The 71,368-nt window shown below is 43.1% G+C and overlaps 6 protein-coding genes across 13 annotated transcripts; 3 read left to right on the forward strand and 3 right to left on the reverse strand.

Moving 5' to 3' along the window:
- On the forward strand, window positions 22,559-24,338 carry LOC110430740 (programmed cell death 6-interacting protein-like). The gene is made up of 3 exons (XM_021448627.1): window positions 22,559-23,652; window positions 23,691-23,983; window positions 24,226-24,338. Exons 1-3 carry the CDS (start codon window positions 22,559-22,561, stop codon window positions 24,261-24,263), a joined length of 1,425 nt encoding a protein of 474 aa, XP_021304302.1. The 3' UTR covers window positions 24,264-24,338.
- On the forward strand, window positions 30,672-33,244 carry LOC8073748 (probable L-type lectin-domain containing receptor kinase S.7). Its single transcript, XM_002436841.2, has one exon. It carries the CDS (start codon window positions 30,814-30,816, stop codon window positions 32,923-32,925), a length of 2,112 nt encoding a protein of 703 aa, XP_002436886.1. The 5' UTR covers window positions 30,672-30,813; the 3' UTR covers window positions 32,926-33,244.
- Window positions 33,864-35,942, forward strand: LOC110430744. 4 transcript variants are annotated; one of them, XM_021448632.1, is made up of 2 exons: window positions 33,864-34,485; window positions 34,675-35,942. In XM_021448632.1, the coding sequence occupies exons 1-2, from the start codon at window positions 34,109-34,111 to the stop codon at window positions 34,763-34,765; spliced, it is 468 nt and encodes a 155-aa protein (XP_021304307.1). In that variant the 5' UTR covers window positions 33,864-34,108; the 3' UTR covers window positions 34,766-35,942. The 4 variants fall into 4 exon arrangements, with proteins under 4 accessions (XP_021304307.1, XP_021304308.1, XP_021304309.1 ...); XM_021448633.1 differs by having other exon boundaries at window positions 33,865-34,485; window positions 35,140-35,942; XM_021448634.1 differs by having other exon boundaries at window positions 33,865-34,485; window positions 35,456-35,942.
- LOC8073749 lies at window positions 42,605-45,283 on the reverse strand. 5 transcript variants are annotated; one of them, XM_021448717.1, is made up of 3 exons: window positions 44,960-45,283; window positions 43,327-44,865; window positions 42,605-43,233 (listed from the first exon to the last, which is right to left on the reverse strand). In XM_021448717.1, the coding sequence occupies exons 2-3, from the start codon at window positions 43,543-43,545 to the stop codon at window positions 42,799-42,801; spliced, it is 654 nt and encodes a 217-aa protein (XP_021304392.1). In that variant the 5' UTR covers window positions 43,546-44,865; window positions 44,960-45,283; the 3' UTR covers window positions 42,605-42,798. The 5 variants fall into 5 exon arrangements, with proteins under 5 accessions (XP_021304392.1, XP_021304393.1, XP_021304394.1 ...); XM_021448718.1 differs by having other exon boundaries at window positions 43,327-43,554; window positions 43,659-45,283; XM_021448719.1 differs by having other exon boundaries at window positions 43,327-43,530; window positions 44,960-45,282.
- Window positions 45,660-46,948, reverse strand: LOC8076402. Its single transcript, XM_021450408.1, has 2 exons — window positions 46,174-46,948; window positions 45,660-46,074 (listed from the first exon to the last, which is right to left on the reverse strand). The coding sequence occupies exons 1-2, from the start codon at window positions 46,854-46,856 to the stop codon at window positions 45,867-45,869; spliced, it is 891 nt and encodes a 296-aa protein (XP_021306083.1). The 5' UTR covers window positions 46,857-46,948; the 3' UTR covers window positions 45,660-45,866.
- LOC8076403 lies at window positions 69,610-70,795 on the reverse strand. The gene is made up of 2 exons (XM_002438203.2): window positions 70,174-70,795; window positions 69,610-70,076 (listed from the first exon to the last, which is right to left on the reverse strand). Exons 1-2 carry the CDS (start codon window positions 70,719-70,721, stop codon window positions 69,812-69,814), a joined length of 813 nt encoding a protein of 270 aa, XP_002438248.1. The 5' UTR covers window positions 70,722-70,795; the 3' UTR covers window positions 69,610-69,811.

Here is a 71,368-nt window from a genome sequence, read left to right on the forward strand (position 1 = left end):
TTCCTGGAAGATGTCTTCTATTCATACATTCCCCTGCATAAGATAAAATAGAAAAACATCGGGGTAAAACTGTATGAGAGAATAGATAAGCTCAATCATATTAGTGATGCGAATGATAACTCAAAATCTTTTATTCCATTCTTGATTAGTAATCAACCTTCCCCGGCAACGGCGCCAAAAATGCTTGTTGGGTATTCTTAACATCATTACCAAAAGTAGACTTAGTTTTCTAATTCTGATAACGGTGCCAAAAATGCCAAACCTATCCCTCATACCACTTAAGCCAAGTTTTCATCCCCAGCATGACATGAGAGACGCGGTATTGAAATATGCAATTGCTCTTCTAAATAAATAATGAATGGGATCTGCAAGCGCACAGATTAATACCGATGTAGCATTTTAACCGGGAAGTATTCTAGGTATCGTTATTTATATTTTTACCACTGGGAAGGGATTAGGAATCATCACTATTGATTACAGAATAGAATATGAGATTGAGTATCTATCATTGCATGTATAATTGAAAACATTTATCTAACTCTTTTCATACAGGGATAAATGTCACATAAAAGATATATGAAGTAATGAATAGTGACAAAGATAATTAATCTAATCTAGCCACATAATAAATATGATAAGCACCTCAATTAGATACTCTAGAAAGTCATTAGCATGGTATTAGAATGAACTACAAGAATATTTTCTAAGTTATTCTCAACTATATAGTCTAGCATTACCATAATTAGTGCAAGCATACTTAGCAATCATTGCGAGACAAGACTACGCCCATGCATAGTGATATTAGCAAGGTAAATGAGAAACATAGCAATCACTCCCCTGTAATAATGTTGCTCTGCCAGCCCAATACACGAGAGGGGGACTATATAAGAATCAATGAAGCTATCACTATCACGAACTACCCCACGATCTGGCATATTGGGTACAATCGCAGATAAATACGGTATAAGCACCACGCCTACACAATATCTATCATTTACCCATGGATCCGATGGATAAACGCTATATGATCCTAAGCATGTATATAGATCCAATCTAACTAAGCCAAGTACATAACTATGATAAACTAAGAACAATATAATCTTGAATATAAGCAAGTAGAGCAAAGTCATAAGCAATATCTTGAAGTAGAACAAAGTCATATTCATAATATTGAAGAACAAAGATAATTAGAAGAACAATTAGAAGCACAATTAGAGAATTACCAAGAATCCTCTTGACAGATCCGGAAACCAATCGAAGATTGACTCCTTCTAGTTCTAATCCTATGTAGCTATGCTAATCTAGATATCTAATTGATGTGGTGGCTCTAATCTTGATCAGAGGCTTCTTCTCCCTTGAGGAATAATGAATTAGGGTTGAGAGGCTCCCTCCTCCAGGGGCCAGGGGGTCTGTTTTTATAGTCCCTTCAAGTGAATATGGGCCGTTGGATCAAACCGACATAGATTGAATGGTTATCCTTGATCCTTTAGGTCGGTGGACATCTCCCACGAAGCAGAGTCCCTCCAGTTCATCTACTTCTAGTTCTAGTTCATCTAGTTCTAGTTCTAGTTAGTTCTAGTTGTAATCTAGAAAATAGGAAGAGAGAAGAGGAGAGCGGAGGAGGAGCCGGATCTATCGGATCTTCCTCAACATTGTACTTTTGCAGCAACTGGTTCATTCTTCATCGTTCTCCAAGTTCTTCAATTCATAATTCCTGAGTTCTTTAATTACTTTTATTTACATTCAAGTTATTTATTGGATTCCCGCTTGCATCAAGTGCTCTAGTCTTTGAAACGCTAGAGTAGTAATTAATAGATTAGACGTGGTGTTTAGTCTTGCAATTACCTGGAATGACACCCAATCCTACGGATTGTTGTGGTAGCCCTAGGGTAGTGACAGCCCTAACGGTCGACGTATTCCACCTCGTTCGGATCGGTGTTTGTAGGACCGTAGTCAGAGCTTCCTAGCCCCCTTCTCATCTCTTTCTGTGGTTAGTGTTCTGATGTCCCAAAATAAATAATCTTTGAAGTAATTCTTGATTCTTAGATCAACTAGAGAACTCTTAGGAAACTTCCTCTCTTCCCACAAAAAATAATTATATAGTTATCCTTGGGCGATCTTGAATCTTAATTAGTACACTCACGTTCCCTGTGGAAAATCGATACTCTGGAATACTCCCCGGTGAAAGCTACATTGGTATCCGTGCGCTTGTGGATTTTTCTATTTGCGTTTAAAATACCCAACAATGGCTAAGCTGGAGATGGAGCCAGGGGCTTGGATCAGCAAGAGAGCATAGCTGGCCATAGTCACAACTTGTAATAGGAGAGGCTAGAATACTTTGCGTGAGGGAGAAGAGAATGTTTTGGTGTGAAGAGAAGAGAGGCCTTAGGGGTGATTTTATAGCTCTTCCCGCACCCTAAGTATAGAAACAAATTTGATCATAGGCGGGGAAATGCTCCTGGATAAAAATAGAAACAATTCCAAAAAAGATTGGGCTGATCGGCGGGCCAAGGTTGCGCCCGCACCCTGGGGCCCACCTGTTAGCCTCCGTCTTTTTCCCAGTAGCTTGTTTTGAAAACTTGATTGTGATCCCGCCTGCGATCAATTCTGTATCCGCGCGATTTTTCGTATGAAGAGAAAAAGGAAGGGAGAGAAAAGGCAACTTTTTGAATTTTCAAAATAAAACTTTCCATGAAAGGGATATTTGAATGAGTAAAAGGTCTTTTTAAATAAAGAAAGTCATAAATCATTTAAGAATAAAATATTTATTTGAAAATAGGAAGATAAATATTTTAGTTTATAAATTATTATATACTATATAAATATATGAATATATATTATTTTATAAGTTTTTGGTATACTCTTCAAAAGAAATCAGATTTATTTCATCAAAAGTAACAGGTTCGGGTTCAAAAAATACCTTGAGACGTTGACCATTTACCTTTTGGATGTTTCCTCTGTCGTCTTCTATTGTGATAGCACCACGGGGTGCTACCTCAATAACAGTGTATGGTCCGTCCCATTTGCTTCTGAGTTCTCCTTTCCCGAACAACTTCACTCTTGAGTTGAAGAGCATAACCTTGTCGCCGGCTTTGAATTCTTTGTGAATGATTCTTTTATCATGCCATCTTTTTGTTCTTTCCTTGTAGAGTTTGGCACTGTGATAAGCTTTTTCTCGCCATTCTTCTAGTTCCACGAGTTGTTTCTGCCTGTTCCTCCCAGCGGCTCTGAGATCCATATTCCATTTCTTAATTGCCCAGTGAGCCCTATGTTCAAGCTCTACTGGCAAATGACAGCTTTTGCCATAAACCAACTGATATGGTGACATTCCGATGGGGGTTTTGTAAGCTGTTCTATATGCCCAAAGTGCGTCAGGAAGCTTGCTCTTCCATCCTGACGCCATCTGATCCACCGTTTTCTGGAGGATGTTTTTGATTTGTTTGTTGGATGTTTTGGCTTGTCCGCTGGTCTGAGGATGATATGGTGTGGCTACATTATGTTTGGCTCCTAATTCTTGCAGGAATTTTCTGAAAGTTTTATCGATAAAGTGCGATCCTCCGTCACTGATCACCATCCTTGGTGTACCGAAGCGTGGGAAGATGATCCCATGGAACATCTTTCTTGCGTGTTTTACATCTGCTGCTCGGCATGCCAGTGCTTCAACCCATTTTGACACATAATCAACAGCCACGAGGATGTACTCATAGTCCCCTGACTTCTTGAATGGTCCCATGAAGTCAATGCCCCAAACATCAAAGATTTCAACTTGGAGGTTGTAATGCAAGGGCATGGCATTGCGTGCACTGATGTTGCCTATCAGCTGGCATTCTTGACACCTTCGGATGAAATCTTTTGCATCTTGATACATTGTGGGCCAATAAAACCCACACTGCCAGATCTTTGCTTGAGTACGGAACACTCCAAGATGGCCCGTAGGGTGTGGCATGACACTTTTCGATAATTTGTGCACCCTCAGCTCGAGGCACACATCTTCTTAGCAGTCCATCAGCACATACCCGATATAGGTACGGGTCGTCCCACAGGTGGCGTCGGCTTTCATATTCCAGCTTATTCCTCTTCTCGCCTGGAGGTACGTACCCTGTAACCATAAAATTCACAATATTTGCATACCATGGGTGTGTGTCCATGACCATTAGGAGCATATCATCCTGTAGGTAGTTGTTGATTTCTTTTTCCTGCATGTTAGTAACCTGCATACGAGATAAATGGTCGGTGATAGTGTTTTCTACCCCTTTTTATCTTTTATTTCAAGGTCAAATTCTTGTAATAGCAAGATCCAACGGAGCAGACGAGGTTTAGCGTCCTTCTTGGTGAGCAAGTATTTTAAAGCAGCATGATCAGTATAAACGATTATTTTTGTGCCCACCAAGTAGGATCTAAACTTGTCTATAGCAAAGACTACAGCAAGGAGTTCCTTCTCTGTAGTGGCGTAGTTGAGCTGCGCACCTGTTAGAGTCTTGCTGGCGTATGCAATAGCGTGATGCTTTTTATCTTTGGTTTGGCCAAGGATCGCACCAACAGCATAGTCGCTAGCATCGCACATGATTTCGAAGGGGAGTCTCCAATCGGGAGGTTGGATAATTGGTGCTGAGATGAGTGCCGCCTTGATCTTTTCAAAAGCTTTGTGACACTCATCAGTGAATTCAAAGGGAGCATCTTTTGCTAGAAGGCTAGTTAGGGGACGGGTGATTTGTGAAAAGTCTTTGATGAATCGCCTGTAGAACCCTGCGTGGCTCAAAAAGCCACGGATTCCTTTGATGTTCACAGGGGGAGGTAGTTGCTCAATAAATTCTATTTTGGCTTTATCCACCTCTATCCCCCTTTCAGACACTAGGTGTCCTAGAATGATGCCTACTATTGACGGTTCTTAAGTATCAATTTCAATTATCAAATAAACAAGAGAGGACCAATATGCACACAACACCTAGAATTAGGGTTTGATCTGACAGAATTCCATGAGTTTTGTTGTTTATCTGTTTCTGCAGGGGGTTATCAGGAAATAAGGAAGAAAGGCCCACATGTCAGGATTACATAGAGATATCAACGCACCGCGCAATTTTCTACCATCTAGAAGACTCCAGAAGCCACGGGAACAAAGTGGAGGCCGAATGGGGCCTGGCCCAGGGCGCCCGCCCTGAGGACCAGGGCGCCCGCCCCCCTCTAGACTCCAATCAGAACTCTTTTCGCGGACCAAGCTCCACCGACCTAAAGGATCAAGGATAACCATCCAATCAATGTCGGTTTGATCCAACGGCTCACGTTCACTTGAGGGGACTATAAAACCAGACCCCCGGCCCCTGGAGGAGACAAGTTCATCATAGAGTTGAGAGGTGCCCTCGAAGGAATACCTCTCCTCTAAATAAAATTTCTTTTAGGCTTAGCATCCAATGTGAGTAGAATTAGATCTTCTAGTTTCTACTAGATTGAGAGAGATAGAGTGGAGGTGTAGATCGGAGGAAGCCCGGCCTGTCGGTGTCTACTCCGAGGTTGTACCTGCGGGATCAAGTTCTCCTAACCCGAAGCTTGCTCCTAGGATTCTTCAGTATTTCGACTTCTAAATTCTAGTAAGTTCTTGTTTTATTGTTCTTTGGTTTATGAGTTTACTTTAATCTCTTCGCGTACAGTTTAGAGTAATCATCTCTAGCGTAGACGTGGTGTTTGGGCTAGGATACTCATAGATATTCCCTGACTTGCTAGACCGTGGTAGTAGCGAGGAACGTGACATTTCCGAGTCACCTTTGCAGACCATATCTCGTTAGCAGGAAGGATAGGGTTTATAGGTGTGGGTTGAACATCCTCTGTGGTGTCTAGATTCCGTAAGCTTCCCCAATAGGACAGTAGATCATCCTTACCAAGGTTAGAAAGAGATTACGGTTGTAGTCTTCTCTATTTATCACTCACATCGAGAAACATTCTTTGTAGCCTAAAGGTTAGTAGTAATAGACTGGGTTAGTCAGATGCACTCTTTCTCCTAGTGGTAAAAAAATAAATACGATACTCTAGATAACCTCCCGGGTGAAGTGCTCACCGATATCCGTGCGCTTGCGGATCCATTCCTTATTGCGTTCCCAAATATCAACACCTACCTGGACCATAAAGTGGCACTTTTCCTAATTAAGCACCATGTCCTTTTCTTGGCATCTTGCCAAAACCTTGTCCAAGTTTTCCAGACAATGATCGAAGGATGTTCTATAGACTAAAAATCGTCTATGAAAACTTCCATGATTTCTTCAATCATGTCTGAGAATATGGACATCATGCACCTTTGAAAGGAAGCAGGTGCATTGCACAACCCAAATGACATTCTTCGGTAAGCATATGTTTCGTATGGGCATGTGAACGTGGTTTTGCTTTGATCGTTAGGATGGATGGGAATTTGATGATAACTAGAATACCCATCAAGGAAGCAGAAGTAGGAGTGTTTTGCCAATCGCTCCAACATTTCATCAATGAAGGGCAATGGAAAATGATCCTTCTTTGTTGCCTTTTTGAGTTTTCTGTAATCAATACACATCCTCCATCCTGTGATGGTGCGCTGTGGAATAAGCTCATTCCTAGCGTTTTATACTACCGTCATTCCTCCTTTCTTGGGAACCACTTGGACGGGGCTAACCCAATCACTATGTGGTACGGGATAAATGATCCCAGCGTGAAAAACCTTGAGGACTTCTTTTTTCATGACTTCCCGCATCGCGTTATTAAGCCTGCGCTGTGGTTCACGAGAGGGTGTGCTCGCAGGGTCGATTGAATGCGATGGGTACAAAGAGTTGGACTAACCCCCTTGAGATCTTTCAAGGAATACCCGAAGACCGACCTACGTTTTTCTAGCACGGCAACGAGTTTGGATGTTTCCTCGTCTGAAAGCATGTCACTAATGATGACGGGAGTATTTTGGTTGCCGTGCAGAAAAACATACCGTAATCCTTCTGGTAAGGTTTTCAACTCTATTGGAGGTGGTGGCGGTACTTCCTCTTTAGGAAGTTCAAGGGTTTCTCCTGAGTCGTCTTCTTCTTCAATGAAGAGATCAGCATCTTTGTCTAAAGATGACTCAGGGGATTCGAAGGGTGATACCGACATTACCTCCTCGGGCATGCTAGGACAGGAAGGTTCTGTTATCGAGTTTTTGGCTTGGGAGAATGGAATGGAAAATTTTCCTCTTCCTATCTTAACACTTAACTCCCCTGTGTCAAGTGCTTCGTAGAAGAACTTTTCCATGGGGTGCCCAATTAGCACATCGAAGCTTATGTTGTCAAAGATATGAAAATCCAAAATGACAACAACGCCTTCGTGCTTAACGTGAACGTTGTGAATCACCCCCTGCCCTTCTAGATGGGAGCTTGGCCCATTTTTTAATAGCAGAGTGGTAGGAGAAATTATTCTATCACCAAGGCGTGTGCATGCATAGGTGGTAGACATTAAGTTGGCTCCTACCGTGGGATTATACAACACTTCGACCCATTCGTCCTATACCTGACATTGCATGGAACGGGACAGAGGACGAATATGAATTGCCTCTGATGAGGATTCTCGTTCCTCTTTCCATTCCTTGCTCATGATTGCAGTCAGCTCCTTGACAGATTCTTTTATAAAGTCACGGTCAATATCTAGAGTGACTTGGACGCGGTTTATATTCTTCTTATCATACTTCGAATAATTTCCAAAATCATCATGGAAATTATAGTCGAAATATGGAAGACCCGAAAGGCTTTCTTTTGGTATATGTGGTTCGGGTGAGGGTGTCTCGGATGGTGGAGTTATTTTGGTCTCAGCCGAAGAGGCATCCTCGTGACACGGTTCTGGTTCTACACGGATGGGTTCTAATGGTGGAGTGTTCTCTAGGATATGATCTAGAAGCGCTTCTCCTTCCTCCATGGTTTTGTGCGTGAAAGACCCTCCAGCGGCCGTGTAGAGCAATAGGGCAGACTCCTTGTTAAGCCCTAACCAGAACTGCTGTAACAACACGTGGTTTGGGATAGACAAGTCTGGGCCAGATTTAACTAAAAGTGTAAATCTTTCCCAGGCTGCGCCTATGGTTTCCTTCTCTTGCTGACAGAAGTTGAGGATCTCTTGACGTAGGGCAGCGATTCGGGATAAGGGATAGAATGCTAGACAAAATCTCTTTTGCAATCCTTCCCAATCACCAGCTACCTTCCCTACGTTTTGGGCGTACCATTGTTTCGCCCTCTCTGTGAAAGAGAAAGGAAACAACTTCCACCTCAAAGTTTCTTGTGACATGCCAGCAATGGTTAGGCATGCACAGAGCTGCTCAAATACCCTCAGGTGATGGTATGGGTTATCGTATTCTAAACCTGAGAAGGATTGTTCCCGAACCATGGCTATAAAAGCCGGCCGGAGTTTGTAGCTCAAAGCTATGATGGGCTTTGCTGATTGTGGAGATGCAGCGAACTCGGCTTTGGGAGCAGTCATATCGGAGATGGTAGGTTGCTCCATTGGAACAAAGAGAAAAATAAACAAAAGGTAAAAAGAAAAGATACACGGGTAACTAGGTTCAGAGACTAAAGACGACAACTGTTCCCCGGCAACGGCGCCAGAAATGCTTGTTGGCGCTTCTTAGCGACAGCAGAAAATATCCGCAAGCGCACGGAAGTACCGTTGTAGCACTTCACCCGGAGGTATATCAGGGTATCGTATTTTCCCAAAGGAACAGTATAAAAGTCGATAGACTCTTAGCTAGTTGGCCCAGAAGAAGGTAGGAGGGATAACTGGGTTGGAGAGGATACACTAGGTAAGACTACTAGGCGAAGAGAGCTTTCCCACTATCTGTTGCTTCAAGCCCAGAGGTAGATTCCTGGGTTCAGCCAGGCGATCCTTCTATCAGCCCTACTCTGTGACTGAACGTGGGGGAATACAAGGGATGATAGGGCTGTCACCACCACTGCCACCTACCCCTCTGCCCGTGGGTCACAGTGCAAACAAAGGTAGACTCTAACTTAGACACCTCGTCCAAGTCAGCGACTACTACTCTAGCGGTGGCCAGGAACTTCGTCTTTATCAGGAGTCCTCTTACTAGAGCACCCGTCCAAAAGGACGAACGATGAGTCCACAACAAATAGCTTTATGAAAGTAACTTCGCAAAGTAATCTGGAACCCGAATGTAATCATAAACCTCTTACTTCAAGTAGTAAGACGAATGTAGAGGTCAAGTTGGAGCGAGAGCCGACAGACCCGGCACTTCGTCCACCCTAGAGTAAGTCTTGCTTGATCTTGCTTCTACACTTCAACTCTTTCCTCACTCTCTCTAATCCCTAAAGTAGAATAGCTAGGAGCTAATCTATTGGAAAAGTAGCACTACTCCTTCTATTCTTCTTCTTGTATCTTGATGCTTTGAAATGTGGAGAGGAGGGACCAATTTATAGCTCCATTTGACGGTTCGTGCTGATCTAAATATGGTAGTAGGTGAAACCGTCCTATGCATGGCGGCGTGCAACCGCCATAACAAAGTAGGACCGGGGAATCGCCAGGGGGGTTGCGCCCGCACCTGGTTGCGCCCGCAACCTGGGTGGGCCCCCCGGCCACCGCCTTCACGTGGTCGGTTTGTTGTTGGGCCTGGACTTCTACCATGGTTACGGATGGACCCAGCTCTTTTGTTAGGTGGACTTTTCTATTTTTCTTTGATTGCGCCTTCTGGAAATACGTTTTCTTGAATTTGCGTTTTTCCATGTTTATTTGCATCTTTCCACGTGTCGTACCTGAGATTGTCATGAATACAAATACTCATGGAAATGTTAGTAGAAAGTCCTACCTTCCATTTGTTTTATTTATAAAAATTATATTTATTTTTATTAATTAAGGGTCGCCAACAACGAGCTCTTGGCGTCCTCATCCACTTCTTCCCGTGGCTCACACCTCACTGCAACCCTCTTTTCCTCTTCTCGCTCAACGCCGACGAGCTCTCTCCGCCCGCAAAATCCACCTCGCCTACTCCCTGTCCGAGCCCCCAAAGCGCCTCCATAGCTTCGCCATGAGCCCAGTTATCCCCTAGACCCTTCATCGTATGCTCTAGCCCCTTGTAGCTCCAACCCGAGCCGTTCTCCTCCGATTTCGGCCGAGACCACCACCGTGAGCACCTCACCGCGGCCAGACCTTCTCCGAGCCCCTCTACCATCGTTGTCTACTTTGTTGAAGTCGCGGTGACCCACTGATGCTTGTACGCCCTTTGGTTTGCGCTCTACTCGTTTGTAGCGGCCGGGGTTCACACGGCCGACGTGGCCGTCCGCCATGGACGCGGGTGAAGGGGGTTAGAGATGAGTAGCACATTGTCTGAACGTCTCAGGAGATGCGTGTTGACGGTCCTTAAATATCAAATTTAATTATCAAATAAACAAAGAAAAGGATCCAAATGAAATCAACATCTAGACTTAGGGTTTTATCTGACAGAATTCCATGAGTTTTGGTATTTGTCTATTTCTGCAGGGGGTTATGAGGAAATACGGAAGAAAGGCCCACACGTCGGGATTACATAGAGATATCAACGTGTCGCGCAATTATCTTACATCTAGAAGACTCCAGAAGCCACGAGAACGAAGCGAAGGCTGAACGGGGCCTGGCCCTGGGCGCCCGTCCAGGAGACCAGGGCACCCGCCCTCTGTTGGAGTCTAATCAGGACACTCTTTCGGGATCAATCTCCACCGACCTAAAGGATCAAGGATAACCGTTCAATCAATGTCGGTTTGATCCAACGGCCCATATTCACTTGGAGGGACTATAAAACCAGACCCCCTGGCCCTTGGAGGAGGGAGCCTCTCAACCCTAATTCATTATTCCTCAAGGGAGAAGAAGCCTGTGATCAAGCCAAGAGCCACCACATCAATTAGACATCTAGATTAGCATAGCTACATAGGATTAGAACTAGAAGGAGTCAATCTTCGATTGGTTTCCGGATCTGTCAAGAGGATTCTTGGTAATTCTCTAATTGTTCTTCTAATTGTTCATCTTTGTTCTTCAATATTATGAATATGACTTTGTTCTACTTCAATATATTGCTTATGACTTTGCTCTACTTGTTTATATTCAAGATTATATTGTTCTTAGTTTATCATAGTTATATACTTGGCTTAGTTAGATTGGAATTATATACATGTTTAGGATCGTATAGCGTTTATCCATCGGATCCATGGGTAAATGATAGATATTGTGTAGGCGTGGTGCTTATACCGTATTTATCTGCGATTGTACCCAATATGCCAGATCGTGGGGTAGTTCGTGATAGTGACAGCTTCACTGATTCTTGTATAGTCCCCCTCTCGTGTATTGGGCTGGCAGAGCAACATTATTACAGGGGAGTGATTACGATGTTTCTTATTTTCCTTGCTAATATCACTATGCATAGGCGTAGTCCTGTCTTGCAATGATTGCTAAGTATGCTTGCACTAACTATGATAATGCTAGACTGTATAGTTGAGAATAACTTAGGAAATATTCTTGTAGTTCGTTCTAATACCATGCTAATGACTTTCTAGAATATCTAATTGAGGTGCTTATCATATTTATGATGTGGCTAAGTTATGCTCATCAGATTAATTATCTTTTTCACTATTCATTACTTTATATATCCTTTATGTGACACTTATCCCTGTATGAAAGAGTTAGATAAATGTTCTCAATTATACATGCTATGATAGATACTCAATCTTATATTCCATTCTACAATTAACATTGATGGTTACTAATCCCTTCCCAGTGGTAAAAATATAAATAACGATACCTGGAATACTTCTCGGTTAAAATGCTACATCGGTATTAATATGTGCGCTTGTAGATCCCATTCATTATTTATTTAGATGAGCAATTGCATATTTCAATACCGCGTCTCTCATGTCATGCTGGGGATGACAACTTGGCTTAAGTGGTATGAGAGATAGGTTTGGCATTTTTGGCACCGTTATCAGAATTAGAAAACTGTCTACTTTTGGTAGTGATGTTAAGAATACCCAACAAGCATTTTTGGCACCGTTGCGGGGGAAGGTTGATTACTAATCAGGAATGAATATGGAATTTTGAGTTATCATTTGCATCACTAATATGATTGAGCTTATTAATTCTCTCATACAGTTTTACCCTGATATTTTTCTATTTTATCTTATGCAGGGTATTGAATAGAAGACATCTTCCAAGAAATTTTGTTGACAATCCCGAAGCATTATTTAGAAAAACAAGAGCCAAGCTCAAGAAGAGATCATCAACACTTCAGCAAGAAGCTTCATCCATGGCGAACAAATCGATCCGTGAGTTCTCAGCTCCCACTACGGACAACATCCGCACTGGACCTGCTGTAGAGATCGATGACAACTTTGAGCTCAAGCCTGGACTTATCAACATGGTGCAATCCAACCAATTCTGTGGGAAGGCACACGAAGATGCTAGTGCTCATCTCCAACACTTTCTGGAGATTTGCAACACATTTACCATATCAGGAGTCCCCAGAGATGCTATACTACTTCGCCTCTTCCAATTCTCACTGTTAGGAAGAGCGAAGCAGTGGTTCTACGCTACAAAGGAGAAGAATACTACGTGGGCACTCTGCTCCACGAACTTTCTGGCTAAGTTCTTTCCCATGGGCAAGACCAATGCTCTCCGTGGGAAAATTACAAGTTTTCAGCAACAACATGATGAATCCGTTCCAGAAGCATGGGAGCGCTTCTAAGACTACATCCTAGAATGTCCCCATCATGGAATGGAGAGTTGGCTACTAATGCAGAAGTTTTATCATGGGCTCGGCAACAGTGCCCGAGAGACCATGGATGCTGCAGCCGGAGGAGCATTTCTATCACTTACCATATCACAAGCCACAGCTCTTGTGGAGAAGATGGCATCCAACCAAAGCTGGAATGAAGAAAGGACCCAGACACGCAAGAGAGGTGGAGGTATGCATTAGCTCACGGAGGTAGACATGTTATCTGCAAAGCTAGACTTGCTCATGAAGAAGCTCGATGATAGAGCTGGAGATAAGAAAGAAGTTATGCACATCTACGACTCTCACATGACTTGTGAGGAGTGTGGAGAAACTTGACACTCAGGCAATCACTGCCCTGAGATGCTTGAGGATGTGAACTACATCAACAATAACAACAACAACTACTACAACCGTCCTCAACAAAATCAAGGATGGAATCAACAAAGACCTAACTACTCAGGTAATTATCAAGGTAACAATTCTTACAATAATACTAATAATTTTCCACCTCTGAGAGAGTTAGTGTCTAATCAAGGAAAGCTAATGGATAACCTATCTAAGAAATTGCCAACTAATGATAAAATGCTAGAAAATATAAATAATAGAATGGATAATTTCTCTACTGCCATCAAGAATCAAATTAGCTTTAATAAAATGATTGAATCTCAGTTAAATCAAATAGCTACTGTTGTTCCTGCTACTAACCCTGGTATACCATCACAACCGAAAGGATTAGAATCTGTAAATCTTGTAGACATGTTTGATGCAGGTAACTACTGGAGTAACCCCGTCAGTGAAGTTACTACTGATCTTCTACCAGTCAAGAGAGGCAATCCAGGACGCCCCGTCATCCCGATCTCCATCGGCATGGTGGACTTCCCAGAAGCACTCTACGACTTTGGCTCTAGTGTCAACATTATGCCCAGGGTACTCTATGAAAAATTCTTTACATATCCTTTATTAGAAACAACCATGTGTTTGCAGTTTGCAGATCAGACGATAAGTTTTCCAAAAGGAATATTGAGGAATCTTTGTGTCCGAGTTGGTACCTTGTACGCCCCAGCAGACTTCGTGGTGATAGAGACCGGTAATGATGAGAGGGCACCCATCATCTTAGGGAGGCCATTCTTAAACACCTCGGGAGCTGTCATCTACGCCAGTGCTGCCAAGATAAGTTTCTACATCAAAGGGAGGAAGGAGACATTTTCCTTCAAGAATAAGACTATACAAATCCCAGATCAATCTAGACGTGAGCCAAGGAAGAGGACCAACAGGAGGAACAGGAACAAGCAAGTGTGGACCGAGTCAGCTAAGATGGTCACTGCAGTTCATGGAGGTCAAGATCATCAACTTAAGTCACCATTTTTGACTAAGAAGGATGACCCAGGAATGCCAAGCATCTATTGCTCCATAAATGGATAAGACTTCTACAAGACGACTTGCGACACCGGACCGGGCGTCAATATAATGGCTGTAGTCATCTATCGGCTCGTGTTCGGAACCATGCCCCTAAGACCAACCGACATTCAGCTCCAGATGGCAGATCAGACATTTTGAGAGGTTAAAGGAACAGTAACTAATGTCCCAGTCAAAATAGACGATCATTTTGTCTACACAGACTTTCAGGTTATTGACATGGGAGAAGACGAGTACGATCCACCCATCATCCTTGGAAGACCGTTCCTCAGCACCGTTAAAGCAATCATCTACATTGGAACTGGAAAAGTCCATATGCATTTCCCCTCAAAGAAGGTACGCCGCTATTTTACTGACCCTAACTATATCGTTGAAGACTCTAAGCAGGTCAGAAAACGACGCAACCGCAACCAGAGGAGGCAAATCATCAAGGACGGATGGGCAGACTACGAAGGAGAAGTGATAAGGTCTGAAGACATACAGTTTAAACAAAATTATCCAGAGGAGACCGTAGCACCGAGTCAGGTGTGGAAAGAGAAGATAAATATATACGAAGAAGAGGCGCTGCTGGAACCACCGACTCCGCCATCCAATGAATTCCAAGACGACTGAAAAAACGGAGAGTCCCGTTCGGAGAACTTAAAAACACCGAACGCCTTGCCAAGAGGTAAACTTGGTAGTTATCTTTTTCCTTTCAATTATTTAAAATAGTTTGCTTAGTTAATTACGTTCATACTATCCTAAAAAGAAAATAAAAATGTGAAAAACAGTAAGCCCCATGTGAGTATACGAGTGGCATAAAACCCATAAGTACATTCACTGTGGTGGCATAAAAATAAAATAAATATTTTTCTGCTTTATAAGATGAAAATATAAAAATAGGGAGTAATATTTATTGAGGAGTCTCAACATGATAAAGGCTAGATATTTATGCTAACACTTAATCAGTTCCACAAAGCTTTGTTGTCTATTTGAGCTCCACAGAATCTAAGAATCAAGGAGACTAGCAGACGGAGGACATTCTAATCGCTGTCAAGATACTGCCGACTTTCAAACACACCTCTGCCACCTGCTAGCTACATCAAAAGAAATTACGTCAAAATTCAGCTTGGGGCAGAGCACCCCCATTTATCCCGCTAAGTATTTCTATCTTTATACTTATACTATATTAAAATATAAATATACATAACTATGGAAAACCAAATAAAGATTTTATGCTTATATATATATGTCTTTTGCTTAGTATGCTTAATAAATAAATAAATAAAGTGGCTATGCTAAACTGAATCTTAATAATAAAACTCTAGCATGGATATGATGAATAGTTGCTCTGCCTAATTTTTAAATTTTGAAGTTCTCTCTCAAGTTTAGACATAACTGTTACAATTTAAAGTTTGCTCTAAACCTGAACTTGTGGGAAGAAAACTTGATCTGAAGTCTAAGATGTTAACGAATACGATATGGGAAGGTTGAGCTGCTGTTTATCTATTTCTAGAGATGCTAGAATTCTGGAGAATTTTATCTTTCAAAATCTTTAAAATATCACATGATGACTTCCTGTATGATGAGAGTTTAAATTCCTACTACAGCCATATATACATGCTTGCTAGACTTTGAGCCACACATTTACTTTTTACTACTTATGAGCATTGAGTGTGGTCAAGCTGTGTAGACCCTTAGGAGCTTGTCATGCGGTTGAATCAAGATTCACTTGCATGTTCACTTACATATGCTGCTTCTACTCCGGAAGTACCATCCACATATATCCACCCATTTCCATCTCCAGAACCACCCAAAAACATTCTACTCCTACTCCGGGAGAGAATGGCCAAAAATATTTCTGTTTTTCCCCTATGAAATAAATGCTCAAGTTATCTTGTTACTACCACTTGCTATATTATCTCAAGAGATGAGTGCTCTAAAAAAAGAGAGATACGAGGAAATAAAAAGGGGCAAGTGCCCGGAACCTCGAAAGAAAAGAAAAGTGAGACGAGAGGTAAAAATGGACAAGTGTCCGACAGTAGAATTAGGGGTACAAAATACCCACCTGAGAGAAAAGAAAAAGAAGAGCATCTCATTCTCCCTAAATTTTAAAAAAGCAAGGAAGGTATGTATCCCCTCAAAAGAACAAAAGTAGAAATAGACTTTCACCATTATTATCACCATCATCACCATACACCATTCATTCGCCACACATGCACATCTTGATTTGACTTATTGATTTGTTTCTTTGGATCCATGGTTTGACTATACAATAAATGTTTTGTAAGTATGTATATTTTATCTCCCACCTATGAGCTCCAGATATCAAAAGCCTTATTAAAGTAGGGTGAGAGAGAAGGCAATATCACCATGCCTTATACCACAAATACCATATATTTTGAAAGAAGGCATATACCATCACTGCCTTGGTAAGGATCCAAAAATACCACAAAAGAGAGATATGAGAGAGTCATACAAGGAATCTCTGAGTTTTATTTGAAAATCTGCAAAAACTCTAGAGCTATAGCTGATCAAGAATAAGAGACATGGCACTTGACTAGACTGTTCTATCTTTAACTACTCAAGACAGAAGTGACAGTTACAAGTCCCATGGTGAAAGGTAAAGTAAGTAAGTTTTAAGTCTTGACAGTTTACTCTAACTCGGAGATGAGAACTTATTTAAAGGCATGTGTACCGTCAATTTTTAAAGGCATTACAACAACTTCTGATCCATCGCTGAGATTATCCTTGCTCAGGGACGAGCAAGATATAAACTTGGGAGAGTTTGTTGACGGTCCTTAAGTATCAAATTTAATTATCAAATAAACAAAGAAAAGGATCCAAATGAAATCAACATCTAGACTTAGGGTTTTATCTGACAGAATTCTACGAGTTTTGGTGTTTGTCTATTTCTGCAGGGGGTTATCAGGAAATACGGAAGAAAGGCCCACACGCCGGGATTACATAGAGATATCAACGTGCCGCGCAATTATCTTACATCTAGAAGAGTCCAGAAGCCACGAGAACGAAGCGGAGGCTGAACGGGGCCTGGCCCTGGGTGCCCGCCCAGGAGACCAGGGCGCCCGCCCTCTGTTGGAGTCCAATGAGGACACTCTTTCGGGATCAATCTCCACCGACCTAAAGGATCAAGGATAACCGTTCAATCAATATCGGTTTGATCCAACGGCCCATATTCACTTGGAGGGACTATAAAACTAGACCCCCTGGCCCTTGGAGGAGGGAACCTCTCAACCCTAATTCATTATTCCTCAAGGGAGAAGAAGCCTCTGATCAAGCCTAGAGCCACCACATCAATTAGACATCTAGATTAGCATAGCTACATAGGATTAGAACTAGAAGGAGTCAATCTTCGATTGGTTTCCGGATCTGTCAAGAGGATTCTTGGTAATTCTCTAATTGTTCTTATAATTGTTCATCTTTGTTCTTCAATATTATGAATATGACTTTGTTCTACTTCAATATATTGCTTATGACTTTGCTCTACTTGTTTATATTCAAGATTATATTGTTCTTAGTTTATCATAGTTATATACTTTGCTTAGTTAGATTGGAATTATATACATGTTTAGGATCGTATAGCGTTTATCCATCGGATCTATGGGTAAATGATAGATATTGTGTAGGCGTGGTGCTTATACCGTATTTATCTGCGATTGTACCCAATATGCCAGATCGTGGGGTAGTTCGTGATAGTGACAGCTTCATTGATTCTTATATAGTCCCCCTCTCGTGTATTGGGCTGGCAGAGCAACATTATTACAGGGGAGTGATTACGATGTTTCTCATTTTCCTTGCTAATATCACTATGCATGGGCGTAGTCCTGTCTTGCAATGATTGCTAAGTATGCGTGCACTAACTATGATAATGCTAGACTGTATAGTTGAGAATAACTTAGGAAATATTCTTGTAGTTCGTTCTAATACCATGCTAATGACTTTCTAGAATATCTAATTGAGGTGCTTATCATATTTATTATGTGGCTAAGTTATGCTCATCAGATTAATTATCTTTGTCACTATTCATTACTTTATATATCCTTTATGTGACACTTATCCCTGTATGAAAGAGTTAGATAAATGTTCTCAATTATACATGCAATGATAGATACTCAATCTTATATTCCATTCTACAATTAACATTGATGGTTACTAATCCCTTCCCAGTGGTAAAAATATAAATAACGATACCTGGAATACTTCCCGGTTAAAATGCTACATCGGTATTAATCTGTGCGCTTGCAGATCTCATTCATTATTTATTTAGATGAGCAATTGCATATTTCAATACCGCGTCTCTCATGTCATGCTGGGGATGACAACTTGGCTTAAGTGGTATGAGAGATAGGTTTGGCATTTTTGACACCGTTATCAGAATTAGAAAACTGTCTACTTTTGGTAGTGATGTTAAAAATACCCAACAATGCGCGAGGAGCTGGGGATGCTAACTCGCCCTACCACGGAGGCCGGAAGCTCGCCGACGGCGTACCTAGGCTCGCCGGAGCCGCGGCGAGAGGTGGGAGAAGGATCTGACGAGCGGGACCCGCCCGTCAGTGGCCGGGTGAGAGAGAGGGCCAGTCTGTGCGCGCGCGGGAACCGCATGGGCCGACTTGGGCCGAGGTTCAGCGGGCCGGCCTCACCCGCACACTGTAATTTCCTTTTTTCTTTTTATATTAAAAGTGCTTCATGTTTTTTTGTATAGTGAAAATTTTTGTATAGGCTCTGTAAAAGGAGTAGAACATAGGAGAAATGCTAGGTTGCATTTTCGGGTAATTTACATATCTATAAAAATTATATCCTTTATTTAGTAAATAAAACTTCCATGAATTTTAGTAATTTAATAATATGTCCAAAAATCACCAAAATTTGTGGGATGTCTCTGAATATTATTTCCTAGCTTCACACAATATATGGTGGCATTTGGATAATGTTTGAATAAAATATTAATATACCCTTAATTAGTAATTTAGTAATAATACTAAAATAATTAAGTAATAATTAGCTTAATTTCTCAAATTAGGATTTGAGTGCTTTTGGGATTGTGTGATGACCTAAGGTCATTAACCTTAATGACCTTTGGCATTTAATTATTGTTTGGTGTTAATACTTAATTACTGTCATTACTACTTAATTAAGAATTAATTAAGATAAAAAGGATTAATAATTAGTTAATTAAGAATAATTGTAAATTGAGAAAAGTCTTAGCTTACTGATGCAACCTCTTGGGTAAAAACACTAAAATGATAAACAACTTTAATTACTATTTAGCCTATCCTTGCACCGAGAAGGAAAGTTGTACTCGACTCGGTCCTTCTTATGTGTTGTCATAACATTATCATGAACATACATCATTTTGCGTATAGTGCACGGGCCCGAAGGAGTGACCGATGAACCGAACCCCGAGATTGGTTTTCCGTTCAAGGAAGTAGGATCCGAGACTTGGAAAGTCTCCGAGGAACCCACTCAGCTCTACAACCAAGGCAAGCCCCGGATGCATTAACCCTTCCTTGAATGTTTTAAATCCTTTATCACTTATGAATTAAAAATGCTGCATTACGTAGTCAAGAATTGGATTTAATTGCATTTACTACCTTGATATTTGTTATTCTGTCCTTGGCACCTGTTTTATTTTAAAAATTGCATAGTGATGCTTAGCCCTGCTTAGGCACTGTTTAGTTCCCAAAAAATTTTGCAAAATTTTTCAGATTCCCCGTCACATCGAATCTTTAGACGCATGCATGGAGTATTAAATATAGATGAAAATAAAAATTAATTTCACAGTTTGGTCGAAATTGACGAGATAAATCTTTTGAGCCTAGTTAATGCATGTTTGGACAATTTTTGTCAAATACAAACAAAAGTGCTACAGTGTCGATTTTGCAAAATTTTTTGGAACTAAACAAGGCCTTATTAGATAGGTTTTCAAATAAGAAAGTTTGAAGAATTGTTGTGGAATACTTTTATGGTCAATGATGTTTCAACTTGAGACCGGTCGGTGGACTTGCTTTAACAATGGAGTCTTAAAGTAGTGTCTCCAACTGTGTCGATTAAGGACCGGTCCGTTGATGGCCTGCTGGGTTGAGAATTTATAGTACTAGTCACTTGCCCTCGGTAAGCCCGGTCTTGTGATTCCTCGACGAGAGCGGCTACTCGCGCACTGGGCGTGGAGCGATGGCGAGAGTAGTGTGTACCCTCCTAGCAAATGGGCTAGACGGTGGAGTACTATGCTCTCGGGTGCCGCGAACCCGGTCAGATCTTGGGAAAGCTAGATTTGGGTTGACATATGCAAGATTCGGTTCTACATATGTCGGGTGGTTAGGAACTCCAGCTGGATTGCTAAGCGATTCGAATCGTCGTTGCTCCCCAATTGGGAGACTCAATTCCTTCGACCCTCATCGTAGTTAAGTATGCAACTAAGCTGTAAAAGGGGAAAAGATAAAATGTCTCCTGAGGTTCGGATCCCAATTCCCGGACTCAGAGTGACATGAAGCTATGGCTGTCAGATGGATAATACTTTTATTAAGGACTAGGAATTTACAGACTTGTCTGTAAAAAGCAACTACATAGACTGTCCTCGAATTCCTCGACCTCTTGAGGTGAGCAATTCGTGGCTAAAACTTGAAAGTAAGGATGCACTATTAGTAAGCTTTTTAGCAAAACAATTTGGCTCCTTGCTCAGCCACCCCTTTTCTACCCTAAGCCTGCATTCCTGAGTTCTCCTCTTTTTCTACCGGGTAAGTCTTGTTGAGTACCCCAGTACTCAGGGTTTTATAACCCCTGTTGCAGGTGAAGCTCAGGAGCCGACTTGTTTCGGACCGTGTTGTGTGACCGTCGTCGAGGTTGACAACGAAGAAGAGTGAGCGTGACCCGTGGGCGGGGTCTATAAGTTTGTAATCTTTGTACAATGGTTAAAGTTGCTCCGCTGGACCTGGCTTGTAATAACACCTTATCTAAGTCTTATCGTGAAGAACTACTTTTGTAAATTAAGTTATATAATGCTTCCGTTGTTTACTCTAAAATGTTACTTTGGTTACCTCCTATTCGTGATACTGCCATGTCTTTGCAATGAATGATCCTAGTGTTAGTGTGGTCACTTGCTATCCTGTAAGGGCGAGAAGAAGAAGTTTTCGTTAATTGACCATCACGGGTGGTCAGGACGAATCCTGTTGTTGCACCACAGGTAGCAGTGGAATGGGTGTCCTACGATGCTCATCGGGCTTCTAGAGTAGATGGATCCCCGACATCACCGTCAGAGGTCTTTGGAACAATGATAGGTGTCGGTGGGCCCAACTACTTAGGAGGTTCTGCCACATGCAGTTAGGACTACCTATCAATTTTTATGCCACATCAAGACTTGCCATGGGATCAAGGTCAATGTACATTAAAGGGGATCAGATTTCATTATCTAAATGCAGGTTAGCAGTTAAGTGCAGCATTGCAGTAGCTTCAGTGTTTCAAATTTTATTATCTGAATGATGTACAATGTTTCAAATTTTATTATCTGAATGTAGGATGAAGAAGATAAGAACTACCTATCATCCCATCTGAAACTAAGGTCTCTAATTGCAACCAGTAGCCTATGCAGGATTGTAATGACCAGCTGTGGGGACAACGCCGGGTGGATCTCTGTTTGCACAGGTCGGCAGCGAGGGGTCGATTCTATCACCGTCTTCTATGTGAGACAAACGGATCCCATTGTCAAGCTGTTGCGCATTGTTGACAAGCTAGCATGTACTGTCACACCTACTGACTTCTATAACTGGAGTCGCCACACATTGTATGGAGAAAGATTTGTGTCTGTATCATATAAGAGTTGTGCATTTACGTTTGAAACTTCAGATGCCCGTGATCCTTTCTGAGTCCTGATTTTAGTGTTGAAGACTAGAGACCTCTAGCATGTACTGAAAAAGGATTTGAAACAACATCATTTTCAATGCCACCAAACTGAGCCTCAGACATCTTGGGGGCCTGATATGTTAGCCTATTGTAATTTTAGCATGTGTAATTATAGTAGGCTGCCCTTGATTAGTGGCATGTACACGCCTATGCGGTTTGGCTTGTGTGCCACCCCCGGCCATATATGTACGGATGCATTGACAGGGAATACAATCAATCATTCTCTAAACTCTTTCATGGTATCAAACGCGGTTACGATCCGCTACTCTTCCGCAACCCTAGCCCGTCGCTGATCCGATCGACGCCCGGCCGCTGAAGTCCTCGTCCGGCGTGCTGTCGATCCCATCGCCCGGCCCTACCTCCGATCCGATCGCCCGCCCGCTGCAGACTCCGTTCGCAGGGCGCCGTCGCAGGTCCGATCCACCTGTCTTCCCGCGATCCATCGCGTCCGTCGCGCGACGCCCCGTCCTCGCGTTCACGCCGGGCCGTCGCGCGGTCCACACGCGCGTGGTCCCGCCCAGGCTGCTTCTGATGGCGGCCGACGACGATTCTGCTGCAGCCGCCGCCAAGGACGCGCAGGACCGTGCCGCCAAGGAAGCTGAAGACCAACGCCTGGCTGCTGAAGCCGAGGCAGCGCATCGTGAGGAGGAGGCACGCCTCCGCGCCGCCGCCCTCGACGAGTACGAGCAGGCCCATGAAGCCCTCTGGGCGCAGGCCACCGCCGTCGTCAACGTGAAGGCCCTGATCCCCATCGTCCTGGACAAGGCCACGGACTCCTACACCAAATGGCGTGGCATCTTCCTCACCGTGCTTGGAAAATATGCACTGACACGGCACGTTCTCGAGGATGAAGTCTTCACGCGCCCAGCCTGGGTCCAGACGGACTGCTGTGTCCTCACATGGATCTACGGCACCGTCTCAAGCGATTTGCAGCAGTCGCTGATGATACGCCAAGGTTCTGCACGTACTGCATGGTGCTACCTGGAGGATGAGTTTCTCGGACAAAAGGAGACTCGTGCTCTTCTCCTCGAAACACAGTTCCGCAATCTTCGTCAGGAGTCTCTGAGCATCACCGACTACTGTCGCCGCCTCGAGTCCATGGCTGCATCCCTCGCCGAGTTCGGTGACCCCATCGGCGATCGCCAAATGGTGCTCACGCTCCTCCGCGGCCTCAACGGCAAGTTCCGCCATATGGTGTCCATCCTCAAGATGCATCGTCCGTTCCCGACGTTCCCGGAAGCCCGGACACACCTCCTGCTGGAGGAGCTAGAGATCGACGCTCATCCTCCGTCTCCCCCAGCCGCCCTTGTCGCTGCGACGCCGCGTCCAGCAGCGTCTGGCCCTCCAGCGCCACCTGCGGCCTCGCGTCCTGGAGCGCCGCAGGCTCCTGCTCGATCTCTCGGTGCGCCCGGGGCGCCCACCGGTGGCCAACGCAACAGCCGCCGCCGCGGCCGCGGTGGGCGCGGTGGTACCCAACCAGCGCCTACTGGTGGCGCACCACCCGGCTTTCCTGGCGGCGCTCCCCCTGGTGGTGCTCATGGTGTACAACCCTCCTTCGCGCACCCGTGGGCCGGCACGCTGCAGATGTGGCCCTACGGGCGTCCACCACCACCGCCGCCGGCGTGATGTGGCCCTACGGGCGTCCACCACCACCGCCGCCGGCGTTCACTGCTGTTCCTCAGTACGGTGTTCCGGGTGGGCACACCTACGGGACCGGCTACGCTGCACCGCCACCGCAGTACGCCTACGGGGGAGCTGCGCCCTCACCGCCAGCGTTCCAGGGGCCCATTCCGGCCTATCAGATGCCCGGAGGGATGCCATGGAACCCCACACATGGAGGCACCTGGAACGCAGACTCCTTGGCGCAGTCCTTCAACACCATGACGCTCACTCCGCCGGCATCGTCTGAATGGTACGCCGACTCCGGTGCTGGTTCACACATGACTGCGGATGCTGGTAATCTCTCCGTCACTTCCTTGCCATCATCGTGTACACCTTCATCTATCATTGTTGGCAATGGCGCACTTCTTCCTGTCACAGCCACCGGATCACATACTTTTTCTTTTCCACATCGTAACCTTGTCCTTAACGATGTTTTGGTGTCCCCTCACATTATTAAAAATCTTATTTCTATTCGTCGTTTCACCACCGACAATAATTGTTCCATTGAATTTGATCCGTTTGGTCTTTCTGTGAAGGATTTGCAAACCAGGAACGTGATCGCCAGGTGCAATAGCTCTGGCGACCTCTACCCGTTCTACCCATCTACCACCAGCACCTCCGCACTCATCGCTGCACCTACCTCGCTTTGGCATCGTCGTCTCGGGCATCTTGGGCGTGAAGCTTTGTCCAAGCTCATTAGCTCTAGTGTTATCTCGTGTAATAAAGATGACCATCATGTTTGTCATGCCTGTCAACTTGGTCGTCACACACGACTTCCTTTTGGATCATCTAGCTCTAGAGCTCGTCATAATTTTGATTTGATACACTGTGATCTCTGGACATCTTCCATTGTTAGTGTTTCGGGGTACAAATATTATCTTGTTATTTTAGATGATTGCTCACACTACATTTGGACCTTTCCGCTCCGCCTCAAATCCGAGACATTTTCCTCTTTGTCAAATTTTTTTGCTTACGTGAAAACACAGTTCGGCACCACCATCAAGAGCGTCCAGTGCGACAATGGCCGAGAATTTGACAATTCTCCTGCCCGCACGTTCTTCCTCTCCCACGGCGTCGCACTCCGCATGTCGTGTCCATATACTTCTCAGCAAAATGGCAAGGCCGAACGCTCTCTTCGCACTATAAATGACATTTTGCGTTCTCTTTTATTTCAGGCAAGTCTTCCTCCGGTTTACTGGGTTGAGGCACTTCACACCGCCACCTACCTAGTTAACCGGCTCCCTACCAAAACTCTTGCCTTTTCGACACCGTATGCCTCCCTACATTCCACCCAGCCCACCTATGAACATCTCAAAGTTTTTGGGTGTGCTTGCTACCCCAACATGTCCTCCACAGCACCCCACAAACTTGCACCCCGTTCCTCCCTCTGTGTTTTCCTTGGTTATTCCTCGGACCATAAAGGCTATCGGTGTCTCGAGCTCCAGTCGAATCGTATTCTCATCTCTAGACATGTCGTATTTGACGAGTCATTTTTCCCCTTCGCCAACATGTCCACCACACCCATGGCATCCTCTGCCTTGGACTTTCTTCTTGATGAACATGACCTCACAGCTCCTATTCCTGGAGCAAGATTTGTGCATGCAGGTACCCCTCACGTCGTGCATGGGGCTGTTGAGGCACCCACGCCTCCATCTGAAATGAGTGCTGGGCTGAGGACGCTCTTTCCCTCGCCCAGCCCCTTCACCACGACGACAGACGCTGCTGCTAGCAGTGCCCCTGCTACACCGACTGGCACTGCAGCTAGCAGCGCCCCTGCTACACCGACCGGCGCTGCAGCTAGCAGCGCCCCTGCCGCCTCGCCGACCACAGTGCCGGGTGCTGCTGCCCCTGTGCATCCTGCACAGGCCGCTGCCAGCAGCACCGCGGCCACCGGACGCACGGCCGTAACTCGTCCGGTCTCCATCATCCCCGTCGTCAATGCACATGGGATGCGCACGCGCGGCAAGTCCGGTTTTGCACAGCCTGTGGACCGGCTAAACCTCCACGCTGTGCATATGTCACCACTGCCTCGCTCCGTCCGTGATGCTCTGTCTGATCCACATTGGCGATCTGCTATGCAAGCTGAATATGATGCGTTGATTACCAATGACACCTGGAGCTTAGTTCCCCGGCCTCCAGGCGTCAATGTGGTCGGCATAAGCTCCGTGCAGATGGGTCTCTTGATCGCTATAAGGCTCGCTGGGTCCTTCGAGGCTTTACTCAGCGCCCCGGTGTTGATTATGATGAGACTTTCAGTCCGGTTGTCAAGCCTGCTACTGTCCGCGTGGTACTCTCTCTGGCTATTTCTCAGGACTAGCCCATTCATCAGCTTGATGTGAAGAATGCTTTTCTCCATGGCACCCTCACTGAGACAGTATACTGCGTACAACCATCCGGTTTTGTGGACTCCTCTCGTCCGGGTTTTGTTTGTCGGCTCAACAAATCTCTATATGGCTTGAAGCAGGCTCCTCGTGCTTGGCATCACAGGTTCGCCTCACATCTGTTTTCTCTTGGATTTGTTGAAACCAAGTCAGATAGTTCCTTGTTCATATGTCGCCGCGGGACAGAGACTGCCTACTTGTTGCTGTATGTGGATGATATTGTTCTCACTGCCTCCTCTGCCGGGTTTCTCAAAATTATCATTGGGGCTCTCCAGCATGAGTTTGCTATGACGGACATGGGTCAGCTTCACCATTTTCTGGGCATCTCTGTGACACGCTCTGCCAATAGTCTGTTTCTCTCTCAGCGGCAGTACACTCAGGATATTTTGGAGCGCGCCGGGATGAGTGCATGCAAGCCGTGCAGCACGCCTGTTGATGTCCACTCCAAATTATCCGCAGATGGACCCCCTGTTGATGACGCTACCCAGTACCGCAGCTTGGCAGGAGCTCTACAGTATCTGACTTTCACTCGTCCAGACATTACCTTTGCCGTTCAGCATATTTGCCTCTATATGCATGATCCTCGGGAGCCCCACCTCACGGCTCTCAAGCGTATCTTGCGCTACCTGCAGGGCACCTTGTCCCTTGGACTGACTCTACGCCGGTCTTCCCTTACGGAGCTTGTTGTTTACACAGATGCCGACTGGGCTGGATGCCCTGATACTCGTCGGTCGACTTCTGGCTATGCGGTGTTTCTTGGGGACAACCTGGTGTCGTGGTCCTCCAAGCGCCAGCACACAGTCTCCCGGTCCAGCGCCGAGGCCGAGTACCGTGCTGTGGCGAATGGTGTTGCCGAAGCTACTTGGTTACGACAGTTACTCCTTGAGCTTCGCCACCCGCCTCGCCGTGCCACCCTGGTCTACTGTGACAACGTCAGTGCTGTATACCTCTCCAGTAATCCAGTGCAGCATCAGCGGACGAAGCACGTTGAGATCGATCTCCATTTTGTTCGAGAGAAGGTCGCCCTTGGTCATGTTCGGGTTCTTCATGTTCCTACGACATCACAGTACGCCGACGTCTTCACGAAGGGACTCCCTACCTCGTTGTTCCAGGAGTTTCGGTCCAGCCTGACCGTCAGCGATGCTCCCGATTAGACTGCGGGGGAGTGTTAGCCTATTGTAATTTTAGCATGTGTAATTATAGTAGGCTGCCCTTGATTAGTGGCATGTACACGCCTGTGCGGTTTGGCTTGTGTGCCACCCCCGGCCATATATGTACGGATGCATTGACAGGGAATACAATCAATCATTCTCTAAACTCTTTCATGATATTGTCCTATCATGCAATGTAAGAATGGTTGAACTGTGCAATACCAATTCACGATTACTTATACCAATTCACGATTATTTATCTACACAGAACATGTTGGTAGACACCTACTAATCATGTTTCCTTTGTTATTTCTGTGTGTTGTGAACTCTGTCTATGTCTACATGCTTTTAAAGTTAAAATATGCTATTAAATCTAATTTAGGAGTAACAGACATCGTGATGATAAATTTTAGTCTAAACTCTGTCTATGTATGATTTTGATTGCAAGGGTTGTTACTCAACAATACTTTAGCTTGTTTTGATTTTGGCTGTGGAAGAAGCCTAATACTTTAGCTTGCACGCCACCCTGCTGCACTTCCCTGTGGCAGATATGAGGTGAGAAATTTCTTCCATCAACATACAGATCCTCTTTGTTCATCTTTTTCTTTCAAATTTTTCACATGCTATTTTTTCTTTCTAAATTTTTCACATGCTAATTTTTCCTTATAGCACATATGAGGTGAGAAATAGACTTTTGATACTATCTTTTCTAAATGCTTCAAGTCAAATGCTATGAACTTTTGATAGCATTTCTTATCCAAAACATTATAGACATCTAACATAATATGATTTAAGGAGCCATGGATATCAGTTTTTTCCTTTCTAAAAAATATAGATGTAGGCTGTTAATTTTGATATATGCACCAAGAGAAAACCAAGTAATCCATTGCTAGCTGGCACTATTTATCATATTTCTATATTCGTTCATCACTTATAAATGTTCTTTGCTGAAATACCAAAAATATATTTGTAAATCTAACAAGAACATCCAGATAGATTGGTGTTATACAATTATGGCAACATGGAAATACTGAAAAAATGTTACAAACATCACGCTAAAAAAAATCATGTTTTCAATAGCACAACACATGTTCACATTTCAAGTTCGGTATTATTTTGATCCAGTTGTAGGACATTTCGTGACGTTAATTTTATGAACTTTATTTTTTTGGATTAAATGTCACTTTAATATTGGTATTTTTTTTATAGTATTGTTATCTTATTATGCGATCCGTATGTTTTTAGTATAAAATTTTTGTTGTCCCGTAGTAACGCACGGACACGCACCTAGTCCAAAAAAAATCTGGCCTGCTACCAAAGGCCACAACCAAAGGCTAGCCAAATTTGGGTCTTTTTCTTAGCATGCCTTTATTCTTTAGCAGGTTGCTCATAGTAGATTCTTACCGGGCCTTTTTTTATTTTCGAGGCGTGCCATGCTGCCCAGCAGACCGAGGGTTCAGCCTAAGCTTGGCAGGCTACATGCTTTGGGCCGTCTCGTACACGGAAGGGGAACAGGCCGTACCATGCTCGGGCCTGGCTGAATTGTCGTGCACCATGCCGGGCCGCCGACACACGGGTTGCATGCTCATCTTTATGCTCTTCCTGAATCAATATACAGTAACATGCTTTATTCATGAATTGGTAACATTAAGATTCTATCTCTTTGTTTAATAGCAATATTTTTTAGAGGATTGGCACTAGTGTTCTTATTATCTTATACTCCCTCCATCCTAAATTATAAGACAACTGACTTTTTTGACCTCAAATTTGATCACTTATTTTATTTAGAAATTTTGTGCAAGCATATTTAAATTTAAGTCATTCTTGTAGAACTTTTATTAATAAACCAAGTCATGACAAAAGAAGTGATATTTTGTATAAATTTTTGAATAAAACGAGTGATCAAACTTGATTTAAAAAAGTCAAACTTTTTATAACTTGGGATGGATTGAGTATGTACGAAAACAAGAAAATGGAAAGGACCATTAGGATCCTTACAAACAAAAGAAAGGAGTCGAAGCAGGATGAATCTCAACTCTAGTTCAACAATCACAAAGAACTGCTCAAAAAAAAAACAATCACAAGGAAACCAAAATAGAAATGGAAACTACATCATTAGGTTCATTATGACAACTATCCTTATAGTATAGTACAATTATTTTCATTTTGGATAGTATACTTTTAAGTTTTACATGGTACTTAGAGTTACAAAAATATTTTCCATGGGACAAACTTAGACGGACTTATATTTAGGGAGTGGTTAGTTCCCCATAAAATTCAAATGCAAAATACCAACTACTATGAAATGATGGAATGCAAAATACCAAAATTTTCAGGGTTACGTTTAATTCCATCTAAAATACAGAATTCATTACCCTCATGAGGGCCTCTTGAGGCTCTTTTGGGCTTTTTTTAGCCTCTTGAGGCCAACATCTAAAATGGAGAGTAACCATATTTTTGCAAAAAAAATTGCATAGTGTTTAGTTACATTATGGAAAACAATGGACTAAAATCTAAAAATTTTTAGAATATTAAGGGAACTAAACACCCTCTTATATTAGGGGGTGTTTGGTTGGGGATAATAAAATTTAACAGGTAACATTTTCGTTTTATTTGACAATTGGTGTCTAATTATGGACTAATTAGGCTCACAAGATTCATCATGCAAATTATCCTCTAGCTGTTGTTTTAATTTTGTAAATAGTATATATTTATTACTTCATACATGTGTCTAAACATTCGATGTGATGGGTGATAAAAAAAACACTTGGAGGCAAACAGAGAAGGAAAAACGATTATTCTGGGAACCTTTAGAATATACGATGGGACAATCATTTTTTACTAGATAAACGAATATACAACAAAGAACAATCGATTTTAGGTACCAGAATAATCAAATATATAATATAATGATACCTTCTCATTACAATGCTCAAATAATTCAAAAATATCATATGGAATAACTTTCAAAGTACCATTTTTTTAATCTTCTTTCAATGTACCAGGCCTTGTTTAGTTCCAAAATATTTTGAAAAATTTTCAGATTCCCCGTCACATTGAATCTATAGATATATGCATGAAGTATTAAATATAGACGAAAATAAAAACTAATTACACAGTTTGGTCGGAATTGACGAGACGAATCTTTTAATCCTAGTTAGTCTATGATTGGACAATATTTGTCAAATACAAACGAATTTTTTTTTTAAAACTAAACAGGCCTAAAAAGAACGAAAGCATAAAGCAAACCTGATCCTTTAGCCGGCCCTACATTCCCCCTGGAGAAGTAGATCCTAGCAGGACCGTGAGCCGGGCAGACCCACATCCGTCCAGCCCATGCCCAATAGTACGGTCCCCTCCCGACCGTTGCGTTCAAACGCGCCAATCCGACCGTTGCCTTGCCTCCTAAACAACACCCCAAAATCCCCTGCACGTCTTCACCCTTCTGCTAATCTGCCCCTCACCCCCACCCACCATGCTCTGTTCCACCTCTGCTCCTCGAGTTCACAAACCCTGCTCGCATTAAACCACAAGCGAGCCCCACAGCTTCTCTCATGACCCCGATCCCCTTTTCTGCCCACCACCACCACCGATGGCCGCCGCGCTCCTCCGTTTATTGCCGTTCTTGCTGCTAGCACTGACGGCGCCACCCGCTACCGCCGCTGCAGCTGTTTTAACACCGGCGGCGGCCAAGAACGTCACGCTCGACTCTGCCACACTGTCCTTCGCGGACCTCACGCTGCTGGGTGACTCCTTCCTCCGCAACGGCTCCGTCGGGCTCACGCGGGAGACCGGCGTGCCTTCCTCCAGCGCCGGCACCGTCCTCTGCACCCAGCCCGTCGCGTTCCGGGGCCCCGGCGCGACGGCCTCCAACGCCACCGCCGTCGCGTCGTTCGCGGCCAGGTTCTCCTTCGTCATCGCCAACCCCAACCCCGGCGCCGCGGGAGGCGACGGCATCGCGTTCTTCATCTCCCCCGGCCCCGCCACGCTCGGCGCCACCGGTGGCTACCTCGGCCTCTTCAACTCCTCCGACTACGCCGTAGCCAAGAACGGGTCCGCGTCCGCCGCCATCGTCGCCGTCGAGTTCGACACTATGGCCAACCCGGAGTTCGCCGACCCCAGCGACAACCACGTCGGCCTGGACCTCGGCTCGCCGCTCTCCGTGGCCACGGTCGACCTCGCCGCGTCCGGTGTCGACCTCAAAAGCGGCAACCTCACGACGGCGTGGATCGACTACCGCAGCGGGGACCGCCGCCTGGAGGTGTTCCTGAGCTACGCCGTGGCCACCAAGCCGAAGCGGCCGGTCCTCTCCGTCGCCGTCGACCTCTCGCCGTACCTCAAGGAGGCCATGTACGTCGGCTTCTCGGCGTCCACGGAGGGAAGCACCCAGCAGCACACCATCAAAGAGTGGACCTTCCAGACGTTCGGCTTCCCGCCCACGGCCAACTCCTCCTTTGAATCCAATGCCACCAGCAACTCGTCAGAGCCGGCCACCGTGCCAGTCTCCAACGCCGCCAACAGCCACAAGAGGGTCGGGCTCGCGCTCGGAATCCTCGGTCCCGTCGCGCTCGCCGTCGCCTTCGTGTTCTTCGCCTGGGTCTCCATCAAGAAGCTCATACAACTCACCTCCCGGAACGACGCCGCTTTCTCGCCCGAGCTGCTCAAGGGCCCGAGGAAGTTCAGCTACAAGGAGCTGAGCGCGGCCACCAGAGGATTCCACACGAGCAGGGTCGTCGGCAAGGGCGCGTTCGGGACTGTGTACAAGGCCGCCATGCCGGGAGCTGCCGCCACCACCTACGCCGTTAAGCGGTCGACGCAGGCGCACCAGAGCCGGAGCGAGTTCGTCGCCGAGCTCTCCGTCATCGCCTGCCTCCGGCACAAGAACCTCGTCCAGCTCGAGGGGTGGTGCGACGAGAAGGGCGAGCTGCTGCTGGTGTACGAGTACATGCCCAACGGCAGCCTGGACAAGGCCCTCTACGGCGAGCCCTGCACGCTGTCGTGGCCGCAGAGATACACGGTGGCCGCCGGCATCGCGTCCGTGCTGTCGTACCTCCACCAGGAGTGCGAGCAGCGCGTCATCCACCGGGACATCAAGACCAGCAACATCCTGCTGGACGGCAACCTGAGCCCGCGCCTGGGCGACTTCGGTCTCGCCAGGCTCATGGACCACAACAAGAGCCCCGTGTCCACGCTCACCGCGGGGACCATGGGCTACCTCGCGCCGGAGTACCTTCAGTCCGGCAAGGCCACCGAGCAGACCGACGTGTTCAGCTACGGCGTCGTGCTCCTCGAGGTGTGCTGCGGGAGGCGGCCCATCGACAAGGACGAAGGCGGGGGCAAGAACGTGAACCTGGTGGACTGGGTGTGGCGCCTCCACGGCGAGGACCGTCTCATCGAGGCCGCGGACGCACGGCTGGCCGGCGAGTTCGACAAGGCCGAGATGCTGCGGCTGCTGCTCGTGGGGCTGAGCTGCGCCAATCCCAACTGTGAGGAGCGCCCCGCCATGCGGCGGGTGGTGCAGATCCTGAACCGTGAGGCGGAGCCAGCGCCCGTGCCGCGCAAGAAACCACTGCTGGTGTTCAGCTCCAGCGCGTCCATGAAGCTGCAGGAGATCGCCTTCTCCTGCGGCGATGACGTCCGAGGCGGCTACTCTGCTGCCAAGCCTACATCCCCAAAGTCTGAGGGAGCCGACATTGAACGCTGATGCGAAGCAGTCGATACCAATTATACTACTACAGATTTGTTGGTTTGGTCTGTGTGTTCATAAGGGGAATATAGGTAATAATCCCCATAATATAGTTGCTTCAGTCTAGAAAGTGCTGATGAATGCAATTGCATGAGTCATCTACGGTCTAGCGGAGCTGGCATTGACAGTTGATATCAAGCGATCAATGCACTGATAGTGAATTACTACTTGTGTGATTCCTATATGTATTTGTCATGTGATTATTAGGGGAATATAGGTAATAATCCCCGCTATTGTACGAATGTTAAATACTGAATTATCCAGTCATTTACCCCAAGTGTGTTTCTGCAGATTTCAGAGTTCAGACATCTTTGCTAAAGTTGTCAGGGTATCTCCTGTAAGGAAGCGTCAAAATTGACTCTGAATTTGCACGATCCATGTTCGGATTCAGAGATCAATCACACTGGCAAAGTGCAATTCTGCCACGGTTAGAACATTTCGTTACGAACTTCGGATCCACAACGTCAGACACTCCCTGCGTCCAGGATCGGTTGTTCTTTGTCAGACCTGAGATGCTGGCTTGATAAAAGGGACGATCCAAGAAGAGGACGAACGTCCAGGATCAGAGATACTCCTAGTAGACCTAACATCTTCTGGTTTGACTTGGTTCACCTGCAGTAGTAAAGAACTAATGCCCAACTGCGGCGGAGAATATCAGTGGCGAAGGTAGAGCAAATTAGAGGAGGTGTACTTAGCTTGTGGGTGCATAAACATCTTTTGTGAGAGGTGTATATATAGTGAAATTTTGAACCTAATCATCGTTTTTACAATTTTTGGGGAGTGCATTTGCCAGTGGCTCGGGCCTGTCTGCAAGCCTGGTAGGCCCGCCCGCAAAACAGGCCCACTAGGCAACCGCGGCCTGTATGCTTTGCTGTTACAGGTTGAAGCGGTCTGGCCTGCTAGCGAATGCGGACAGTTCGCAGAACCTGCAAAGTCCCACAAATGCCTGCGTCGCCTAGGTACTCCGTCTCCGCCGCCGCCGCCTCCATCCGCTAGGTCTTGCGACTGCTCAACGCTGCGAACAACAGCGCTCTCTATCCGCGTCCATGGCCGAGGTGCTGCGTGCAACAGCGCTCTCTATCCGCGTCCATGGCCGAGGTGGCCGCTGTGGCACCGATGCCGATGTCGGAGAAGCCCGCCGATGCCCCCGCCGCCGCGCCGGCCAAGAAGAAGCCGCCTTATTCCTCCAATGACAAAGAAGAGGAAGGGAAAGAGCCTGCCGGGCCATGCTCCAGCCACCGAGGCTCCCATCGCTAAGAGGAAGGAGAAGGGACTGCCGCACCCTGTTCCAGCCTCCGAGGTCCCTGTCACCAAGAAGCCGAAGACCGGCGATGCGTCCACGTCCACAACTAAGCTCCCTATATCCGGCGTAGCCGTCGTCGCCGCTACTCACACAGCAGTGCAAACCTTTGCCTCCGCATCGTCGACATTGTCGTATGGCCGTATGGGTTGCCGGCCCCGAGGTCCATGTTGCCCCTACTCCAAAACGGGGATGCCGACGGCCAAACGCCACAGCAGGTATGCTTTGTTCTCCCTAATCTTGCTCTGAAAAGGATGTGCTCACTAATGCGATAAGGTGCATTAAACTTTGTCAGATTCATTTGGAGTCTCAACACTAGCACTGCTCGAATCCTTATATTTAAAACTAGATACACTGTCCAATTAACTTTTAACATGCTTCCGTGATGCAAAAGAAGTGTGATGCAGTAAACACTTCAGATTGTGCCGAGATGCTGAAAGTTGTGGATTTTCCTGGAGTTTCTGTTTCTTGCTAGAGTCATGTTCTTCTGACCTTTAACATCTTCGTCCATATGAAGTTGTCACAATCATGCTGAATATTTTCTTGTATTGCATTTTAATTGCTTTCATGTAACCTCAAGCAAAATTAAGCTGTGAATTCTACAATATATTTTCTCTTTTGTGGAATGTTAAAAAACACAGCAAAAGTGGTATCAAGCAAATTAAGTTGTCACAATAATCATGCTGAATATTTTCCTTTTCCACTGAAAAATGCTGCTCCAATAATACTAATTGTTGCATTATTAGGCAGTCCCGTCTGTTTTTTTTATGTATATACAATAACTCTAGCCGCTGTAAAATCTGATGGAAATATTTCTTTTTGCAGGATAACAACCAGTGCGAACTGATGCCTTTTTTCAACAAATTTTTCAGCCAGACATGCATTTCTCTAGTTAAAAATGATGATTCCATTCAAATGGTAGTACACTGAGATTAGTCAGGCTTGTATGATGCTACGCACATGCAAGAATAGTTAAACCATTGTTCAAAGGGTATATGTTCGCAAGAAGAATTCCACTATATGAAACTGCTACTAAAGATGCAAGAATAGTTACGAGAGAAGTACTTGGCTTGTCTTCGGATGGATCTGAACAGCTCAGGAAAAGGAGAGGATTATATATATTGACTCATCACTGGTAAAATTACTATGTTGAGTGTATATTATTTTTTTTCCCGTCTTGTTCTGCAGCCTAGCATGTCAAATGTGCCGATGGCGACCTCCCCTTTGATCGCCTCTTCCGGAACAAAGCACAAAAAGCCTCAACAGAAGTCTTCAGCAACCAAGCGCTTCAAGCCTCCAATGGCAAGGAAGGTGAACTCTCCTATGGTGATGAGGCTTTAGTCAGTGAATCAATGCCATTATCTCCTCCTATTGGGCCAATTGATTGCTCGATTGGGCATTTTTGTGATGGGTGGACTGATATTGTGGTCATAGAATGAACTTGAACCAATTAGTTTCTGAACCATGATTCTGGAAGGCTGCCAAAATAGTTGTTGCGGCCGGCAGGGACGGTTTGCAGAGCTCTGGAAGGGTCCTTGTAGCACAATTGGTTCTCTGTGCTTATCTCCTAACAGTTTCTTTCTGTGTATAGTTGAACTAACTAAAGAACTATTTGTCGGCAATACAGTAAAACAGTGACACTTGTGTACATTTCAATAATATTTCCAAATGTTCTGATGTTATGTTTTTACTCAACGAGAGATTGAACAAAATGTAATTGAATTTAACCTTGAAACAGGTGCTGTAAATCCTGCATAGACAAGCACTATTCGACAGCAAGAGCATACTTATTATTTATACCATATTATGTACTTGTTCCTTGTGAGTAATTTATATATTTGTGGCTTCCAGATGTAATAATACAACCATTTTGTACTTATTCCTGCAAAGATTATATTTTAGTAGTAATCTTTTTTTATGATTTGGTGATATTTATACATGAGGAAGACAACACATTAATTTGGCAATCCTTCTCATTTACAAAAAAAAACCTAGCGGGCCTTGCTAGGCCTTGCAAGACTGGTCACTAGACCTAGCGGCAGTTTGCTGCTGCAGCTGTCAGCAGAGGCTCGCAAAGTCTGCAAATTCTCTTTGCGGCAAGTTGCGGTGGATGGCAGAGCTCTGCAGACCGGCCCACTTGCAAGTTGAGGAGAAGAGCTCTACATTAACACCCTCGACTTGGTGGAGTTTAGTTTATTCCCGATGAACAAGGATGAAAACAGAATAGAAATATTCTGAACCGACTGCTTTTATTTTTTATATTATGACTAGGTTAATGCCCGTATGTTGTTACGGGTTTTAAAATCCACATACTCTTTGTTTCTTCATTGTTATTTTATTTTTTCTGTCTATTTTCTTTCTTTTTCATTTCTTTTAGTTTTTGTTTTTTGATTTTATTTTATTTCCTATCCTTTCTTTATTCTTTTCTTGTTTTAATTTTACCTTTTATTTTCTTTTTTCTTTTAGTTTTAGTTTTATTGTTCTTCCTTGCTTCTATTTGTTTTTCTTTTTTCTTTTCAGATTTTCTATGTTTCTTCATTCTTATTTTATATTTTAATTCCTTTTATTTTTCTTTTTATTCTTATTTAAATTATTCATTTATTTTATTTGCTCTATGCACTTTTTATCATTTGTTAATCATGTTTGTTTTTATATTTTTCTTCTTAGTATTTATTTTTTTATTTTTATTTTTTATATATATGAGATGTTTATGTAGTATATATTTAGTGTTCTATGTTGTGTTATATCATGTTTACGTAGTATACATGTGATATGATATTCTATGATATTTTTTATGGTGTTCACTTAGTATATATGTAATCTATAATAGATGTGATGTTCTATAATATGTTTAATGATGTTCTATGATGTATTTAGTGATGTTAATGTTCTATAAATATATTTACGATATTTGAAAAATAACCCTTTGACATTATTTGAAATTTTTCTCGATTTTGTGTTTTTATTTTTTCTTATGCTTTTTACTCTAGATTTTATTATTATTTTTATCTATATCATGTATTTATGTATTTTTATGTATATTGTAATATCAGTTTCGTAAACTAAAACCAAAATACTATTCTTCAAAATCCATAACATTTTTTTACAAAGACAAAACATTGTCTGTTGAACCTAGAATATTGTCTCTACTTAGTAAAAGAAAATATTTTACCTTTATAAGATAAATATTCATTAATAAAATTTTATCTAAATATATCCATGTGTGATCTTGTTTTGAAGGATTTTTTTATAAGAAATTTAATGGTGCAATCGGAATTTAATTTATATCTTTGGTTTATGAGTTATGATTTTTTTAATTCGCTAAAACAATTTTGCATGCAGAGGTGAGTGGGGCCTAGGTTGATGGGATAGCGTGTCATCGCGCAGTAAAAAAGACCACCAAAGGGATGAGAGTTGTGGACGGGTCCTCTCCATAATTTTTAGTTGTAGAGATAAATATTTATTAGTAAAATTTTATCTAAATATATCCATGTGTGATCTTGTTTTAAAGGATTTGTTATAAGAAATTTAATGGTGCAATCGAAATTTAATTTATATCTTCAGCTTAAGAGTTATGACTTTTTTTAATTCGCCAAAACAATTTTGCATGCATGGGTGAGTGGGCTTGGGTTGATGGAATAACCTATCATGACATAGTTAAAGGGGAATTGTGGCTTCACCATAGATGTGGTAGATGAGTCCTCTCCATATCTTTTAGTTGTAGAGATTTGATCGCTTATAACAAGATAGTTCTTGGAGGTCAGTGGCATACCGTAACCAAAAAGAAAATCTCTTCAAGGACGAAGAAATTAAACATCCCGGCTGTGAAAAAAAAGAAACAAGTGTCCAAATGAAAGGTTTATTTTGAAATAGCAAATGTCTTAGGGACTTGGCCAAATATAAGTTACTTAATGATAATTCTTGTGAAAGCTTTTTAGACTTTATTGGGATCTTAGAGACCTGTAAGGATGATTTTACATCCATTGATCTTGATCACTTTTGCGGTGGTAGGGATTTCTTTTGGCATTGGACATCACCTAGGGACATTCAGGTGGAGTCTTATTGAGAGTTAACCTCCAAGTTTTTGACGTTGGAAATATCACCCTAGGAGATTTCCATATTAAATTTGATATTACAAACAAGGAATACGGTTTTTAGTGGGATCTTATTGCTGTTTAAGGAGCAGCACAAGATGACCAAAAAAGCATTTCTCACGGAAATGGTCCAACTGTGCAACATAGGCAACAAACCAATTTTAATAGGTGGAGATTTTAATATTATAAGAGGGCTAAATGAAAAAATAATGCTAGATACAATGACAGGTGGCCTCTACTTTTTAATGCTGCCATTGATAGCTTGGATCTCAGAGAAATAACTCTCTGGTCTGTCGTTCACATGGGCATTCTCTGGACATACCAACATCGGAAAGGTTGGATAGAGTTTTAGTGAGTATGGAATGAGAGCCAAAATTCCCATTAGCAGTGGTCCAAGCTTTAATAAGAGACATTTTAGACCACACACCTTTACTGCTAGACTCCATACCATCTGCCATTTGAGGTAACCAACGACTGTTTAATTTGAATTGCGTTGGTTAATGAAGGAAGGATTTTATGCTAAAGTAGGAGAAATATGGAAGAATGAGAATAGAGGTGAGAACTCTTTGCAGAAATGGCAAAATAAAATAAGATGTACGCGCCAATATTTGAGGGGATGGTCTAAGAATATTAGATGGAACGAAAAGAAAGAAATGAAGGTCATCTCAACTTTTTCTCCGAGTGAGCAAGATACACTATGTTGTCTAAAGGACATCATCTCCTATTTGCTGAGGGAGGAAGAGATCGCTTGGTTTCAGGGATTGAAGACTAAAAACCTATTAGAGGGTGACAACAACACAAAGTACTTTTTCTTGCAAATGGTAGGCATAGGAAGACATGCATATTCCAATTGGAAGGTGATAACACAATCATAAAAGAAGAGGCAGAGTAGATTTTTATAGATCTTATTCTTTTGGCAAGGGGACAACCATAAGAAAAACTAGAGAATGACAAAATGGGGGGGTTCTCTTCCTATCAAAGGAATAGGGTGGCTTAGGCATCCTGGACTCACAAAATGCTTGCTTGTTATTAAGTAAGTGCCTCTTTAGATAAATAAATGAAGATGGGGTTTGGCAACAACTTTTTAGAAATAAATACTTGAAAAACAAAACTTTAGGGGAAACTTATTAGAAACCAAGAGATACACACTTTTGGTCCTGCCTTATGAAGGTCAAAGATCGCTTCCTAAATTTATCTTCTTTTAAGCTACACAATGGGGTCTGTGTAAGGTTTTGGGAAGAAAAGTGGTTAGGAAACATGTAGCTCAAAGAACAATACCCAACTTTATACAACATTGCCAGAAAAAAGAATATAAACAGTTGCTCAAGTTTTTAGTTCTATACCACTTAATTTGACTTTCCGTGGGACACTATCTGGTGATAAGCTAGCAAAGTGGAATCCATTGGTATCAAGAATTGCATTGTGCAACTTGATGATCAATAAGATTGAATTAAGTGGAATCTCAATAACCATGGATCTTTCTCAGTTTAATCAATGTACAAAAGAAATATGGAAGTTAAATTTACCTCTTAAAGTTAAGGTCTTCATTTGTCTCTTTCTATAGGGTGTAATTTTGAATAAAGATAATATTGTTAAGCGTAATTGGAGAGGTAATAAGAGATGTTTCTTCTATAACACAAATGAAACTATTCAACATATTTTTTTATCATTGCCATGTAGCACAATTTGTTTGGAGGGTGTTTGAAACTACTTTTGGTTTACGTTCACCAACAAACTTTGCTAACTCTTTTTGGTCCTTGGCTTCAACAATTAGATGGAAACTTACACTCTCAAGTTTGTGTGGGAGCAAGCACAATCTTTTTATCTATTTGGTTGAGTCAAAATTATTTGGTTTTTGACAAAAAAAGTATATCTTCTTATTTATAGGTTGTTTTTCGGGCTACACGTTGGACATGCTTGTGGTTGTTAGGCCTTGTTTAGATGCGATTTTTTTTGGATTTCGCTACTATAGCACTTTCGATTGTTTGTGACAAATATTGTCCAATTATAGACTAATTAGAATCAAAAGATTCATCTCGCGATTTACAGACAAACTGTGTAATTAGTTTTTGTTTTTGTCTATATTTAATGCTTCATTCATGTGCCGCAAGATTCGATGTGACGGGGAATCTTGAAAACTTTTTGGTTTTTGGGGTGAACTAAACAAGGCCTTACAAAAGTACCATAACCGTTCAATTTTAAAATGGTAAGTTGTGTGATGAAGACAACAATAACGGAGATAATATCTTCTTATTCATAGGTTGCTTTCAAGGCTACACATTCAAATAGGCTTACTGCATATTTTTTAATTTCTTATGAGTTTTTTGAGAGCTTGTTCTTTATCATATTTTGTTTCATTTTAAACTTTGATTGGGTGCATAACTTATGCAAAGATCAGAATAAATCTTCCTTTTTCTAAAACAAGATAGTTCTAGTTTATCTAAACGTGTTTGAGTCTAGGGATACAATTAAACACTACTCAACCAAACTTACTTGGCTAAATTTTAGATGACTAATTTATAATTTAGCCTAACAATTAGTGCTAAGCAATCTAAACAAGCTCTAATTTTAAATAAATGAATATACAAATCGATATCATTTGGTTATTATGAAACAGATTTGCAATATAAATATTTCATTAAGGCCTTGTTTAGTTTGCAAAAATTTTCAAGATTCCCCGTCACATCGAATCTTTGGTCACATGCATGGAGCATTAAATATAAACGAAAATAAAAACTAATTACACAGTTTACCTATAATTTGTGAGATGAATCTTTTGAGCCTAGTTACTTCGTGATTGGACAATGTTTGTCAAATAAAACAAAGTGCTACAGTAGCCAAAAACCAAAATTTTTGCAAACTAAACAAGGCCTAAATTGAATGCATCACCACATCAAATCTAAGATAATATGATGTATTTGTGTATTGCGGTTCTATTTTATCATGTATTTGATACAATACATATGTGCCTGTTATAGTAGAGATAGCTACTTTCTTTTTGAGCAAGTCAGGAGGGAAGGCTCCTACCTAATTTGTATTAAAATTGTAAACTATATAAATGCAGGTGCAAAGCAAGAGGCTCGGATAGGGAACAAGAGAAATTAGAAGAGGAAGAAGTAAAAAACGAAGAAAAAAGCTACAAAATACAAGAGAAAGAACTTGCAAAACTAAAGTAAACTAAATAAAATTGAACAACATCCTGAATATATTTGAATTCTCAATTTGATGGCTCTCTTCTTCTTGCATTCGGTTTTTCCCAAATTTGTGTCCATGGTTTGATAGCCAAACTTGTTGGTTCGTTTCTTATTCTGTTTTCACAGAGTTGTAAAGTTTAATGTACACTCTCTTTAGTTGCCAAGAGTGTTTTTAACATTGTTACTTGCTTATAACAAGTTTGATACTTGATTATAAAAAGTATGATGTATCTTAAAAAAGATGACTAAAAATGAATATTTCATTGCTCGATTAGATAGGGCTCATTAGTGCAATATGAACACTCAGTTTAAGTTTTGTACTTAACATGTGTGTTCTTATTTTTCTGAGTTTATTTCAAAAATTATTAGAGATATTTTTTGATTTCTTTAATTTATGTCAGAATTTAATAGAGATATTCTTGTAGTTACAAACAATGCACGTACATAATATAGCATTTGTGTGTTGATCTACGACTCACTCTTTCATATGTGCCTACAGGAGCAAAGTGGTGTATGCCTACATTTATATGGGTGATGTGAGTATATGTTGTAAGATATTTTCACCTCGTGATTAAAAAAAATATAAGATACAGAGCATACAAAATCATAACTTTTCCCCTTACTTAAATAAAAATATCAAAACATGTCTATAGGGGGGCTTGTTTTGAAGAGTTTATTGCTAAGAACACAATGATGTAATCGGATTTTAATTAGGATATTTGGTTTAGAAGTTACGATTTTATTTTTACTTTTAGAAAGCATGTTGATGTCAGTTTTTTTTTGGATTTTACTTGTGTGCTACTATTTGGTTGACTGCGTTACGCCAAAACAGGGCCTATGAACAAGTGAATTCAGCCCATTTGCTACAGTCGGTGTAGTGCCCCGAGCTTGTTCACTTAAATATATATACCGAATCTGTTTGTCACAGTGTTTTTCTCTAAAAAAAAAATCAGTGAACGATATTTTCAATCATAACTTATCAGGCCGAGTGAACAATCCAATCACCCGGGTCGAGGTAGGGCCCCTCATCACCCATTGCACTCTTCCTCTGATTCCTTTGTCACCTCTTTTTTTTTATTCTCATTTATCTATTGTAATAAATAAATGTATGTGTACTCTCATACATAGCACTATGTGTCGGAGTTATAAAACTCCAGCCGGAGTATATTTGACCCTTAACAGTCAAAGCATGGACCAAATGTCTTGTCATGAGGCATATTTCACTCGCACAATAACCTGACAATCACACGCGTGCGCGTGTCGTCCCTCTGGGAGCATCTTGCGCGGCAGCGCCGCCGTCGTCACTCCGGCCACAGCAGCAGCAGCAACAGGGGCAGAGGCGATGCAGGTTGAGCAGCTCGGTGACCTCCCGGCGGGTGGACGGGCAGCGGCTGCTCCGGACCCAGAAGTGCAGCAGCAGGTGCGCGACGAGGTAGGCGACGCAGGCGCAGGCGAGCGCCACGATGTACGCCGACGTCCTGACCTTCCGGCAGCTCCCCGCCGTGAAGGCGCCCATGAGCCCCAGCAGGTCCAGCACCATGGCCGCCTGCAGCGCGCGGACGCGGTACCCGTGGAAGCTGAAGGTGCTGCTCAGCAGCAGCATGATGATCACCAGCGACGCCACGAACGCCGTCGCGTTGCAGTAGAAGAACACGTTGTACCGCGCCGCGTAGTGTGCCTGGCATAAGTAACCATTATTTGGAGAGTGTGTTACATGCAGTTAATAGTATATATACATAGCTAATGCAGCATGCAATGCAAGGTACAGTACCTGCAGGACGGGGTCGCCGGCGAGGTGGCCATCGGCGTCGTCAGCCCAGACTCCGCCGGGGGGGCTGAGGCCGGCGTTGTAGGTGACCGTGGCGGCGAGGATGGCAAGCAGGAGGAGGTACTTGTGCATCCGTTCCAGGATGCCCTTGGGCCGCGGCGGTGGCTCCTCCTCCGCTGAAGCGTGTCCTCCCGTCTCCGGCGTCATCTGATTTGGAGCCATGGATGATAGCTACGTGACGACGACGAGATGTTCTTCAAAAGCTGCTAGCTAGCTAGGCGCCTAACTAAATTTTTGGATACGTTTTATGGGGCACGTATGCACGCATAACGTACCAAAGAAGAAAAGCACCACAGGTGTGTCTTCAGCTTTTGCAACAAATCTTTTTCGTGTCATCAAGGTCTCCGATCATGGCAGGAAGGAATATGCTCCAGTTGTACACTACACATGATGTTGTTGTCTCATTTTAGACAGACCAGGGGACCGCAAACAAGATTTTGTTTTTACATTACACCGAGGTCTAATCCTGTTCGTTCCTTCCATGTACCGAGGACTAATCTTCTATGAATTTTCAGATAGTATTAAGTTAGATTTATTACTTCAGAAAATACGTATAGCAACAAATTAAAACCACCTTGGGAACCAGCTAAAAGGCTAAATGATTTGTCCAGTTTATTCCCAAAGTTTCATGAGAGCACTCACAATGCATGACTCTATCATAGAGTCCATACCTCATAGACTCCATCTTAAGAAACCATACTTCCAATGCAAAGTTTGTAATAGTAGTTTCTACAGATAAAAACATTTATTATGCAGCACAAAACAAATTGATCTACTATGGCATATCACGTGTGATCCACCATACACTTACACCTCTCACAGGCGACCAACAATTTCATACGAGGAACACATTCCAGCAAGTAAACTGGCACTGTAAACATTCACTTCTAGTATATACTGGATATATATCGAATCACATTCGCATATAGTATATCATTGAACCGACAAACATACTCCACAGAACATTGATGAAAGTTTAGATAATAGCCTTAATCATCCATTACAATATATAAAACAATTAAGATGCAAAAAAACAGCCAACTATGTGAACTACCAGAAAAGAACTAAAAAGCATTCATAGAGAAAGGAAATAACGTTGGTCACAAAAGTAGTTGCAGTAGCTTCTCTGTCAAATTAACACCAAGGTATATATTCTAATTTCAATACATTAAGATTCATATGTCAAATAGAAAAAAAGGAAGAATATCAAATTCCTTGCAGATCTCAATAGACTGAGCAAAAAAAAAAACATCTATAATCAACAGATCCACTTATCTAACTTATCCAGTAGAGGAGATGACGTTGACCACCATCCACCAACGGGAGAAGCACTAGTTCGAAGAACACCAGCAACTTGAGGAACACCGATGCCTCCAGCTTGAGCGTGGGTCAGCAGGTCGGGTGACCGGACCACAGGTCCCAGCAGCATGGACGGATGGAGGACGGGTTCTAGGGGTGCTTTTGCCTCGCCGTCCATTAAGTCTTTTTTAATCGATTTATTAGTGAGAAGATTAGGAGATCTCTGCGGTCACAGTTGATGGGGAGGAGATGGAATCGAAGGGAGGTATGGACGCACCTGAATATGAACCTCGATGGGAGATGGACAGCAGATTGTGGGAGATTAACGGGAGGGTTGGAGGGGACGGAGCCTGAAAGAGGCGTGTTTCCTGGAAATTTTGGCGACAACGGCGGCTTCACCTCCCCAGCGCACGCAGGAGATTGATGAGCGCCGGAGAAGACACACGCGTAGGAGGGAAGTGCGCGGGGGAGAAGACTGCTCGGTGGCACACGAGCGGAAGAGGGCGGCGGCGGCATACGGGATCCATAGACTCGACGCTGCCCTCACCCAACGCGAGTCTGATGGAGTCTTCCGGCCTCGAATGGAACGACGACTCGGCGTCTTATTTAGACGTCGTTTCTTCATTTTTTACCCTCTTTCCTCATTTATTAGCCTGCCACATCAGCAAAGTGCCTATGTGGCAGTGTAATTAATAGAGATAGACTCCACGGTAGAGTCTGCACTGTGAGTGCCCTTATCAAGTTTCTGAGATTGGCGGCCAGTACTGAACTTCAACTATAGTTCAACGGTTTCGGTCAAAAACTCTAGTTCAATGGTTACAAATACAGTTTTATTTTTATAGAAAGGATTCTTTTACTGACGAATCCAGTCCAGGTGCTAAACCAACTGAACCAGAAAGCTCAAGCCACCTCAACTCAAGTGGAGATAGATCATACATAACCAGACAAGTATAAAAAGACAAACATGATGTAGCATATATAGGCAGCCTTTATTAATTATCAACAGGTGTGTACTACAATTAGTTGCGGGAAAATAATGTGCACTAAAAGTACTGGAAGGCGGGGCTTATTGAAAGCCTCTTTGTAACTGTAGTTCCTACTAGTATGCTACATTGCGCTCAATCAAATCCCTGTTCACTGCCCCTCCAGAAGCAGAAAGCCACCGTGGTGCCCTCTCACGTTCTTCAGCCCTCCGCACGCGGCGCACAGCAGGCGCAGCAGCCACCGCGCTGATTGTTCCTCGCCGTCGTTCTCGTCTGGCTAATGCGCTCCTCGGGCTGCTGCTGCAGACTCCTCACCACCTCAGCCGGCACCGGGAACCACCTGCTCTGCACCAGCTGGAGCATGCAAGGCATATTTCTCATGAAGAACTTGCATATTTCAGCCATCACCCTGCAAAAATCAACAACAAAAAAAAAAAGAGCATGAAGCTGCATTCCATTCGATTAGCACAAGCACATGTATATTGCATATATCACACACCACACGTACTCTCCGATGTAGATGACCCCGGCAAAGGCAACGCAGGCGATGACGATGATGTAGATGCAGGAGGAGAAGAAGCGGGTGGTGCCGGCGATGTAGGCGCCGATGAGGCTGATGAGGTCGATGCAGGTGGTGAGCATGAGCGCCACCACCTTGGCCTCCGTGTGGTAGAACCGCTCGCTCATCAGCAGCACCATGATCACGAGCGACGTCACGAACGCCGTGGCGTTCAAGTAGTAGAAGATCATGTACCGCGACCAGTGCTTGTCCCGGAGCACCGGGTTGCCGGCGTGGTGGTGCTCGTTGTCGTCCTGCCAGAACCCGCCGGGCGGGTTCAGGCCGGCCTGGTAGGTCACCGACGCCGCGACGGTGGCCAGCACCATCAGCCACCCGCGCATCTCCCTGAACCACTTCTTGCGCTGCGCCACCGGGTCGTCGTCGTCCCTCGCCTCCAGGAGGAGGAAGCCCTGGAACCCCATGCTGCCCATCATCTCCTCTGCAGTGGCGCCACCGCGGCGGGCTCGGCCATCACAGTCTCTCTGGCTGTGCAGCGGCGCCGGCGCCACCAACACCGGGATGCCGCGCTTCCCCGTCGCACTGATCTCCAGGGTCGTGTCGCCCGGAGCAGAGTCGGCCACGCTGATGGCTCGACTTCCCTGTGCTTCCTCGACATTGATCGGACAAGACATTTTAATTTGGGGGGTTTAGTTTGGTCGAGCACATACATGCATATGTTCCAAGACAAGCGAACTGTACACGTTGCCTATATATATATATACTGGGTCTGTGCCTTCCTGTAACGCCCTTGCATTGTGAGTATCGTCTCCATTGCAAGCTCTGGAAGCAAGCACAACTTTTCCACACCAATGTTACATCTTTATTAAAGACGACAAAACAAAGAATGGATGCATGCATACATATAGGATTGTATATATCTACATGCAGAAGAAAGGAATCGGACAATCCCATGCATGTTCCTCATGTACTGAAGAACCAAATTTCTACTATTTGTGTGACAATTTTCTACTATTGAAGAATCAAAGCAATAGGAAGTAGTATTTAGCTTCAGCAATTGGGTACCTTTTTATCATCCTATTATATTATACGAAATAGGAAGCTTCCTTTGTTGTTTTTCCTTTTGTTTTATTACAAGATGCATCTTTGTTAGGCTTTTTTTTCTCTCTCTCTTTTATCCACCTAATAAAAATACAACAAGTTTTTGCAGTCTTTCTAAAAAAAAATAGTTCTTTCAACATATATTCTGTTAACATTTTATCAAAACTGAAATTCTTGGTAATTGAACCGATTTAACCATAATTAACTAAATGTCCAGACCTAGAAAACCAGAAGCGCTGAGTATCATATCCCTGTCATTTGAATATTGTCAGCTCGAAAATCAGAAAGGGACAGAATCTTGGAGCCCACCACACGGTTCAACGAGGTGTTTTGTAGAGGTGGAAGCGAGGAATAAACAGGCACCATCAGTTCGATTGGTCGCTTTAATCGGCTACCTTGAAGCAAAGAACAAATCTGTTGCTTCTCCATATTTGTAGGGCTTGTTTGGCACAGCTCAACTTCATTAGTAAAACTGTTTTTTTTAGAAAATAGCTTCATGAGTGACTTTCTAGATAAAGCTGAGCTGTTTTGGAAAAAGTGTTTGACAAAATAGCTTCACCAACTACTTCATACATAGTTGAGAGAGAGAAATGAGGGAGAAGCTGCAATAAACTACTTTTTTCCAGCTTCATCCGACTTATGTATTTGTGAGAGGAGGGGAAAAACAACTTCAGCCATGAAGCTGTTTTGGAAATAAGTGTTTGGCAAAAAAAAACAGCTCACAACAGCTCATGAAGCTGTTGTGAGCTGTACCAAACAGGCCCGTAGTTGTACGTCAGTTGGTTCTTAATAAGCTTTCGTCACATGTTCCACGGTGCAGTCACGCAGCCATCATATTACAGGTAGGCTCTCACAACACTGCCCTAGCTTTTCATAAAGACATAAATTTGTATGCTTTTGAAAATTGTAATGAGTATTCAATATTTGAACAATTAGCAGCAAAGGTTGACGCGAACGTCGGTCCCAAACTCAGAACGCTGGAACACACAGGTCCTAAATAGATCATAGAGCCCACGGATAACCAACATGCTTTCACGGTGGAGAGTAACAAAGTTTACAAACAAACCAGCAAATGATAGCTATCTCGATTATATAACGAAGAATGTCTAGTTTTCAGACAAACTAACAAGGCAGTCATCAAAGCTCTCGCACAAGAGGGTCCCTATCGGGGCGAGAACGTTGGTAGATTGCCCTGCAGGTTAGTCATCAATTCTAGGGTGCTAACCTTGGTCAAGATCAAGAGAGGAGAAGCATCATGAGGTTTGGAAGAGATTATGAGAAAGGTTAGGTAAAAGTAGATTGATTTGTGTTCTATGTGATTATACTGTGCTCAATCACCCATGACCGTTTATATATAGGGTGGGGCAAACTTAACCCGTGGGAGGCTAAAATCCCTTGCAAATCATGTCAAATACAATCCAAATTCGAACAGTACAGGAAAACTGGCTTGGACCAGCTTGTACAGTCTAGAAACTGGCATGGGCTGGTTTTGATAGCAAAAACCGGCCTAAGCCGGTTTGAAAAGTACTAAAACCATCCTCATTGGTTTTTACAGAAAATTTCTTGGGAGTATTGAAAGAGCATCTAGGCCCCTAATGATTTCGGTGATTAATGACATTGTTGTTTACTATGACTAACGTGTGTTTTGCAGAGGCAAAGTCATAGGTAAGGTCATGGTAATAGGTACTCGATGGACAGGGACGTACATGCCTACTTAATAGTGGAAATCGTTTCGGTCTTCAAAGGATGGATGTACATCGTCAAGACTAGACTAGGTCTAAGTGCCATATGGTGAAGAAGGGCACTTAGAGTAGTTTAGGACTTTGTTTTCCTTTGACCGTACTATTAAGAGGGGCTTTGATCTAGTAACTTGACTTAGGCAAGACTTTAGGTTTAGGTGTGGTGCACACTTGGTAAACCTAGCACTAGGTAGCTCGGAGATAGTCCTTAGTTCGATAGGAGCAAACATCGTTTTGGAGCAATCGCGTTTCGACGAAGTTAGGGTGCCCAATGGGGCACCGGACGCTGCATCGGATGCTCTGTGAGTGCGTCCGGTGAGGTCCTTAGCCGTTGGAACAGTGCCGTGCTTAGGGTTAGGCACCGGACGCTGGCACCAGACTCACTAGGTAGCGTCCGGTCCCTTACCTAGGGAGGTTGCAAACCTGCCCTGAGCACCGGATGCTAGCACCGGACGCACCGGGTAGCGTCCGGTCCCATGCGCAGGGAGCATGTAAATCTTCCCCGAGCACCGGACGGTGCACCGGACGCTGGAAGTTAGCGTCCGGTGACCTGTCAGAAGCAAGTACAGTTAGCCGTTATGCAGCACCGGACGCTCAGTGCAACGCGTCCGGTGCAACATAATGTGCGTCCGGTGACCCCGTTTTCAGTGGAAAACGGTTGGCCGACCTTTGGACTTCGTGGATAGTATTTATACTCCTCCACCTCGTCCATGAGAGCTCTCTTGCCCATTTGAACATTAGAGAACCTTGTTGTGGAGCAAGAGAGTAGCAAGAGCCTAGAGAGGATTGAGATTTGAGTGATTTCTTGAGAGAATCCTCCTCTAGTGAGTTCCAAGAGTCAAGTGTGGATCCACCACTCTCTAGAGCCTTGTTTGGGTCAAGTGAGAGTTCTTTGCGTGTTACTCTTGGTGATCGCCATCACCTAGACGGTTCAGTGGTGATTGGAGGCACGAAGACCGCCCGAAGTTCTTGTGGGTGGCTCGTGTCAAGCTTGTGAGCGGTTTTGGGCGATTCACCGCGACAGAGTGTCGAAGAATCAGCCCATAGAGAGCACTTGGTCCTTGCGCGGACCAAGGGGGAGCAAGACCCTTGCGCGGGTGCTCCAACGAGGACTAGTGGAGAGTGGTGACTCTCCGATACCTCAGCAAAACATCGCCGAGCACTTTCTTCCACTACTTCTTTACATTCTAGCATTTACTTTGTGCTTTTACATTCTTAGAATTGCCATGCTAGAATAGGATTGGAACTAGGTTGCAAAAATTTTATCCGGTAGCTCGCTAGATCACACTAGGCACAACGGGTTGAATTGGAGCTTATAGGTTGCTTAAATTTTTAGAGAAGCCCAATTCACCTCCCCCTCTTGGGCATCTTGATCCTTTCAAGTATGATTTATTCATTTAGACTTTAAAGTCAATGATCTATATATGTTATCTGATCGTCTCAGAGAGAGAGAGACAATGGAGTCTATTTTATTCTTACAAAGTTAGAAAACCAGCTCCCCTGATTTCTGCACACAAAGTCTGAGATCGCCTCCTTTTTTACAACGGTAATGATACGAACCGGATGTTTGTCCTGTCCGGGCGCCACGCGTGCGGGCCTACAGCCCAATTAGAGCGACAGTCATGCGGTTATAAAGAAAAAAAGGCCGGTCATACCAATGAAGATAAGAAGACCGCATAGTTTTCTTCGATACTCGCCATTTTCCACACCGTTGCTCCACTTTTCGGCATTGCTTGCCCCCGGCCGCTCGATGCCGCGCCACCATGCCTTGCTCTCTAGCGCCCCTAGACGGACGCCGTGTCCATGCCCAGCTCGCAGCTGCTTCGCTGTGCTCCCTTCCTTCCTCCCTCCCCCAGCAACCTTCATGCGGCCCGGCTTCCGCTCTCCACCGTAGATGAGGACGACGACGGCGACTCCAACGAGGTAGGTCGGTCCGTCTGTAGATCTGAGCCATCATCCACCTCCTTCTCTGAATCTAAGTCTTTCTCCTCTTCCTCTTCCTCTTCTCTAGATCTGGACGAGGCGGTGGCGGACCAGGGGATGGAGCAGTCTGCACCTCGAACCTATCCCCTTTCACGTTTTTTTTTTCTGTTTTTTCATGTTGTAATGTTTTTTCTAGGGATGTTGCAATGGTTTTTCTAGGATGTTGCAACAATGATTAGAATGTTGTAGTAGGGTGATTCATATGTTGCAGCAAGAGTGTTCTAATTTGGGATTGTTGCAATAGGGAATTTTAATTATTGAAAATAACTTTTTAAAAATGTTGAAGAGCATTGAATCGTGATTATTGAGTTTGTTCCATTTTTCATGTTTCATGGTTGATTTTTGTGATGTTGCAGTACTACTGCTTGAGTTGTTGTAGTACATATTTTTTTGAATGTTGCACTACACAATTTTTTGATGTTGCAGTATATAATTTTATATGGTGCAATATTTATATTCTGATGTTGCACTACATTTACATATTTTTTGCGATATTTGCAGTTTTTGAAGCGTTTCCTACTCCTGGGACAGGGGAGAAGTGAGGAACGAGCGAGGTGCGGTGGGGGGATGAGATGCGTCGGGGGAACAAGGACAGGGTCGCGGTGAGAGAGCAGAGGATAGAGCGATGGGGGAATGAGTTGTGTTAGAGAATAGGGACAGGGTCGTGGTGAGAGAGCCGAGGATAGGGCACGCCATGAAATTGATCCTATTTTGTTCTATTCTGATATGTGGAGGCGGAGTTCTATTGAAAAACCATATACAGGGACAGGCGGGTGGATGGAGCGGCGTCCAAACGTATTTCAGGCGCAGGACGTCCGGGCGATAGGATAACCGTTTTGACAATTATATGCACAATAGTGACATTTTACCAGAACTAGTAGAAATTCATGTAACCAACTGGATTGGAAATGGGCAGGCCTCTTTACCTTAGAATAGCGACTCTAGCATTTTCTCTTACATAGCATGTTACCGTGAAAAATTTGATCACTCCATGTGACTCACTAATGTCTTTCTCCTTCGTCATGATTCCTTACAGCGTTAACAAGTAATTTAGCTAAAAACCTAAGCTTCAAATTGTTATCACCATTCATATATGACAAATTAATCAATTGATCTGCATAGTATCATGCATACATACTTTGAGTTCATTTCTGTCACAGCCTAGAATTTCCATTTTGGGTTGTAAATAAAATGCATTAAATAAAATAAATGTATTTGTTGACACCGTTTTTGGACACGTATCTTTTGATACGCATCTGGAGTTAATGAGATGTAAATCGGCAGATGGAGCAGTGGTGACTAGTTTGTAGGGAGGTTGCCGATAAAGGTGGCTGCCGATGGGAAGCTTTTGCATCAACAGTATTTAATGTTTTTTCTAGAGTTTCTAGATTTACCGAGCTTTGTTTAAGTTGATGTCAATTTAAACAAATAAAAGTGTGATTTTTTTTTAAAAAATATATAATTTAATTTACATTTTATTGCATTTACATCATTGTATGGAACAAGAAAAATTGTCAAGCCATGAATAAGTTTTATTCAATTTAATAAAAGTGATGTTTAAAAACTAATTTAAGCTAGGCCCCAAAAATTTTTTGAAAAAAGTTTTTCAATAATTTATTTGTCTTTCGAAATGGTTTAAAAATTGATTTAAAATGACTTATAACGTATAGTTTTAAAAGTTTTTTGAAACATGATTTTAACAAAGTGTAATTATATTTCCAAATGTTGTTTAACTAATTTTCAAAAATTAGCTTTAAAATAGGTTGGAATTTTTTTGAAAAGATAATTGGTTTAAAAAACTTGTGGGCCAAATTTTCTTTGAAATTTCCAACCTAGAATTCCTTTCTTTCTTCTTTTCCCATTTTAGGCTTCCAGTTTTCTTTCTTTGGGCTGAATTTGGCCGAACCCAGCTCCCTCACATCTTCTCCCATTGTTGGGCCTCAATCTGTTTGTGTTGTTTTCATAAAAGACTTCCGCGCTAGTGTACTTTTGATGATGTGGTGAATGACTAAGTGTGGCACAAACTTACAGTAAACCTAATGTACTACTTCTAACGTGATATGATGTTAACTCGTTGTATGTTGTAGTGATCCTTTCCATCCGCGTACCCTGGATGGAGTTTGGTTGAGTACGTCATATGGGTGATCTACCGAGATAACAGATTAAGTTTATTGTCTAACTAATTGTAGTCAAATGGAAGAGTAGTTAGGTTACCCACTTAATTGTAGTCAAATAGCACCAAAATTTCCCCATATGCAAAGGCAATTTTAACCATCCAAGAAGTTCATCGAGCAACCAAACTTTCACCGTTAATCATAAAAGGCTATTTAAACACATGTTTTGGTGTTTACACCCGTTTAGCCACCGTTGAATATGCCATCGTTTAAACCATTTTTGACTGGTTTAATCGTTTAGATGCATCTATCGTCTAATTTAGTGACTAGAGAGTAGAGACTGAACTACACATGAACCCGTTGTTTATTGTTTATTGTATACTAGGTAGTGTGCCCGTGCGTTGCTACGGGATAACTAAACTTTTATATTAAAAATATACGATCGCACGATAAAATAATAATACTATGAAATTAATAATCAAGCAAATAATGTGTCTATATGCACCCAAATAAAAAATACTATTACCCACTATGAAATTATTTTTGTCACTTTACATTGAGCATGCAAGCCAATTCTTGCTTGTAAGTGTTATGATCCATGGAGAAGACTAAGCGTGATTTAGAATGGCCCACTGGTCACGCATCCAGCCAGCGATTCCTCTCCTGCATCACATCAATAGGAACGGCAAAATAGTTGCTAAAACCGAAATGCAACAGAAAGCCGCTTCTTCTTAAGAGAAACAAGTATTGAATCGTATATTGTCGGTGCTAACACTACGATATCATCTAAAAAAATAAATCATACACTAAAAGAAGAAAAAATGCCAGTGCTATCAATACGGTACTATTTTGAGCATGCACATGAAAACAAGAAAAAGAACATATATATTTCCATAGTTAAGAATAAAATGGGATATCTTTTATTGTACCAAAAAGAAATGACACGGCGTTGCTATTACAGCACAAACATCATATTCCAAGGGAGTTTCATGTTTCATGAACTGCTACTGCCTGACATGCCTATAATGGCCAATTACAAGAAGCTTCATAAGTGTGATAGTAGCACAACCCAAACTGAATGTCGATCTACACCAACTTCAGCCCGTCCAGCCTCCTGAGCTCCACAACATCTAATGACCCAAATTGATCCAGATGTGAGGAACACAAAACGTACCAGTGCATAGTAGTTCCAGTTGATAAAGCACATATGAAAGGTGTACCAATGTCATTAAGCATCTTGCAAGCAAGGCCATATCAATCCAGATCTATGCGGAATAAGATAAAAAAAAGTAAACCAAACAATATAATCTGAAAACAAATTAGGTTGTCAAAAATGGTACCATAGTATACTGATCTCATAAGCATCCTGGTAGATAAAAAAGAAAACTGATTTACTGTCAAACCAGCCCTGAAATTCACCATCTCCCATCTAGATTTAATCGTTGCAGTCTAAAAATATTAAAATGAAATATACTAAAACGTAATACAATTTACACTTGAGAGATGGAGTGTGCCACATACCAGTTGATGAATTATTCCCTGGTACTAAAATGCTAATATCAACAGTGTCATCTGTTAGGAAAAGCATTATTGCCATGTGTGAGTCAATGTGCACAGAGTGATGAGATCTTGCTATTTCTATATTGTATCAACTTGCCTATTTGCTTATGGGTAATAGTGATTGGTTGCAGCTAAAAAATCAATGCCACAATCAGGCCCGTATATTGCGCAGCGCAAGTGGCGCGATCACACTAGGCCCCAAAAAATTAAGGGCCCCTAATCAGTGTTTAGTCATTAAGTTTAATTACTTTAAGCTCAGTTAGGCTAAGTGTTAGTTGCTTATTTAGTTTCTTGACATGGCTCACAAGAATCTGTGTAAGTATTTACCCATTACTTATGGAGAGATCTGTGTAAGTTTCTTGACACTGAAATCTAGTTCAGCTATTTTATTTTGTCTAGATATAGAGGCCCTATTTTATGTTTTGCTCCAGGGCCATAAAATTCTAGATACGGGCCTGGCCACAATAACAAAGAAACTGTAGAATCCTACTTGTGCAATTGATAACTATTTCTCTACCTATGCAGGAAAATTGATCAGCCAATAGAAGTACAGTTAGGACATGCATTAAGGTTCGATCCTCACATCTGCTCAGTAAAAAATAAACAAAATCGCTTCGCAAGAATTATAGCAGTATTATTTTCTCTGACCAAAATTTTAGTATACAACAAAGCAATGTAGACATCTTCGTTATCCTAGGTCTTCAATGTTTTGCAAAAAAATATCTTTTCTAGAGAATTCAGTATAAGTGTACTGTCACTTACCTGAATGTTCAGTAATGGAATGAAAGGTTGAGAGCCGTGGGATTGGAGGCAGACTGTGCGGGAGGGCAGATCCTGCACGTAACATGCTTATTTGCCAAATGAGAGACAGTAAATGGTACTGTCACTTACCTGACGGTTCAATAATGGAATGAAAAAAAGAATAAGAAAACTTTGATACTTTTTTATGATCCCCATGCTGGAGATTGAGTTCATAATGCCTTATAAGCTCACTGATGAACACTGATATTCCTTTTGAGAACTTACTTATCGTTGTCACCTGACGAGAGCTGGTTCTGCATTTGACATATTTAAGCTCATAATGGTTGTAGCTCTGCCTGTTCTTGTTAGTAAACATTGAAAAAAGTTTCTATAGGAAATTGAAATTCAGGACATCTTTTGTTGTGTTTGAAGAAAAAGGTTCCAATCATTTAACCCTCCAAATAAATAGATGGCGCAAATGTCTCCTGTGTATAATAATTGAAAGTCATCTAATCTGGATATCCTTGGTTGTTCGCAAGAAAAGAAAAAATATACGGATATCCTTGGTGTTAGAACATAGAATCGTTCTAGGAGTAAATCAGTGGGGTAACCATAGTCTATTCGGTATAAAAGAGTGCACTTATGAAAGATCTAGGGGAAAAAGGGAAGTAGTGGGGTTCATACCATTGGAGGAAGTAGGAGGAGGCGCGGTGGAAGATCCGGATCTGGAGGCGGCCATCTCTGGTTCGCTGATGCAGATCTACGCACGGGCAGCGACGGGTGGGGAAGACTCGGCGGTGCAGTGCAGTGGCGGCGCGGAGGGCTTCCCGTCACTGGCTGCGCCCTTCTCTATATCGGGTTAGGGTTTCGGTGGGGAGTGCGGCTCACGGTGAACCTCGTACTGAGAGCCGGCGGCCCCCACCTGTATTTATAGCGTAGTGTGACAGTGGCCCTCCAGCCATAGATGGGCTGGGCGCCCCCGATCAGGGCGCAGGTCAAGGCCCGATTAGGCCTTTGGGCCTAATCGGTGGGAGATCATTTCAACATTCTCCCCCTTGATCTCAACCTTTCTTTAACCTTTAAACTTTAACTTTAAACACTTTACTTTTTACTCGTTCCATCACAGATGAGTGCATAGAGCATGCTTCATCATCACAGTCTATCGCCGATAGATTTGACAGCTACAATGCAGGTCTCTGATCTGAAACAGTAACTTTAACTTTGGGCTATTTATAGTTCAGGAATCATAGGCTTTCCCTTAAACCCATGCCGGCTACGTGTTCTCTTAACACATTGGGTGGTAAACCTTTTGTAAGCGGATCTGCGAGCATCTTTTCAGTCCTTATGTGCTCAAGACTTATGATTTGATCCCGAACTTTATCCTTCACAACATAATACTTTATGTCAATGTGTTTGGCAGCACCACTTGACCTATTGTTGTGAGCATACTGTATTGCTGGATTATTATCGCAGTATAACTTTAGTGGTTTATCTATGCTGTCGACCACAACCGGGTAGGAACTTCTTTGACTAGTTCACCTGCCCCGTTGCCTCATAACATGCTACAAACTCGGCATACATTGTGGACGATGTAGTGACGGATTGTTTTGAGCTTTCCCATGAAATAGCTCCCTCTGCGAGAGTGAAGACATATCTAGACGTGGATTTTCTATCATCTCCCGCATAATCAGAATCCGAGTACCCTTCTATGTGCAAGGATTCTGATATTCTATATGTCAGCATGAGGCCTTTTGTCCCTTGCAAATAACGCAAGACTTTCTTTACCAATTTCCACTGTTCCTGTCCTAGATTGCTTTGAAATCTGCCAAGTAACCCGGTAACAAACGCTAAGTCAGGGCGCGTACAGACTTGAGCATACTGTAAGCTTCCGACAGCAGAAGCATATGGAACCACTTTCATTTGATCGAGCTCGAATTGGTTCCTGGGGCATTGAAAATCCCCATATCTGTCGCCCTTGACAATGGGTGCAGGTGATGCACTACATTTGTGCATATTATATTTCTTTAGAATCTTTTCTATATATGTCTATTGTGACAGTCCTAGTACCCCCTTTTCTCTATCTCGGTGAATTTCTATGCCTAGAACAAAAGAAGCTTCACCAAGATCTTTCATGTCAAACTTCGAGGACAAAAACTTCTTTGTCTCCAATAGTAGACTGATATCACTGCTAGCAAGTAAGATATCATCCACATACAAGATTAGAAAGATAAACTTTCCATTCTTAAACTTTGAATATACACAGTTGTCCTCAATGTTTTCTTTAAACCCAAAATGCTTTATGGTTTTGTCAAACTTCAAGTACCACTGTCTTGAAGCTTGCTTCAACCCATAGATCGATTTCTTTAAGCGACATCCCATCTGTTTTCTGCCTTCCATGACAAAACCTTTCGGTTGTGCCATGTAAACATTTTCCTCCAAATCCCCATTTAGGAACGCTGTCTTTACATCCATCTGATGCAACTCTAAATCATAATGTGCTACTAAAGCCATTATGATTTTGAAGGAATCTTTACATGAGACTGGAGAAAATGTCTCATTGTAATCAATTCCCTCCCTTTGTGTGAAACCTTTCGCCACAAGTCGCACTTTATACCTTTCAATATTCCCTTGGGAGTCACATTTAGTCTTGTAGACCCATTTATAGCCTACTGTTTTGGCTCCTTTAGGAATAGGTTCTAAGTCCCAAACTTCGTTGGACCTCATTGATTCCATTTCATCTTCCATGGCTTTAAGCCACTTCGATGAATGTCGCTTCTCATGGCTTCTTCAAATGAGGTGGGATCACCCTCCATTTGAGCTTCTTCTATGTTATACACCTCATAATCATCCGGAATAGCTGATCTTCTAACTCTTTGAGATCTCCTAAGAGTCTCATTTGTGGGTGCCTCTTGGGGCTGTTGTTGGTCTTCCTCGTGGGCAACAGGTGGTGGTTGCACGGGATCCTGAAGGACAGGTTCCTCATGTTCATCCATTGTTGCCACGGGGGAACTAACAACAGGTGTTGGCACTGCACTACAGTGGCAGGCACTGTTGGCGCAACAAGAATAGGTAATTCAAAAAATGGATCCTGAATCATCGGAGTGGGTACACATACCCGCTTCTCTTCAAGATCAATTTGTCGAGCTACCATCCTCCCCCTGATCATTTTATTCTCTAAGAAAACTGCATGCCTTATTTCTACAAACTTTGTGTATCTATCTGGGCAGTAGAAACGATAGCCTTTTGACCTTTCAATATAGGCAATAAAATGGCAACTCACTGTTTTGGGATCTAGTTTTCCAATATTTGGGTAAATACTTTAGCCTCAGCAGGACTCCCCCAGACACGCAAGTGATTTAGTGAGGGCACTCTTCCTGTCCACATCTCATATGGTGTTTTGGGCACCGACTTACTTGGTACTCTATTGAGAATATAGATGGCGATTTTTAATGCCTCCATCCATAAACTCAATGGTAAGATGGAATAAATCATCATGCTACGCACCATATCCATTAGGGTGCGATTGTGTCTTTCAGCTACTCCATTCTGCTGAGGTTTGCCCAGTGTGGAGTACTAGGCTACTATACCATTTTCCTGTAAAAACCTTGCAAAAGGTCCAGGAATTTGGCCATATGGGGTGTGCCGACCGTAGTACTCTCCCCCGCGGTCGGATCGGACTATCTTTATCTTTAAATTATGCTGATTTCCAACTTCAGCCTTAAATATTTTAAATTTATCCAATGCTTCTGTTCTTTCTTTATTTGGATAAATATAACCATAGCGGGAGTAATCATCTGTGAATGTTATAAATGAATCATAGCCATCCACGCTTTTCATAGGAAAGGGGCCACAAATGTCTGTATGAATTATTTGTAGTATTCCTGTGCTTCTTTTGGCATCCTTTTTAATTTTCTTTATGTACTTTCCTTTAATGCATTCTCTACATTGGTCTAAATCTGAGAATTCTAATGGAGGAAGAATGTCATTCTTCACTAGTCTTTCTATTCTCCCTCTCGAAATATGGCCTAAACGACAGTGCCATAATTTCGACGAGGCATCTTGAGTTCTCTTCCTTTTTCTATTGGAAACCGCAGACGAGGATACGTTATCAATCACATCACATACGGAATTAACACATTCACGAAGTGATAACAAATAAAGATCTTGCTTTAAAAAAGCAATACCAACACTGTCATTATTACAGATAATCTCACACTTGCCATTACCAAAATGGCAGCCATAACCATCATTGTCTAAACAAGACACAATTATTAAGTTTCTCTGTAGAGAAGGAACATAAAGAACATCTCTAAGCAAAAGAATAAAACTATTAGCAAGTTCTAATGAAACATCGCCAACAGCTTCCACGTCTACCTGGACTCCATTTGCCACTTTAATTTGTCTTTCTTTTCTTTGCGTAGTCCGCGTCGAACGGAATCCCTGTAAAGAATTTGCAACATGAACAGTTGCCCCTGAGTCAATCCACCAAGTAGATTTTGCATATTGTACATAAAGGGATTCATTTACAAAAGTAATAATGTTCTCACCATTCTTTTCCATTACCATCTTTAAAAATTTAGGGCAATCTTGCTTGAAATGCCCCTCTTTGTGGCAGTAGTGACACAGATCTTTGTTCCCTGGAGGAGGTTGGGCCTTTTTCTGCTAGGGCTACTGATGCATGGGTGCTTTGCCCTTTGCCTTTGAAGGAGAGTTGGCATTGGCATTGACATTCTTTCTTTTGTTATCTCTAACAAAGTTGAGAGTGCCACCATTGGCGGCCTTGATCCTGTCTTCCTCTTGAACACACATCGCTATACAACGCTCCAGGTTCCATTTCTCGGGCTGGATGTTGTAGTTGACAACAAAGGTGTCAAACTCCTTTGGCAACGAAGCAAAAATCACATGGACAAGGAACTCTTCCTTGAGCTCTAAGTCCATTGGTTTAAGCTTGTTGTTTAGATGGTTCATCTTTGATATGTGTTCCCTAATGCCATTGCCATTGCCAGGCCTAGAGTACCTTTCTGTCATCAGCTGCTTAATCAATTGAGTAGCATATGTCTTTGAAGAGCCATGAAACTATCTCTTTACTTTCTCAAGGTACTCTGCAATAGTGTCACACTCTCCAATTGACCTCACTATAGTAGGATCAATTGTGTTCTTTACCACCGCCAGACATTTCTTGTTGGCAGTGGCCCACTGTCTCTTTTGAAGATCATAGATTATTCTTTCACTTGCATACTTTCCTTCTCTTGTTTCCCATGCAGCATCAGTCTCTTCAGCTCCCCTCACTGGTTCCACTGGCTCAGTGGGAAACGGTGTGGAGATGACCCAGTCGACCTCAGCCAAGATGAAGGCCAGGTCAATCTTTTTCTTCCATTCAGTGTAGTTGTCTCCTTTGAGGGCTGGAATATCTTTGATATATGCCATCAAGGAGACTCCTGAAACACATTCAAATTAAGTGAGAACATAACACAATAATTGCATGATTTAATTCCAACTATGGTCAAAAGTAAAACATACAATTAATCCTTTTACATTAATTCTACAACACCTTTGGGCAGAAATAGAATTAATGCATATCAAAAAACCATAATAACATTATAATATTGCTATTAATCAACTTTGGTCAGAATAATAACAATATTATAATAATCTATAATTTTATCCAATTTTAAACTTTTTACACTAATTCTACATCACCTTTGGGCAGAAATAGAATTAATGCATGACAACAAACCCTAATAATATCATAATAGTGCTATAAATCAACTTTAGTCAGAATGATAACAATATTATAATAATCTGTAACTTTATCCATTTTTCAAAATTAAAATCTCCCATTGGTTTGAATTTAATAATGAAAAAGGAATAAATAACTTTAAGTACGCAATGGAAACTTTAATAAACTTTTTAATTTCATTTTCCAGAAACTATACAAAAACCTTACTGTTCTCTGAATATAATTATCTTTGGACAAAATATACAGAGAAAAGTATTAAAAAGTATGCAAAAACATTCAAAATGCATCAATTATAGCTTCTGGAAAAGGAAAAACGAAAAAACTGTGTAGACACTGCAGTTTGACCAATTTTGTCCCGTCCCCATGCGCGGCCCGCGCGGCAGCTGGCCTGCAGCCCACTGTGTTCTCGCGCAGGGTGGCAGAGCGGCCCAGCGACGCGCGCGATTTTTTTTCTCGGCTTTATTTCGGCCCAGCAAAACTCATCCCAACGGCCGCCTGCGCGCGCGACTCGCCGTCCAGGCCGCAACGTGGGCCTGGGCCGGCAAAGCTGAAACCCGCCTGGGTCAAATTTAGCCCAGCAGAGCTTCGGCCGATCTGCACCGTCCGTTTCGATCCGACGGCCATCCACGATTTTCGCTGGAATAAAACAGTGGCCGCCAGCTTTTCCCAAAACCCAAACTTCATTTTCTATCTCCCTCTTCTTTCCTCTCTGCACGGCGCCGCCCAGGAGCAGCAGCCGGCGCGGCGGCGGCCATGGAGGCCACCGAGGAGAGGGCCGCCGCCGGACGGATCCGGCCACTCCCCTGCCTTCCTTTCTATTTCTTTCTCTATTTTCCCATCTCCTCGCCGCACCTAGCAACCAGAGAGCAAGGGATGGCGCTGCCTCGGCTCCCCTCGCCAGCGCACACGTGCGGTTTCAGTCGCACGCGGCACTGTCGAGGAGCGCCGCGATGGTGCCCTGTCCGCACGCCGGAGCAGAGAAAAAACCGGTAGGTTCTACCATGCCTACCTTCTGTTAGGGTTAGGGTTTCGGAATGTAAAACTTTTTTTTTTATTTGGAATGTTCTTTCTTTTCCCTACTGGGTTTGATAGATCCGCACCGGATCGATCCTTTTCTTTTCCCCAAACTCTAGATCTACTCGCTAGAGTAGGCGTCTGATACCATTGTTAGAATATAGAATCGTTCTAGGAGTAAATCAGTGGGGTAACCATTGTCTATTCGGTATAAAAGTGTGCACTTATGAAAGATCTAGGGGAAAAGGGGAAGTAGTGGGGTTCATACCATCGGAGGAAGTAGGAGCAGGCGCGGTGGAAGATCCGGATCCGGAGGCGGCCATCTCTGGTTCGCTGACGCAGATCTGCACACGGGTAGCGACGGGTGGGGAACACTCGGCGGTGCAGTGCAGTGGCGGCGTGGAGGGTTTCCCATCACTGGCTGCGCCCTTCTCTAGATCGGGTTAGGGTTTCGGTGGGGAGTGCGGCTCACGGTGTACCTCGTAGTGAGAGCCGGCGGCCCCCACCTGTATTTATAGCGCAGTGTGACAGGGGCCCTCCAGCCATAGATGGGCTGGGCGCCCCCGATCAGGGCGCAGGTCAAGGCCCGATAGGCCTAATCGGTGGGAGATCATTCCAACACTTGGTTGTGCTCAGAGTTCTTGACTATGTCCCATTGGTATGTAGCTAGCTTATCTTGGTATTTCTGTATACCTGTTTCTGGTTGATCTCTAAGGCCAAAGACGCTATTCATATGTGCCATTGGCTTATTTTAATATTGTTTATTTTTCCCCTTCCATGGTTTAGTTGTTACTACACCATGAATTACTATAATCCTATATAAGGCACACTGGGGAAAAATATAAGCATATAATCCTACATAATGCACATTCGGAAAAAAAATATAAGCATATAATCCTACGCAACGCAAATTCAGTCTTCACTATTTCAGAATAGGACATGAAAAGCATGAAAGATCACTGCATTACTTAAGAAAGTGTCAAATATGCAATTTCCTCTTCAAAAGACATGGAGGCAGCAACTATGACAGCTATAAGGAGCCTAATAATTGGAAATAAAAAATAATAAGAATCCATATTATATCTGGCATTCTGCCAAACCGAAGCCCAGCTTACTCTAAATCCAGCTCATGTTGTGAAACATTGTAACTACTGATATCATCTACTAAACAAAGTAGGTAACCTCTACAAAATAGGTAATACTATTAACCAGCTCCAACTGGAGAGAGTAAGTCTAGCAGATTCATTAATTCAAATGCGAACCAAGACCTTTTTATGTGGAGTTACTCATGATTACTAAAACACAGGAATAGAGCACACCTTTCTAATATATTCTTGAAATCGCAGCAATGCATGAGAATTGTTACATAATTCTTGATTACAAATTTAGGCCTACATCAAAGTCTATATAAAGAAGAAAATGTATATAAACCATAGAGATTAAACAAAAAATATTTTTGATGAAAGCACAAATACTTGAGTGGTCTGCATAGAATAAATTGAAGAATACATTAACTGAATATAACCAAGGACTTGTCACTCTGCACACATCAAAATTCAGAACTCTTGCTATTCAAAACCCTTTCTATCCCTGATTCAAGAACAAGCAAAATAGCTATAACCTGTGAGCATAAAAACAATTTGACCACATGACCAATTTGAATGATGATCCATACACTACAGGCTTGATTACCTATCATATAAAATAAACTTTTAGCTAGATTAATATTATAAAATAAATTTATTTAGTAAAAACATGTTAGGACGACTGAGAACCAAGTGTCATTCAGTTCATCTTGACTAAAAGCATGTTAGGCATCACTAACAGAATCACTCCACGAGCACATCACTAATAGAATCACTCCACCAACATCACTGCTACTTTGCAAATTGAAATGCAATCAAACTTAAGCACAAACTTAGCGCACTGCACATTTATATGGAGATGCCAGGACTGATTGTACCTTGATGTTCAGGATCTAGACTTAGATCCCGGTGGACTTCAGTGCTCCTTTGGAGACGCCCTCGTCTAGGGAGGTGGCCGCGGTCGGCGCTCTCGCTGACGGAGGGATTGTGGGGCGTGGATCGACTGTGCGCAGCGCCGCGATGGTGCTCGTTGCGGCCGAGATCACAGCGGTTGCGGCGGCGCTCGAGGACAGCGCTCTCGCTGACGGAGGGATTAGGGCTCGAGGATCGACTGCGCGCAGCGCCGCGACGGTGCTCGTTGCGGCCAGATCACAGTGGTCGTGGGCGGCACTCGAGGACGGCGCTCGTGGACGGAGCTCGAGCGTAGGATAGGGCTGTCGCGGATGGCGCGGTGCTCGAGGACGGAGCTGTCGCGGACAGCGCTCGAGGGTCTCGCGGCGGACCGCGCTCTCGCTGATGGAGGGATTGGGGTGTGTGGCCGTCCGCTCGAGGTCGGAGCGGTCGCCGACGAAGCTTGTGTGGAGGGCGCTCTTGGGTCTCACGGCGGGCGCGCGACGGGCGCTCGAGGGTCTCGCGACGGGCGCTCGAGGACGGGGCTCGCGCATGAGGGAGGGGATCGGGGAGGGGATGACGCTGCGCACAGATATGAAAGGGGGAGGGGATGACGTTCCGCAGGATGTTTCCTAGTACGGACGATGCGGAGGTGCGGACGCACGTCGGGGGCAGACGAACGAAAACGATTGCCACACCAAAAAATGTCCATCTTCTAGTCTTTTTAGTTGTAGGAGAAACATGTGTAGGCAATTATTTAGACCCGTTTAGGCAAACACTAAAACTTTGTGTGATGCATGTGGTGTAACTATTCTATACTGTTATCATAAAATGTAACTCTCGCACTATATCAAGTTAAAGTAGTATCTTAGAGTTTGATTAACTACAAAAAGTATATCGGTATTTTATAATATGCAATAAAGATCATTAGATTTGACATAAGATATATGTTGATGCGACATTTATTTTATATCATAATTATTAATATCTTTACCTATAGATGTATTTAGTCAAACTTTAGACACATTAACAAGAATGTATCTAGAATTGTATTCTTTTGGACACACACTACTACAGAATGAGGCATTGGTCGATGCCCAAAATCGTCAAAAGCCTCGGCCCTTTTGCGACCTGGGGCTAAAGACCCCTTTAGAACCGGTTTATAACACGGGCCGGTGCTAAAGTTGTCTGCCCAACTATCGGAGCAGGGACCCTTTAGCACCGGTTCGTGTTACCAACCGGTGCTAAAGGGTTCCCTTTAGCCTCGGTCTGTACCACAGGCTGGGTCAAAGCCTTTAGCACCGGTTCAAGGAACAAACCGGTGCTAAAGTGTCACCTTTAGACCGGGTTTGTGCCTGGAACCGGTGCTAAAGGGTTCAGTTTATAGGCCGCGGCTGCTGCTCCCCACTGCCTGGGTCATTTTAAACCAGAGAGCACCACTGTTCTTGCTAGAGCTTGCATTTGTTCTTCTTGCTTGTTCTTCATCTCCGGCGCCCATCGTTGATCTTCTTCGACTCTGTCATCGTCTCTTCGCGCTTGGAGGTGACTATCTTCATCCTTCCTTGTCTTTTTCATGTTGTTTTTGGCTTATGATTTTCCCATCATTTTTAGCTCAAATGCACTTGTTATTTTGAATCCTTCGCTAGAATTTGAATTCATCGCTTGAATTAGTATCCATATATATCATATTTCATGGTTTACCTAGTTAGTTTACAAGAATTAATTATAGTATCTTTTTAAATCTTTTTTTCTTTAGAACATGAGAGGATTGCAATTTAGTTAATGTATATAGTTTTCAATAATGGTCTTAGATAGTTGGATAGTTCAAATTAATTGGTTTGTTAATATCAACTTGATAGGTTTTTATTACTACATAATATCCATTGTATAATTTAGAAATTTTGTTGAAGTAGCTAGACAAAAAAGGATATTATTAGGTTCTTCTTTAATCATACTTGTTTATTAGAAAATGTGGAATTTGTAATTATTTAAAAATTGAGTATGGATAGTAGATGGCAACCGTGACCGGGTCCTCGGTCTCTCAATGGGTTCCAAAGCGATACCGGCCGGTACTCCCTCTCATTACTTGTGGCAAGTGTGGGCAGAAGATTGTGATGGAGTACAAAGTGTCAAAAGAGGGAGCAAACAAGGGTGGTATGTTCTATAAGTGTCTGGATTGTAATGTGAGTTTTTTTCAGACATTTGCTTATATATGTGCCTACTTTTTAACGATGTTACTTAAACTTTTGATTCTCTCTTCTAATTTCAGTGGGACGGTACCTGCGGATGTACGGGTTGGTACTGGGAGGAAGAATACATTCAACACATCAAGAAATCTTTTGCATAGGCGGTTGAGGCGGAAGAAGCCCATCGATGTTGATCAAGCGAATGATCTGTCTATTATAGTTGGGATCGGACGTGAACTAATTATGTTGCTTAAGTGCATTTTAGTTTTAGTTTGTTTAGTGCTAATTGCAATTGTCTTTGTTGTAGCCAGGCTTGCTTGAATTAATCAAATATGTGTGTTAGACATGTTGTGCAATAAGATGAGAAACTATATGTGCATGGTTTTCATAATATATATGTTATATTTCATGCAGATGGTAACGCGCAATTGGATGTATAATACCGATCGGCGCTTCGAAGAGTTCATTAATGATGTGCACTATTTCTTAAGTGTGGCCGAGGCAAACAAGAGGGGCGGTTTCATTTGTTGTCCATGTGCCGTGTGCAAGAATTTGACGGAATATTCTAACTAGGACTCTTCATTCACGCTTATTAAAGTCTGGTTTCATACCAAACTATATTTGTTGGACTAAACACGGAGAAAGTGGGATTATAATGGATGAAGGTGAAGAAGAAGGAGAACTGGACCACGCCGATATTATTGCTCAGTACGGTGGCTTCGATGATGCTACAATGGGGGGAGATGATGAAGAAGAGGTAGCGGCAGAAGATGATCAGGGCGATGATGCTTTTGGTGATGCCATCTGTGATGTAGAAAGAGAATGTGAAAGTGAGAAAGAGAATGCCAGGTTCGAGCACATGCTAGAGGACCACAGGAAATCGCTATATCCCACTGCTGAAGAGGGGCAAAAAAAGCTAGGTACCACACTGGAATTGCTGCAATGGAAGGCAAAGAATGGTACATCCAATAAGACATTTGGGCAGTTATTGAAGATTATAAAAAAGATGCTTCCGAAAGGCAACGAATCGCCCACCACTACATATGAAGCAAAACAGGTTGTCTACCCTTTGGGATTACAAATCCAGAAGATACACGCATGTCCTAATGACTGCATCCTCTACAAGGAGGAATATGAGAATTTGAATGCATGTCTGGTATGTAAGGCATCAAGGTATAAGATCAGGCGAGATGATCCTGGCGATGTTTAGGGTAATTACGTCATAGGAAGAAAATTCCTGCAAAGGTTATGTGGTATGCTCCTATAATACAGTGATTGAAACGTCTGTTCAGAAACAGAGACAATGCAAAGTTGTTGCGGTGGCATAAAGAAGACTGTAAGATAGACAATATGCTGAGATACCCTACCGATGGATCCCAGTGGGGAGCGATAGACAGAGAATTCCTAGATTTTGCAGATGATGCTAGAAACTTGCGGTTCGCCTTGTACAGATGGTATGAATCCTTTTGGGGAGTAGAGCAGTAGTCACAACACTTGGCCAGTTACTCTATGTGTCTACAACCTTCCTCTATGGCTATGTATGTAGCAGAAGTTTATTATGATGTCGGTGCTCATCCAAGGACCGAAGCAATCTGGCAACGACATCCATGCCTACCTGAGGCCATTAGTTGAGAAACTTCAACTTTTATGGAGCAAACTAGGGGTTCGCGTGTGGGACGAGTACAAACAGAAGCACTTTGACCTGCGAGCATTGTTGTTTGTAATAATTAATGATTGGCCAGCTCTGAGTAATCTTTCAGGCTAGCCAAACAAGGGATATATAATGCATGCCCACAATATTATAAAGACCTTGACATTGTATATTTGAAAAAATGTCGAAAGGTCATGTACCTTGGCCACTGTCGGTTTTTTCCTGTGAACCACCTAGTACGAAAAAAAGGCAAGCATTTCAAAGGTAAGGCAGACCACCGGACCAAGCCTCTCAACCGAACCGGAGATGATGTACTCGAAATGATAAATATTATTCAAAGGTACGTAATGTCGATCTTAGCTAGAAGAATATCATGATATGACTCTACAATTATTAATTCACAATCCACAATGGATGTGTGTAGGGTTTGAGAAAAATTTATTGACCATGAACATCTCATTGGTTGTAGAGCGCCGCTTGATATACTCCATCCACAAGTAAGTTGTACTAGCTAGCAAACTTTTGCTAACTTTTAGCTTTCTTATTTCCGTAGTCGTGAATCTGTTTTATAAATCCTACAGTGGTGTTTAAGACAAGAAGGGGGCAACAACATATGTGGATATTACGTCTGTAAAATTCTTGATGGTACACATCAATCGAACACCCAATGAGATCCTCAACGTACGTTACATGTCTCTTTATTATTGTCGATCTCTTTTCATTATCTCCTGAATTATATTGAATAACTTAGATAACTAATACCTTTTTATTTTAAGGTCATGCAAAAAGGCCGATCAAAGCTATTCAAGAGAGGATAGCATGATTCCTCCGCGATCAAGTGATCAATCCAAACTGCGAGTTTCACTTCAACGACATATATATATATATATATATATATATATATATATATATATATATATATATATATATATATATATTAGGAATGCTATACTTATAAAACTAAAAACTATATATAAAGCTTGTTACATATCCATTTATTTAATTATTAATATGGCCTATTCGTTTTATTATAGGCAAAACTTAATTATAAAGCTAAGCCTATAATAATATTTATGCTTAATATGCGTGTAATATATATATATATATATATATATATATATATATATATATATATATATATATATATATATATATATATATATATATATATATATATATATATATATATATATATATCAGCATAAAATACATACTGACAAACCTATTATTATTATATATAAATAATAAACATAAATGAATAAATAAATCGAAAACAAAAAGAAAAAAGAACCCCTTTAACCCCGGTTGGTTATACCAACCGGTGTTAAAGAGTGCGATAGCCCTGGCAGCACCCTTTAACCCTGATTGGTTTAACCAACCGGGGTTAAGGGTGGGGCTTTAACCCCGGTGTCCTCAACCGAGACTAAAAGGTGGGCCTTTAGTCCTGAAAGAGCAGCACCGGCTTAGGAACCGGGGCAACAAGCGTGTTCCAACCGGTGCGCAAATGCCTCAATCTGTAGCAGTGACGGGTAGTACGATGCATATAAGGTTGAACGGTACAACCGTACAAGAGATAATGCTATTGCACATTAGCCTCGTTTAACAAACTTGAAGAAGTTCGTTTCGTTGTGTAGTTATTTGAGCTTCCATTATTACAAATGTCTGTTTTTCAATTCGATGCTGAAATTATTCATTTCCTAAAAAAGGACACAAAGGTATATATACATATTTGTGCTTCGAAGACCCTAATAATATAGTAACAAGAAGAGAAATTAAGCAGGCATGTCAAAGCAAGAATTAACGCATGCATGCGCGCGAATAATTTTAGTTGTTTTCAGTTATAATAGGCAGCCCCCTGTCCTCAATGTCGTCGTACTTGAAGGCTTTGAAGCATGAGCAGCAGTTGCAGCAGATGTTGTTGGCCCTTTTATGTTTCTGTCTCTGCTTCTCCTCCTCCTCTCGCTCCTTCTCCTTGGCCACCTCAACTCTCTTTCTCATGTGTTCCGTCACCGGCAGCCACCCCTTTTTGACCAGCCGGTATATCCGCGGCGACATGAAGAGCACGATGAAGCACAGGGTCGGCAGCACCCTATATATATATATGTATATATAGCGAATTGGGCCAGCAGATGTAACAACTTGCAGTGTGCATGCGCAAGAACCAGCATGGCTGGACGACGACGTACCTGGCCCTGGCGGTGTAGACGACGCAGACGAAGAGGAAGCAGGTGAGCACGATGATGTAGATGGAGTTGGCCATGTCGCGGGTGGAGCCGGCGATATAAGCACCGACGAGGCTCATGAGGTTGACCATGGTGGTCAGGGTGAGCGCCGCCACCTTGGCCTCCGACATGTAGAACCGCTCGCTGATGTTGAGGAGGAGGATGATGATGACCAGCGACGTCGCGAACGCCGTCGCGTTGAAGTAGTAGAAGGTCAGGTAGCGCTTCAGGTAGAGGCCGTCGTGCAGCACGGGGTTGCCGGCCAAGTGCCCGTTGCTGTCCTGCCAGAAGCCGCCGGGAGGGTTCAGCCCCGCCTGGTACGTCACCGACGCGGCCAGGGTCGCGAGCACCATCAGCCACCCGCGCATCTCCTTGAGCCACTCCTTGAGCTCCGCCTCCGCCTCCGCTGCCGCTGCCGCTGCGACGCTATCGGAGATCACCCGCACCTCCGACGTCGTCGTTCCTCCCTCCCCGCCGGCGCCGCCGGGGACTGTTTGCCGATCGTTGGACATATTGGCCGGCGAGCTAGTTCACACGCACCATGCGTTCCGTCGGGTGAACCTGGCTATTGCTAGATGGCCGCTGATACGATACGAGGTAGTAATAGCATAATATATGTTTATTGGACATATATATATAACCAAAAAGCCAAGTACTTACTTGGCATTTAGCTTTCATGCATGCCTTTGCCTTTACTTCGATTGCTAGCTCATCCATATTCCCGTTTCATGCATGTGATTCCAACCGTTGGCTGGAATCTTGCCGAATGGTGAAGCTAGGTACAATGCTACTTGAGCTTTTCTGTCAGTAGTTCACTACTGAAGCCAACAAGAAGAGACTTATTCGGTTCCTAGCAGCACCTATCAAGAATGGAATAATGCATACAAAAAGGTCATCCACTGTCCCATATATAGTTGCGAATGGGAAGCTCCTTGAATTTCCGATATGCAGGTTTGCAAGTATGCCCCTACATGGCAGCAGCCCATGCAACAGCCGCCAACCAGAAATTTTTATCTTTGCCAGACATTATGCCAAAACAGCACAAAGAGACACCTCAACTAGTGACTCGAATTAAAACGCATCACTAATAATACTTAGTGACGCATGAAACGACACACGTCACTTGAAAGTTGTTGTCGATGCCTAAAATACAAGACGC

Source organism: Sorghum bicolor, chromosome 10 (assembly GCF_000003195.3).
Source record: "Sorghum bicolor cultivar BTx623 chromosome 10, Sorghum_bicolor_NCBIv3, whole genome shotgun sequence".
NCBI classification, from domain to species: Eukaryota; Viridiplantae; Streptophyta; class Magnoliopsida; order Poales; family Poaceae; genus Sorghum; species Sorghum bicolor.

Excerpts from the sequence above, each read along its gene's own strand:
- LOC110430740 (XM_021448627.1), top strand. The coding sequence starts at position 22,559 with ATGGCGGCCGACGACGATTCTGCTGCAGCCGCCGCCAAGGACGCGCAG. Across the intron at positions 23,653-23,690 it reads CCACCACCGCCGCCGGCGTG|GTTCACTGCTGTTCCTCAGT; the intron begins ATGTGGCCCTAC and ends ACCGCCGCCGGC. Across the intron at positions 23,984-24,225 it reads ACACATGACTGCGGATGCTG|GATTTGCAAACCAGGAACGT; the intron begins GTAATCTCTCCG and ends CTTTCTGTGAAG.
- LOC8073748 (XM_002436841.2), top strand. The coding sequence starts at position 30,814 with ATGGCCGCCGCGCTCCTCCGTTTATTGCCGTTCTTGCTGCTAGCACTG.
- LOC8076402 (XM_021450408.1), bottom strand. The coding sequence starts at position 46,856 with ATGTCTTGTCCGATCAATGTCGAGGAAGCACAGGGAAGTCGAGCCATC. Across the intron at positions 46,075-46,173 it reads GGGGTCATCTACATCGGAGA|GGTGATGGCTGAAATATGCA; the intron begins GTACGTGTGGTG and ends TGATTTTTGCAG.
- LOC8073749 (XM_021448717.1), bottom strand. The coding sequence starts at position 43,545 with ATGGCTCCAAATCAGATGACGCCGGAGACGGGAGGACACGCTTCAGCG. Across the intron at positions 43,234-43,326 it reads CCGGCGACCCCGTCCTGCAG|GCACACTACGCGGCGCGGTA; the intron begins GTACTGTACCTT and ends TACTTATGCCAG.
- LOC8076403 (XM_002438203.2), bottom strand. The coding sequence starts at position 70,721 with ATGTCCAACGATCGGCAAACAGTCCCCGGCGGCGCCGGCGGGGAGGGA. Across the intron at positions 70,077-70,173 it reads GTCTACACCGCCAGGGCCAG|GGTGCTGCCGACCCTGTGCT; the intron begins GTACGTCGTCGT and ends ATATATATATAG.
- LOC110430744 (XM_021448632.1), top strand. The coding sequence starts at position 34,109 with ATGCCCCCGCCGCCGCGCCGGCCAAGAAGAAGCCGCCTTATTCCTCCA. Across the intron at positions 34,486-34,674 it reads ACGGCCAAACGCCACAGCAG|TAAACACTTCAGATTGTGCC; the intron begins GTATGCTTTGTT and ends AGTGTGATGCAG.